The sequence below is a fragment of the Drosophila obscura genome, unplaced genomic scaffold (assembly GCF_018151105.1).
Source record: "Drosophila obscura isolate BZ-5 IFL unplaced genomic scaffold, ASM1815110v1 contig_87, whole genome shotgun sequence".
Classification (NCBI taxonomy): domain Eukaryota; kingdom Metazoa; phylum Arthropoda; class Insecta; order Diptera; family Drosophilidae; genus Drosophila; species Drosophila obscura.
In genome coordinates this window covers 1,769,520-1,841,608 of record NW_024542880.1, presented here as the reverse complement: position 1 = coordinate 1,841,608, position 72,089 = coordinate 1,769,520, and the positions used below count along the sequence as shown (strand labels likewise).

Below are 72,089 nucleotides of genomic sequence, written 5' to 3'. Positions count from 1 at the left end.
CTGCCGTCGCTTCGTAACACCACTTGCAGAGTGTTTGGCCAAAATTAGCACAAAAAACACCCGACAAAGCAAGTGGCGCCAATAAATGGAACAAGGAAAGGAAATCAGGCGCTTACCTGCAGTGCAAAAAATTGGTAGCGGAGCCAACTTGTGGATTGCCCGCCGAAAAATGCTTCCATCGCTCCTCCTAAGGTCGACGACCATGCCGTCGTCCCCAGCGTGCCTGGCGTTAATTCTCCCGAGGAGCCACTCCTGTGGAGGCATGTTGTCCTCGGCTACGAGTTCAGGACGGCCTCGATCCCGACGAGGACTGTGACGAGCTCTTCGGCGGTCAAGAGCGCGCTGCCTACCGCCCGTAGAAGTAGGCTCTTCGCAGACTTGCACCTGCCTCCCTCCAGACCGTATGAACGCAAAATCGCATCCGCTTTTTGATGCGAATCAGCGAACTGCGTCCGCCCCGTCCTCGAGCTCCTTCTGCAGAACTCTGAGGTGGCGGCTCGCTTCGACGAAATTCGTCCCGTTGTCGCAATGGACGATCTGGGGATATCCTCGGCAGCCAACAAACCTTTGGAAAGTTAATGGCTTTGAGTCAGTGGTCAAGTCGGATACAAGTTCTAAGTAAACCGCGTTGGACGCAATACAAACAAATAGCGCGATTTAGAACTTGTATGGGGCCTTCCTCAAATTTTCAATGTCGTCCACAAAAATCAACGCCGCAAATTAAAAATGGGCGGAGAGCACGGAGCCGGTCTGCGGTTAAATTTCCCATAAGTTGCGTCAGAAGTCGAGGCTTGCATTTAAAGCAGCGGATACACGATCGAACTGTCGTAAATGCAGACCTCCTGAGCGTTTACGATCCAAACATTCTGTCGAAGGATGCTCACAACTGCTCGTGGGCCGACATGAAAATTGGTTTGGTGCAGATGACGAACATAGCTCCGCACGAATTGCGAGCGCTTCGTCAAAAGCAACGGAAACTTGGCATCGTATGATATAGGAGCTTTAGCTAGTCACCCCCCCACTCTCAACAACAAAAAAGTACACCAAGTACCAGTGTCTTCATGGATAAATGGGTTCAACCGCTGAAGACTAGGACCAACTCTAGATCCTTTCCGAACTTTCTCGATTTCTTTACGATACTCGTGATGTTGGATGATTTCAACAATTTTGCGAAAGGCTTCATAATACTCGGTCGGTGAGACCGTTTTTTCAAACGTTATGCTCGGGTTCTTACATTTTCTTATAAAGCGGAACATATAACAAAACACTCGAAGCAGCTTGAGGTGTTACGAGAATCCCCCGATGACATCTACTAAATCCGAAACATCCACAGCAGCGGTCAGCCCGACCGCGTTCTTCCTCTTCTCCAGCTCAACATCTTCTGAAGGCTCGAAATGAGGGGTTTTTAGGCCAGTTTTCTTCTTCATCCTTTAGAAATGCGGGTCCTTCAAACCAGATTGACTGGACGAGTTCCTTGACGTCACAACCTCTTGACACAATATCTGCTGGGTTTTGTTTTGTAGGGACATGCCGCCACGTAGCTTCATCTCACCACTCCTGAGTCTCAGCCACCCCATTCGAAACGAGCGTCGGCAACGAAGATGGATGCGACCGAATCCAGTGAAGAGTTACTTCAGAGTCTGACCAATAAACAGCTCGTTCAATAGGGACCTTTAATAGGGGCTTGATTCTGTGACAGAGATCCGCGAGGAGGTGAGCGGCACATAACTCAAGCCGTGGGAGCGGTTTGGTTTTGAGCGGCGCTACTTTGAACTTTGAAGTCAACAATGATATTTTAAACCTCCTGCAGTTCTGCTACGGATAAAGACGCACGCTCCATAAGCTCTCATGGAGGCGTCAGCGAAGGCATGTATCTGGACCGGTGACATCAGAATACACAAACCGAGGTATGGATATCTCTTCCAATTGAGACAGTGTATTTTTCAACATATTCCATGCTGTTTCCAAATGCATCGGAATCGACTCATCCCAATCTAGTTTGTTAAGACAGAAATCTTGCCCTTTATGACGATTGGACTTAAAAATCCAATGGAGTCGAACAACTTCGATGTCACCGACAGTGTTCTGTTTTGTCACTCGGAGGCTCATGACTTAATTGTCAATTTTAAACTGAAAGGCATCTTCCTTAGGCAACCATGATATTCCTAACGCCTTAGTTGATTCTGAATCCGAGATCGTTATGGGCTTGGCTGTGCTCTCAGATGTGGTGACCTGAGGTGAGTTCGAAAACCACTTTGCTAACTCAAACCCTGCGGTCTGAAGAACCTGAGATACTTCGGACTTAATTGCCCTTAGCTCCTCTATGCATGCAGCACCAGTCAACATGTCATCAACGTAAAAGTCGGACCCAATAACGTCAGCAGCTTTAGGGAATGACATCTTTGCAGACTGACTCAACTTTTTTGAACACCGGATAGCCACTGGTCCAGTCCCAGAAGTCACGGTGTTAATCTTGTATAATCTCAAGGACTCAGATGGGTCTCTTCTCCACACTATCATCTGAAACTGCATATCCGCTTCATTCACCATCACTTGCGAAATAATTTGCTTTGGAGATGGCATTTCTTTCAGTGACCAGAATTTTAGCAAGGTCCTATCAATGGAACTAACAACTCTTCACTTCAACTCAAACTGTTTGCAGTTTGGAGGCAGAACTTTTGGAAACATATTTTCCCGAAACAACCCAGCCCAAAAGGGTCTGCTGAAGAGTTGGATAGTCAGGACCTTGCTTGATTTGACCAACAGCTAATAACTCAAAGAATGATTTAGAATCAACAATCAGCATGTCTGTTCTTTGTGGCTTGTAGAAATAGAGGTCTGCCATTGGTAGGTTCTCTAGGATTTTCCAATCAGTTACATTAACTGACTAGTCAGGGTGATAACCTAAAATTGATTTCAGGATCCAAAAATCAAAGGAGGAGTCACTACCAATTATGCGCGATTCAGCACAGTGTGTATTTTATTCTTTACTTGAGAATTGGATTCACCAATACCAAGCAAGGTAATAAACGACTCTTTCCTACGGATCTGTAAGCGGTGGGCAAGGTCTTCCGTGAGGAAGTTTGTTTGGGATCCAGAGTCAGGGAGAGCTCTGGCCAAAATGTGCTCACCGTTTTTTGTTCTGACACTTACGATCGACGTAGCCAAAATCACCCTGTGCAACGAAGTCGCATGCAGAGCATGAGAGGTGGAAGGGTGAAGGACGCAGACCTTGTGAACTCGAACCTTTGCATAACCGAAAGAAGTGAAAATGGCGTGCAGTTGGCGAATTGCGAATCTTCCTAATTGCAATAGCTGCATGTTCGCTGAGCTCTACTGTTGGGGGGAGTGAAAGAACAAGCAAATGAATTGCGATTGTTCGACTTGGCATGACTTTGTCGTGCCTTGGCTTTGTCGACTTTTCCGCAGAAAAATGCTGGTATAGACGGTTTAAAACTTTTTCAAAGTCGGACCAAAGTGGCATCTTTTCGAAGTCAAGTTGTTCTTCCCACTTCTGTCTAGTCACTGAGTTGACCCTGTTCAAAACGAGATGAAGGAACATTGCATTCAAAATCTTCGTATCGTTTCCTATCGATAGTAATGATCCATAGATCGATGACACTGTTGCGAGATTTTGGGCAGATTAAACAGTGCGGAGATTTGGTTCGAAAATATTAGACACTCGTTGCCGTAGGCTGCCAGCTTTAGACTGGCCATTGCCTTTGCATAATTGACCTCGGTGACTTGTAACGGCTTTATTGTTCCTAATGGTTCATCACAAAATCAAATGATTAAATTTTTCTATTACCGGGACTCGTATCATCATTATGAACAAGAGTCTCAAAAAGACTAATACAATTTTTAAGCTACTAAATTTTGGTAGGGTCAATGTTGAGCTATTAAGCGTTTTTAATAGCTATTGAGGTTTAATTTGAATAAAAAGGGCCGAGAAAATATAATACAAATAATAGTATATTGGCATGTAGTAGCGACAGTACGCGTATGTATATTTATTGGTACAAGTATAGAGACCGAAGGTTACGAAGATAAATACCAGACTAATGGCAGGGCAAAATGGGCCGACTGCCCGTGCCCTATGCATAACTTCTTAACGAGAGCGTGAGAGCATTCTGGCATAGCTCGGCTTCTGAGCCGAGCACAAGCGGTAGAACGAGAGAGCTGCTTAAGCGCCGCAGGTGCAGCAGCAACACGAAAGCAGCGGCCGCTGCCGAACGTAGGCATATGCGCTATGCTGCGACGAGTTCTTTAACCGGCCATCAACTCTGAGAAGTTCGAAATGATCAATGAAAGGATTCAATGATACGAAGGAACTAGATGAGGAGACCACCCCCTTAGCACGCAGTGTCTTCATGTCTTCCCATAGTTCCGTACGCTGGACTAGCCACACCAATAACTGAGTTCCATGTTCAATGTCAGAGACAGTGAGCCCGGGTCGCCGAATCCGGTTGACAAATTTGTGAATATATCCAAAAACGCGTTGGAAGGAAGCAAAAGAGTTCACATACTTGGACTCAGATACATTGTCTACGTAGGGCGATTTTACCAGGAGAACTTTCCGACGAAGCTCCAGGGTTGGCTTAACAGGTAGCACCATGTGTGGCCAGTCATCAGAGGAGCCACAAAGAAAGGGAGGTCCATGAGCCCAAAGAGGTGACTCGCTCAATTCTATTGGAAGAGCCCCTCGCGAGAGAATGTCAGCCGGGTTCAAAGCTGTGGGAACATAGTGCCATTCCATTTGGGCAGTCAGTTCCTGTATCGTTGCCGCTCTATTTGCGAAAAATACGTTGAATCTGGATGGCTCGTCTCGAATCCAAGAGAGCGCAACAGCCGAATCACACCGACAGTAACACTTCCCTTTCAATACCTTCATTCCGAATATCTCAGATATAAGCCCAGCTAGCAACTCTACTCCACAAAGCTCCAGCTTTGGTATAGTAAGTGTTTTCAATGGAGCAACACGAGATTTTGCACAAAGGAAGTAACTACTTAATCTCTGACCCTTCGAAACAAAATAAATGCAGGCACCATAAGCCTCAATGCTGGCGTCGCAAAATCCGTGAATTTCTAAGTCAAAATTCGGAATAAGTACGAACCGAGCAAATTCATAGCGTTGAATGTGGCCAAAACTTCTACATATTTTCTGCCACGAGGTGTATAATGCTTATGGAAAGCTTTCATCCCAGGACAACTTCTCCTTGCACAACTGCTGGAAAAAGATTTGGCCTTTGTAATGACAGGTCCAGATAGTCAAAGGGGGTCGTAGAACCGCGCTACTGTTGACAAGACGGAACGTCTGCAGGGATGCGAAGACGAATGTTGGGCAGAAAAGGAGAATAAAATTGGATCAGACACCGGATCCCAGGCAAGTCCTAATGTTTTCGTAAAATTGCTGCAATCGTCGAACTTCAAATAAGTTTCCTTGTCCTCCTCCTCCGGAACCCAATCGAGAACAGCAGGGACGTTCGAACACCATATCCTCAGTCGGAACTGGCCTATACACAAAATTCCTGTAGTTTTCTCACGAATGCGGATAGCCTCCTCCTGAGAGCTGGTTCCAGATATCAGGTCATCAACGTAGAAGTCACGGCGACTTGTTTATCCATTGACAGCTGATGGATCGCCCGAACAGATAAATACGAGGCAGGCTTCGTCCCATAAGTAACGGAATTCCTCCACAGAATACACTGCAAGTTACTATCCTTGGGTGAGGCCCTTACACATCGGTACATCTTGAAAATATCTCCCGTAATCGCAACTGCATGTGACCGACATCGAGTAAGAATATGGAAAGGCTTGGGTTGGATTACAAGACCGGCCATTAAAACGTCGTTCAGGTAATAACCAGTTGAAGTTGCTGTGGAAACATCGAAAACGACCAGAAGCTTGGTAGTAGAGCTATCTTCCTTTGGGACGCAATGGTGAGGCAAAAAATATCGGCAACAGCTAATTGACTCGACAGGAACCAAAGACATATGGCCTAGATCAAGGTACTCGCTTATGAAAGCACCATACAGAGATTTTACTTCAGGACGGTGATCTAACTTCCGTTCAAGGGATAAGAATCTTCGAAGAGCTTGATGGTACGATTCTCCCAAGAGAGCCAGATTGTATTTTTCGGGCAGCCTAACACAATAATCGCCGCTTTGCAATCGGCGGAAATTCTGAACAAAGTGAGCTTCACAATCTAGCTCTTTTTTCGTAGACTTTACAATGGGTTCCATGAAATTCTCCACCTCCCAAAACCGTCAAAGAAGTACCTCAAGTCTCTCGTCTAGATTATCTTCAGCAGATACGGTATGAGTAGCCGCCGTAGATGCTGATGCAGAGGACTCAGTGATGGGATGAGACGACGCAGACGAAGTGCCAAGTGGGACAGATCCACCTTGGGCTGCAATAGCTTCTTTATGGCGATTTGCGTGAGACAGTGCTATAAGCTTGGGACAATGATTGATTTCGTGAGCGCTGTCATTGCACAGCACGCAGTTTGATATGTTTTGGTTAATGGCAACAAGTGCGGATTTAGAATGGTTAGGTTTTCTATTCATGCACACCTGACTGCTCCGCGCATAGGTTGCTATAGTGAAATCCACTGTTTCCAACGTCCTGGATCGCTGCTCCAAAAACGAGGCCATAGACTCCCATGACGGAATCAGGTTGACGAAGGCTGAGTCCTCTACACGTTCCTCCCACTTGGCTTGAGTCGCTGTATCAAGTTTACGAAGCAGCATGATGCATCCTTCGATCTGCTCAGGAGTGCCCAAAGCCTGCAGTGCCCGAATATGAGCGTTGAACTTGTCAGAAATCTCCCGCAGCATCGACACTGACCCATTCTCCACAGCCTATAGCCCCAGGATCTCAGTAATGTGCGCCTGAAACACTAAGCGGCGATTATTAAACCTCTTTTATAATAATCTAATCTTTTCCAATCCAATTACAATCGAACTGTCTCCAACGCCGAATCACGCAGGCAAGTTCGTAGATGCTGGAACTTCTCAATGTTGGATAATGCAGAATGCAGAGGCACGTATCCGTTAATCCTAGCAATTTCTTCAAGCTCGTTGTGTAATGTCTCAAATTGCCCATATAGCTTCTCGATCTCACACCGCAGCCTCATCTTCCTAAGCGGTAGCCAATCTCTTCACTTTCTCACATAGTTCCGTTGACTTAATCCTCAGAAAAGACACCCTGTTTTGCTCCCTGGTCACTACAGCGTCGTTGGCAGCATCCATAGCCGCAGCGGCTCTAAAAACGTTCATAGCGGGAAGAGGGAACGTCAAGCGCAATTTGTGTATATACGGGCGGTCGGGGTATATGCTACTATGGCAGCTATGTGGTCGATGCCACTGGATCAGAGCGGTGAGCGAAACCAGACGAACGAACGGCAATTAAGTGGAAAATATTATGATGAGATGTAGTTTGTGATTGCACTGATCGATTAATTATTGTACAATCACTTCGGGGTCACCAAATGTTGAGCTATTAAGCGTTTTTAATAGCTATTGAGGTTTAATTTGAATAAAAAGGGCAGAGAAAATATAATACAAATAATAGTTTATTGGCATGTAGTAGCGACAGTACGCGTATGTATATTTATTGGTACAAGTATAGAGACCGAAGGTTACGAAGATAAATACCAGACTAATGGCAGGGCAAAATGGGCCGACTGCCCGTGCCCTATGCATAACTTCTTAACGAGAGCGTGAGAGCATTATGGCATAACTCAGTGCGGCTTCTGAGCCGAGCACGAGCGGTAGAACGAGATAGCTGCTTTAACGCAGCAGGTGCAACAGCAACACGAAATCAGCGGGAGACATAGCTGCCAGAACAGCCGCTGCCGGGCGTAGGCATACAAACGACATACCCTCACACTGTAGGGTAGCGCGTCACTTGTAAAGTGACAACAAAGTAAATATACCCTCAAAAAACAGGGTTGCGCGTCACTTGGCGCTCCGTTTTGATCAAGCGCGGCAACGAAAATTGTTCTAATATGATTGATTAGGCTATCTCGACTACAATACCAAACGTAAAAATCGGGAGTAACCTCTAAAAAATTTAAAAAAAAACAAATAAACACATGTAAATTACTATTAAATCCAAGGTAACAAAACAAGGTGGTGTCCCGTTTGAATTTCGAAAAACAAATTTTTTGGCCCCTCCTAGTGCTCATACATACATATGAGGCTATTGCATATATATTGTTACCATTCATATCGTCATTAATCAGATATTGGCAGTAAAAAACCTGCACAGTATATACATTTTTGAGCTTTGATCCGGGGGTGATGATCCGCGTGGCTCTGCTTGGTTGATTGTTGACGGCCTTGGGTTCCATGATTGATACTTTTTCCGGACAATGAACGCAATAATCAATAGCATTGATATTGCTAGGGCAGCACAAGTAGCGATTTGATGATGCTGCGCTGTGTTGAGATAGTGTGGCAGCCTTTGTTGATTGATTGCCACTAATTGAAGATGTCTGGTTCTCCAATTGTACAGTTGCCGGCGAAGGGGGTGTCGCTGTTATGCGTATGTCCCCACATCGAGTGTAGGTTGATTTGACTTCACTGAATGTCGTGCTGAAGGTACTGAGGCTTATTTCTGTTGTAACGAACCGTTTTGTCCGCCTTATGTGCGCTTGGCGTACTCAGCGGCCGGTGGGTTCGTTGCAACGAATTTTGATGTTGCCTGGTGGACAAATAGAAAGACTTGGTTGGCTTCTTTACACACGAGTTCTTTATTGGTATCTTAGGAAGTATGCTTAAGGACGACGACTTAGCCTATTCTTTGGTTTATCACTACGGTCACTATCACTATCGGTCCTTCTCGACCACTCGCCGTTCCTCGCCCAAGCGTGGCACTGTCGGCTCTAAGAACTGGTACGACTACGATTCCTAGCGTTAGGCCCAAATCCGCCGTACTCAGTTCGCATGTTGGTACTGCTACCTTTGGCGAGCGTATAGAGAATTACGCCTTGTCTTTTGCTTGCGAGAGACGAAGCTCGTCTTATTGTTGTTGCCGGGATTGGCTCATTTTGACTTTGGTTACAGTGCTTGTGCTCTTTACCGAGCTAGTCCTCTTATACGTTGAGATTTGTTTTTTTTCTATTATTTCTATTATTCTTTATTACAGAATTGGATGAAATTCCTGGGCAGAACGAGCACTTGTACCCATGCATACCCCGAGCACTTTTTCGCAAATTAATTTACGATTTATTGATTTTCACGGCAGAGCAATACAAAAATACGTCTGAAGTCGTTGACGGTTGGCGGTTGATTAGCAGCTCCGAGCTTCTGGCCCGATTTTCAAGCGAAAGAGACAGCTGATGCCACCACCTTTGCCGTTGTCGACAGCGTAAATACTTTTGTTGCTGTAGGATCTCTTCCGTCATATATATACCCTACTAAAAGCTTGCCGCCACGCTGCTGACAACAAAGGACTGACAATAACACTAGTCAACACGTCAATTAGGCTGTGGCCCAAAATGACTTTTTCTTATAGATTTCGGGGCTTAGAAATTTTTAACGAATTATGGTTTTTTTTTATGGTTTAGTTTTTAAAAAAAAACTTTTTTTAAGAATTTTTTAAAATCTGGTATTTTTTAATGTTTTTTTTCCAGAGGTAATGCTTTTATTTTTCTGAAAAGTTCTGAAAAGCTGACAAATTAAGTTATAAGTCCGACCCAGACTCGGGAAAAACAAAGTACTACAAAAATTTGTAAATCCCACAATCTATCAGAAAAACTCATTTTGGTCCACAGCCTAAAGAAAAAGTACAATTTTGTTAAGTAGTGTAATATAAAACGAGAAGGAACGTGTTAGTCGCTTCTGGGGACGCGACTCTACCTATATCCGTACTCAGTCAGCATATACATTTTTGAGCATATTATTTTGTAGAATTTTAGAATAAAAAAAAATTTTACATTTGTTTGCTACATCTGTTTTATACATATACATATATTATGTATATTCTACATCTAACATGTAGATTATACATGTACCATTTAGATTCTACATCTCCTCCGCTAGGGGTTGCTCGCGCACTGAACGCGGCAGAGTGTGCGAGCGAGAAGGAAAATGAGTTGCGTTATCGTTGGCAGGAGTGGGCAGGGGAAGCAGCTGAAAATTATTTTCTTCATTCTGGCTATAATTATGATCCGATCTGATTCAGATTTAACAGTCTGGTAGATATGGGCATTCTCTACGATACTGCGTTTCAGTTTTATCATATCTTTAAAAATGTGCCTGCCACAGATTTTCGACCTTTGTGGGGACGGAAGGGGGCGGGGCGAAATTTTGAAATACACTTGTAGCAGTGTGATATCACATGAGTCTGGAAACCAAATTTGGTTGCCCTAGCTCTTATAGTCTCTGAGATTCAGGCGATATCGATGCCGATATCGATAGCAGACCCGCCCAGTGTAAAAAGGCTATAAGATTCCTGATCGCTGAACGTTGAATCCGGCTGCCATGTAGAAAAGGAACACATCCGTAATTTTCAATTTTCTTTGTCACACAGACCTCAGGGAACACATCCCATTGGAAACTTCCCACGCCGACGATTCTTGCAGCTTTTTTTTTTTAGTTTCTCGTAAAACTTTTACACTCTACACATAACAACTATAGTAATCCCAATTGTAAACTGTGAAGGGATGACTTTTGAGTAGTATAGTAGTGTTTATGGGATATAATAAGTTGAACAATATATGTATACTAAATTAATTGACAAGAAGGTTTTCTCGAAGGTGTGCTATCTTGTTCGTTACGACTTCTTAAGTAAGTATCGCCTCTGTTGTTATCGACGGCCATGGGTCTATCGTGCGTATAAAAGCCCCCATAGAGTTGACAGCTTCTGTTGACTAACAGCTCTTCACACATTTTTGTTTTAAGCCAACCTTAAAAATGAATCTGAAAAAATTGGTCTGGGCAAAAACAAATAGTGAATTCCTCCGAACAGTTGCGGCGGCCCGATTCGGTTATCGATAAGTCTCTGTAAAATATAACAGATGCACTTTACAGTACAGGGAGCTTTTTTTTACTTTTTGATTTTTTTTTTCTGACTTTGCTTCTTCGAGCAACGCGTTTGAGTTCGAGGGCACTAATAGTTGTTGGTTCGTTGTGATGTAGCAGGGTTAAGTTTGCAGTAAAGGTAAATCGGTTCTTGAGTCGTCACAATTTTATGAAAGTATACTAAGGTTCTAAAATCTATACAAGTGGTCAAGTTAAGGTCAAGTATTTTATTAGTTTGGTGTGATACATGATCGAAACGTCTTAAATTAAACACATATCGGACAATTGAATTGAAGGCTACTACTAATGTGCGCATGTCGCGAGCGTCACTATGACCAAATATTTCAACACCATAAAAGAGAATGGGGATGAGAATGACTTTAGAAATTAGAAGTCTTATTTCTTCTGGCAAAAATGTTTTAGACGCTGACAATTGGCGCAACAGACCATAGGTACGTCCTGTTGCCTTTGATATATGTTAACTTCATGACAGTGTACTAAATGTAATACCCAGGTTAACTGCATGGTCTTCATAGGAAATGGGCGTATTGTCATTGTGAAGTTTCTCCAGATTGCTTGTATTAATAATTTTTTTAGCAATTTCCAAACATTTTGATTTTTTAAGATTTATTTTCAGGTCATTCTCTTTTGCCCATTTCTCTATTGTGGAAAGCATTTTGTTACACGTACTGACACAAATATTTATTTCGTTAACGGGACTGCTAACATAAATTTGGACGTCATCAGCATATAGATGTAATTCACATTCGGACAAGACAGTAGGTAGATCATTAACATATATTGTAAACAATAAAGGTCCTAACACAGATCCCTGAGGGACTCCCCGCGTAAGTTTCATGAAACTGTAAACATTCTTACCTGAGACTACTGCCTGCAATCGATTTGTAAGATAAGACTTAACAAAGTTGATTGCAGTGTCTGAAAAATTGATTAAGTTCGTCAATTTTGTGCAGAGTATGTTATGGTTTACGGAGTCAAATGCCTTACTATGGTCAAGAAGTGTTAAGAAAGTAACCCAGTTCTTGTCAAGTTGCTGTCGTATATCTTCCACAATATCCGTTATGGCACTTATACAACTTCGTTTTTTCCGAAACCCCGACTGCTTTTGGCTAATCAGCGAGTTTTGAGTCAAAAAGTTTTCAATCTGTGAAGACATAAGATTTTCAAGAACTTTTGAGAGAAATGGAAGTATTGAAATGGGTCTGTAGTCATTGTTATGTTTTGGGATTGGTAAAATGTTTGCCTTTTTCCATACAGTCGGAAACGAGGACGTAGTAATGGCGTTGTAAAAGATATACGTGACGTGGGACAAAATCTTGGGAAGTAACATTTTTAAGAATTTTGGAATTTATCACAGAGTGGCGTTGCATTCAGGTACGTGTTGCGTGTCGCTTTAGGTACACCAGTCATCGAAAACCTTCTGTTAAGTTTTTAGCATCAAAAGCCGAGTCGATATAGCCATGTCCGTCTGTCCGTCCATCCGTCTTGATGAGCGCCTGGATCTCAGAGACTACATATAAGAGCTAGGGCAACCAAATTTGGTTTCCAGACTCATGTGATATCACACTGCTACAAGTGTATTTCAAAATTTCGCCCCGCCCCCTTCCGACCCCACTAAGGTCGAAAATCTGTGGCAGGCACATTTTTAAAGATATGATAAAACTGAAACGCAGTATCGTAGAGAATGCCCATATCTACCAGACTGCCGAATCTGAATCAGATCGGATCATAATTATAGCCAGAATGAAGAAATTAATTTTCAGTTGCTTCCCCTGCCCCCTCCAGCAAACAACAACGCAACTCATGTTCCTTCTCGCTCGCACACTCTGCCGCGTTCAGTGCGCGAGCAACCCCTAGCGGAGGAGATGTAGAATTTAAAAGGTACATGTATAATCTACATGTTAGATGTAGAATATACATAATATATATAGATGTATATAACAGATGTAGAAAAAAATGTAATATGCAAAATTTTTTTTTTTAATTCAAAAGTTTCAAAAAAATTATAAGCTTAAATATGTATATACTGACTGCGTACGGGTATAAGTAGAGTCGCGTCCCCAGAAGCGACTCACACGTTCCTTCTCGTTTTTGTTTTGTGTTTCCACTTCTTCTTTGTGCGTGTTTTTCGGCGACTGCTCACTTATGCTTTGTTGCAGTGCTTAGATGTGTGTGCAGTGTCCTCCCATAAGTGTAGATGTGCATTTAAAGATAAATGGGTCCACGAGAATCTCGTATATAATGCTACAATTGGCTTAAAATATTATTTTTAAGGAATATATGTGTATTTCTATCTGTCCCGGCATTTTCTATTGTAAACGACATTTTTTGTTGTTGTTGCTAGTAGTGATAGTTACAACGGTAGGTGAATATTCCGAATATCAAACAAAGGAAACTGAAACGCCACCAGTACTCAACTCAGATCAGAAAAAATTTCGTTTACTCAATACTCAGATCAGGTAAATTTTTCGCCGACAAAAAGTGTTAGTATTTCAATCGTTTCCCAGTGTGACCATTGTAGGAAGAATGCATGCTCCATGATACACTGTTTTCTGTTTGTTTACATATGTATGTATATATGTAAACGCGTTATGCACACTTCAATATTTGATTAACCCGATCGTGAGGGTTAGCAACAGGCGGACCCGGGGGACCGGGAAGCGAGACATAGGGTTTTGTATAGGTATAACGAGAGCAGGCACGGCCAACCGACGAGTGTACGTTGATGAAGCGAAGGCCGCCAACAGCCCCCCCACCCGCGCTGGGGGGGCGGGGGGGGGGGGGGGCCCGGCCGGCCCGGCCGGCGGGGCCACGGCCCGGCCCCGGCGCACCCCCCGGGGCCCGCGGGGCCGGGCGGCGGGAGCGGCCGGGGGCGGGGGCATGGCCTTGAGTTTATTATGGCAGTGATATGGCACACAAGCGTTCTCAGGTCATCAAAGCACAGCAATTAGCTGGAAGCGGAACGGTAGAAATGATGTTTGGCTGTTTTAACCGCAGTCTCCCAGAGTCCGCCAAAGTGGGGAGAGCGAGGGGGAATAAACCGCCAGTCAATATGATCCGCAACGCAAAACTCCTGAACTTCCTTCATATGTCTTTCTGCCAGGAACAGCTTCTTCAACTCTGCCAACTCGTTCTTTGCTCCCACAAAGTTGGTTGCGTTATCGGACCAAATTTCCCTGGGCCGACCGCGAGTTAAAATGAATCGCTTTAGAGCGCTTATGAACGCTGGCGTCGATAGATCCTGCACAAGCTCCAAGTGAACGGCCTTGGTGGCAAAGCATATGAAGAGGCATATGTAGCATTTGATGGGTGGTCTGGTCCGCACCTCACTCTTATAAAAGAACGGACCACAAAAATCCACACCGGTGACTGCAAAAACGTACGACGCATTCACACGATCCTTCTGCAAGTCGGCCATAATATGCTGCAGCAGGCGCGGCTTGGCCTTAAAACATCTGGTGCAGCGATTTACGACGCTGGCCACTGTCTTGCGCCCTCCAATCGGCCAATACTCATGCCGAATAAGTGCGAGCAATGACCGAGGCCCAGCGTGCAAATTCTGCTCATGGACATGCACAATTACAGCAGATGTGACGGGATGACGTCTTGGAAGAATGACTGGGTGCCGTGCGTTGAAATCAAGTGATGAATTTTCCAACCGCCCACCGACGCGTAACAAGCCATGGTCATCTAGGAACGGCGCGAGTGACGAGATAGAGCTAGACGACTGCGCCTGCTGTTCGTCAAGCAGAGTCTTGGTCAGGCCACAAATGCACTCGCTGAATCGAACGAAGAAGTATCCGCGTACCACCAACGATGTCAGCTACTGTTAGTCCGGACGACCTTTTGCGCTGCAGAAACTTGAATACGTATCCAAATGTGCGCTGGATCTTTCCGAAGGAATTGGAGAACTTTCGGCCGTCAGATAAGTCTACGAATGGACAAACTGCAATCAGGACTCTCTTGCGCAACTCCAGTGTTGGCGCGGATTGAATAGACGCTGCTGGCCACAGAGGTTGCTCATGTTGAAGAAAAGGGTGGCCCGTGGGCCCAAAGATGCGATTCCAGAAGCTCTGACGGCGAAGCGCCTCTGGACAATATGTCAGCAGGGTTCTGGGCGGTGGGCACGTAGCGCCACTCCATCTGAGCAGTCCGCTCCTGAATGGCTGAGACCCGATTTGCAACGAATACGTTAAAGCTTGATGAGTCATGGCGCACCCAAGACAAGGCAGTTGTGGAGTCCGACCAGCAATAGAAGCTTCCAGTGAACAATTTAAGTTGCTGTATCTCACTGATCAATTGAGAAAGCAAGTCAGCGCCACATAACTCCAACTTGGGCACCGTCAATACCTTAAGAGGGGCGTCACGAGACTTCGCACACAGAAGTTGCACGTGCGCGCGATTATTTGTCCTAGACACAACGTAAATACATGCTACATAGGCGTCTAGGCTGGCGTCACAAAACCCGTGAACTTCCACTGTTGAATTGGGGAGAACTGACAGACGAGGAAATCTAAAAATCTGAGGGGTGGACAAACTCTCGCACGCTGATGAAAGAAACTCTGGCAAACTCTCATCCCATTGGAGCTGCTCCTTCCATACCAACTGAAGGAAAATCTTTGCCTTTGCGATGACAGGCCCAATCAGTCCTAAAGGATCATAAAAACGAGCAATCGTTGACAACATTGAACGCTTCGTCGGCTTTGATGGCAGCTGCTTGGGTACTACCAAAAAGAGAAAATTATCAGATGAAGGCTCCCAAACCAATCCAAGAGCCTTTGTGAAGTCGGTGCCATCGTCGAACCTTAGCAGCGTTTCCTAATCCTTATCAGGAATTCCCTCAAGTACGCCAGGGACGTTGGAGCACCATTTCCGAATTGGGAACCTTCCCCGAGCCAATAACTGGGATGTCTGCCTCATCTTTTCGCGCACTTCCTCTACAGATCCTCCTCCAGTCATCAAATCGTCGACATAGAAATTGGAGGTCAACACTTCCGAGCCAATGGGAAATGCAGTCCTCTCTTCTTCTGCCAATTGGAGCATGGAACGAATTGCAAGATAGGAAGCCGGTTTGGTTCCATATGTTACGGTGTCGAGCTTGAACGCCTTCACATCCTCGTGAGGGGAATCCCTCCATAAGATGCACTGCAGGTAATTGTCCGGCTCAGATACTCGGACACACCTGTACATCTTGCAAATGTCACCAGTCAGCGCAATGAGGAACGTACGAAAACGAAGCAGCGTATGTAGCAGCTTTGGCTGGATAGTAGGACCCGCCATTAGGACCTCGTTTAACGAAACACCTGTTGATGTTGTGGCAGATCCATCGAACACGACCCGCAATTTGGTGGTCGTGCTGTCCTCCTTAAACACGCAATGATGCGGTAGAAAATAGCGACAACGACTGAGCAGTTCTGATTCCACCAACGACATATGATTAAGCTCTTGGTACTCCCTAATGAAAGATGCGTACTGAGCCTTCAGCTGCGGACGACGCTCAAGTTTCCGCTCCAAGTTGAGGAACCGCCGATATGCTTGCGTGTATGAGTCGCCCAAGATCTCCAAACTTTTCTTGATGGGCAGCTTCACGGCAACTCTCCAGATGACAGACGCGAAAAATTTGCTTTGAAGTGATCTTCACAATCGACGTCCTCCTGCTTTACCATCACCGAATCTTCAGTGGAACTTTCTACCTCCCAGAAACGCCTCAGTAACAGTTCCACTTGATCAAGAGATTCCTGCCTGGCGTCAGATGAGGCCTGAGCCCCAAGTAAAGCTGTCCTACGCGTTTGCTGACCACCTCCTGAAACCACCCATCCAAGGCGAGTCTTCTGAAGCGATGGCAAGCCAACATCCAATTTGATTTGGCCAATGCACAGCAGCTCGAAGAATAGGCTAGCCCCAATGAGCAGGTCAATACGCTGTGGCCTGAAGAACTGCGGATCTGCCAATGGTAAATTCGGCGGAATTTTCCAACCAGAAACGTCAACTGAAAAGCTGGGCTGCTGCTCGGTGATTGTGGGAGCTACCAACGCGACGAAACTGGTACTGTAGTCAGAGGCTTGGGACTGCAAGTTGAGTCCCACAGTATAGCCCTCCGATACAAAACTGGAATCCCCAAGACCCGATACTGCGGCCGACGACATGGTCCTTTTCAGTCTAAGTTGTTGGGCGAGGCTGGAGGTTATAAGGTGCATTTGTGATCCGGACTCCAAGAGTGCCCGACACGGTACGAGCGATCCAGCACGATCTCTCAGCAGAACAACTGCAGTGGCTAAGAGCACAACATCCCTGCAAGAGTTCTGTGCAACCAGAGAGGCAGCTGAGGACTGTGGCTGCGCTTCAGGGTGCGGGAATGTAGAGACAACGGGTTCCGTGGGCGAGGGTCTGGCGTTTAAATGCAATAACGTGTGATGTTTGCTACCACAGTGACGACAAGTTGATGACCTGCAAGTGCGCAATTGATGGCCAGCCCTCAGGCAATTCAGGCAAAGACCAAGCTTTTTCACCTCAATTAGGCGAAGGGACGGCGAAAGATTCCCAAACAGCGCGCATGTATATATGCCATGGCCAGCAGTATTGCAAAATAGACACTCAAGAGAAACAGACTCAGTGGCTACAAATGAACTTCTAGCGTTGCTCTGTACTTTTTTAATCTTTCCCACCTGAATGCCAGGCGTATACATTGCCATAGCGTGCTCCCGATTCTCCAACTTCTGACATCTTTGCTCCAGAAAAGCGGTGAATTGTTGGCTTGTGGGTATGCTGTCCAGCGATGACGTTTCCTCCCACTTGGATTGCGTAGCGCTGTCCACCTTCTGCAGCAGGCTCTGTATCAAGATACAGTCTGCAATCTGCTTCGTTGTTCCCATACTCTGCAAAGCCCGAAGATTAGCATTCACAGTGTCCGACAAAGACCGAAGTTGCGACACAGACGAAGCCTCTACGCGCGGAACACCCAGAATGTCCGTGACATGCGCCTGAAAAATTAAACGTTTGTTATTAAAACGCTTATCAAGGAGGTCTAGCGCGATGGGATAGCTGGCGTGCGTGAACTCTAGAGACGAAATAGTGTCTAGTGCTGGTCCTTTCAGGCAGGAACGTAGGTGCTGCAGCTTCTCCACATTTGACAAATCGGTATCCTTGTCTATTATGGAGGAAAACATGCTCCAAAACGAGGAATACTGAGCGTAGCCACCACTGAACTCAGGAAGCCTTAACTCCGGCAGGCGTGGCAGACTTTGCACTACGACCGTAGTTGGGGCCTCTTCTACATGGTCCGTCCGCATTGTTGAGCATGGAAGCATTGTGGGCTGCCGCTTGTTTAACTCCCGTTTCATGCGAATCTCCAGCATGACCACGCACTCGTCAAACTCCTCCCTCAAGGGACTACCGATCTCATCGAGATCAATCCTCTCCAGGGCATTATGGTGCTCGTTGAATGAAACTACAAGCTCCGCTAGCAATTTCAGCCTCACGTTCAGCTCCTCCTCACTGAGCTCGCCAATTCTCTCCTTGCCAACGGCCGTTTCGATTCTCCGTGCTGCCCCTACCATGGATTGCACCTTGCGCTTGTAGAATGCAGCTTCCGAATCGACGAACAATGGTGAGGGGGGCAAGAGTGGGGGGGTGCTATTAGAAGCCATTGGGTAGGATTACGACGCACTGGGTTACAGTTTCTGAAGCACGGAGAGGTTAATAACCGGTGAATAACCTCGAACAGTTTGATAGGAACTGTACACTCGATCGCAGCGCTCAAACACACGGGCTCACAGTTCTACAGGCCAGCAGCGAAAGTTCACAGTTTTAAAAGAACTGAGTAGGTGCAGCTGACAACAACAATGGCATGCACACTTAGAGCACCGAAAACCGAAACGAAACAACCGCAAGACAAACCGCAAAGCAGATGACGCGAGAACCGTTTATGTTGCTTGTGCACAAACGCCGAATCGAAAAACCGTGGTACAAAGCGAATTAAACAACCGACAAGTGTTATTTGCAAGGCATATATATGTGTATATATATAAATATATATCGATTATATCACGTCGGGGTCACCAAAATGTTGAGCTATTGAGATTTTTCAATAGCGTAGAGTTAAATCGACAATTTGTACTTTGATTAATTCACAACACAGTTTGTTTGATTATGTTAGTTTCTTTATTTGCCATGCAAGGCGAGTGGGAATAGTATGGGCAAGAGTTAGCAACAGGCGGACCCGTGGTGGACCGTGTTGAAGCGAGAACAATAATGGGTTTTTGTATAAAAGGTAATAACGATGTAGCAGGTCACTGTGCCAACCGACGATATGTTGTACGTTTGATGATGCTAGATTTCGAAGTGTCTCTGCTGCGCAGACGAGCCTCCCTCACAGCCTTCGTCGGCTGACGATTTTCGGGAAGGGGAAAATGACTCAAGAGCGCAGAGTCAGGTAGGTAATGTTGTGCATAAGAGCTTAGCTCTGCTCTCTTTGCGCTGCCATGGGCCGGCGCTTAGCCGAACAATGTTCTTTATCTACTATAATGAAGGCGAGAGGTGACTCTTGGTGATCTTTATTTGGCGACAGGGCCGTATTTATAGCTAAGGTTTACATTGGTTCTTATGGCTAGGTAAGCTTTACATGAGAGAAAGGAGAATGCATGCTAAACTTAATGTAATTCTAATAGCCTGTTTACACTACGACTGAGCTATTGCGCTCACTCGCAGTTGCAGCATTATTCCGAGTGCGTTTAGTTGGTGGTGCAGTAGAAGAAGACATTGTACGGTTGAGTTATTGAGTTATTGCGTTTTGGGCAAAACTCAGTTTGTATACCCGTACTCAAAAAAGAGTTAAGGGTTATTTTAGATTAGTGATCAAAGTGGATGTGTGTAACGCAGAGAAGGAAACGTTTCCGACCCCATAAAGTATATATATTCTTGATCAGCATCAATAGCCGAGTCGATAGAGCCATGTCCGTCTGTCCGTCTTGATGAGCGCCTAGATCTGAGAGACTATAAGAGCTAGAGAAACCAAATTTGGTTTCCAGCTTCATGTGATATCACACTGCTACAAGTGTATTTCAAAATTTCGCCCCGCCCCCTTCCGCTCGCACAAAGAACGAAAATCTGTGGCAGGCACATTTTTAAAGATACGATAAAACTAAAGATTGTACATGTACCATTTATATTCTACATCTCCTCCGCTAGGGGTTGCTCGCGCACTGAACGCGGCAGAGTGTGCGAGCGAGAAGGAAAATGAGTTGCGTTATCGTTGGCAGGATGGGGCAGGGGAAGCAACTGAAAATTAATTTCTTCATTCTGGCTATAATTATGATCCGATCTGATTCAGATTCGGCAGTCTGGTAGATATGGGCATTCTCTACGATACTGCGTTTCAGTTTTATCATATCTTTATAAATGTGCCTGCCACAGATTTTCGACCTTTGTGGGGACGGAAGGGGGCGGGGCGAAATTTTGAAATACACTTGTAGCAGTGTGATATCACATGAGTCTGGAAACCAAATTTGGTTGCCCTAGCTCTTATAGTCTCTGAGATCTAGGCGCTCAACAAGACGGACAGACAGACAGACAGACGGACAGACAGACATGGCTATATCGACTCGGCTATTGATGCTGATCAAGAATATATATACTTTATGATGTCGGAAACGTTTCCTTCTCTGCGTTACACATCTAATATACCCCTTAACTCTTTTTTGAGTACGGGTATAAAAATAGTCTTAAGCAACGCAAACAAGGAGAGAGCCCTGCCAGCATACCAGATGTACGTGCGCCTACACGAACTCCAAAGCCTGGCACAGTTCACACTGTTGGCCACAGAGTTCGAGAGTATCCAAGAGCGGACCATTCCGACCACTTTCGCACCCCCGCGGAGCACACCAAGACACGCAAGGCCAGCTACAGAGCAGAGCAGAGGAACAACGACTCGCACAGGACGCCATTTCGGAGACCCCATTGGGAGTCGGCAGACACACCAGGAAGACCGCCAGCCCATCCAAACAGTACGGCGAATCCCGATGTAGCATATTGCATTATGACGACCCCCATCACCAGCCCACGCGCGGCCTGTCGCCTGTGTGGTGAAGCCGGGCATGCGACACACGAATGCACAAAATCCTTTGATCCTATTCTGCTGGGAATGTGGTAAACACGGCACACGGACCGTCGATTGCTGCAACAGACACAGGATCAGCCGGGAACGACGCCTCCTCCAACCCGCGACTAAAGAACTCTCTACACGTGAGCAAAGGCCGGATAGTGGCGATGGTGAACATAGGTGGACACGCAACGGAAGCCACAATCGACACCGGGGCATCCAGAAGCTTCATCAGCGCAAACCCCGCCCGACAACTAGACAACAACACCAACCTGCAAGTTGCATGCGTCCGCATGCGAACCCACGTCCACGACCTACCACAACGCACACGGCATCCAATAACGCAAGCAATCGGGAAAACGAGTCCCACGGTCACTACGGAGCAACCGCGTCCTAGGCCAACAACAAGGAACACGCATCCCAAACAAACCACGAGGATCTTACACACGAGACAAACGCACTTGAACCCGGCGCTCGACACAGGAAGCCCAGGTCCAAGACAAGCAACAGAGCAAGCACGCAGAGGATCCGCAACGGAAAAATTGAACATACGGTAGCCCTCAGAGCCGACCACCAGCATCGAACAAGGACAACGACAGACAAAATCCAACAGCCCAGCAGCGAGGGAAACAGCTACGCTAACCCCACGCTTGTCGGGGCCAACAATCGAACTAATATCAACACAGCCTCCCCGCCAGGACCCGGAAACCAGGACGATTTTGATGAACAATACCTTAATCGACGCCTAATTAATGCGTCTATCTAAAGCTAAAAATGCATGCCAAGAACTTTTTTTTTCGCCTTATACCGAGTTTTTAAGTCGAAATTAAAAAAAAAAATACTGCAAACAAATTATGAAATTTGAATTTGAAAGCTTAATATCTTCCAGGCGTTAAGCTGCAGTTACAAAATGTCTGGGTCGGATTTATAGCTGCATTTGTTAGCTTTTTATAACTGCATAGTCCTATACAACCAGATACAAGATACTTAAATTATGTGAAAAATAAAAGCACTACCTCTGAAAAAAAAACATTAAAAAAATACCAGATTTTAAAAAATTCTTAAAAAAAAACTTAACCTTAAAAAAAACCATAATTCGTTAAAAATTTTAAACCCCAAAATCTATAAGAAAAGGTAATTTTGGGCCACAGCCTAATTGTCGTGTAGACTAGTATAATAAATGAGGAATACAAAACCCTACTCAGGGAATACAAGAAGGAAATACGCAAGGCACAAAGAAACTCGTGGAGGAAGCTTTTGCTCCAATATCGAGAATGTACCAGAAACGGCCAGACTCCGGAAGTTGCTATCAATGCAACCCACCCAGAGTCAGCTGAAATGTTGGACAGTGAACTGAGAGCAGTGAAGAAGCCCTAACAGCACTAATGGAAGCTCACTTCCCAGGATGCACCGAGGTTGCTGACGCTACAGAGCATCAGGACCTAGCAACTGAGGAACAGCACCCTATAACAGATCTCATATCATCTAAGAGAATCCACTGGGCTATAGACTCCTTTGCGGGTAAAAAAGCACCTGGACTAGACGGTATATTTCCAGCCATGCTTCAGGCGACCAAAGACGTGATCACCCCATGGCTCTCTGCAATATACTCAGCTTGCCTGAGCACATGCTATATCCGTATCCAATGTAGGACCTCGAGGATTGTCTTCCTTCCAAAGGCAGGAAAGTGCAGCCATATGAGCCCCAATGACTATAGACCGATAAGCCTCACCTCTTTTCTACTCAAAACACTAGATCTACACTAGGTCTACACATCAAAACGATGGCACTGCATTCGCTAGTAGCCACCATCGAAAATACCATCCAAAATAAATAGTATGCTCTAGGAGTGTTCGTAGACATATCCGGAGCATTCAAAAACGTTAATACGAGCGCGATACCCTTATCTCCTAGAATCGATCAACACACATCCCGCTATCAACCTCTGGATAAAGAACCTTCTAAGTTGTAGACGGGTGTATTCAGAGTGGGGCACCGCTTCCATGGTGAAAGGGGCAGGGTCGGATATAGTCGCCCCTCCTATGGAATCTGGTGGTCGACGACCTAATAAAGAGATTCGAGAGGAGAGCCCCAAAAATAACAGCTTATTCGGACGACATAAGCATAAATATTACGGGAGTGTGCCCATCTAGCCTCAGCTCTATAAAAAAATCAACACTCAGGGAGATATGTGAGTGGGCGGGAAAAGTAGGACTCAGTATCAACGCGGACAAGACGGACCTCATCCTCTTCACGAAGAGGTACAAGGTGCCGGCATGGTTCCCCCGAAAATCGACAGAACCAGGATGACCCCAAAACACAAGTCAAATACCTCGGCATAGTACTGGACAGCAAGCTGGCATGGAGACCCAATGTATTGCGCTATATGCATCAGCAGTACATGGGACTTATCACGTGCACTAATGCACTGGATCTACATTTCGGTAGTGCGACCGACTCTGCTATATGGAGTCTTAGTGTGGTGGCAGGCTACAGAAAAGAAAACCTACAACAATCTAATAGATAGAACTCAGCGGCAGGCACTGCTCTGCAACACTGGGGCGCTGAAGTCAACCCCAACAAAAGCACTCGAAACAATAAAAACAATAATCGACCACCTGGACAATCACGCTCAACTGATTGCAGATAAGGCAGCACAACGCCTAGTCGCATCAGGCAATAAGTCGCTGCAAGGATTCGGGCACAGTTCAATAGGCCGAGACATAATCAATATATCTGAAACAACAATACTCACTGGAAAGGAAGTTGGGATCAGACTGAACACCTAAGCATATACACTGATGGCTCCAAGATGGAGGGAGAAGTAGGTGCGGGCATATACTACACAGACCCTGAAATAAGGCTGCCCTATAAGCTACCGAACCAACACAGCATATTTCAGGCGGAAGTCTTCGCCATACGGAAAGCGGCGGAGGTTGCTCGATGTACCGATCGCCCACATGATGTGTTCAACCTGTTCGTGGACAGCCAGGCGGCGATAAGATCCATGCAGTCGTCAGCGGTCAGTTCCAAAAATGTCATGACAAGCAGGGAGGCATTAGATTTCCTAAGCACGACAAAGTCAGTGCGGATGAATTGGGTTCCCAGCCACCAGGGCATCGAAGGTAACGAGACAGCAGACGTGCTGGCTAAGGAAGGCGTCGGGCTTGTGAACGACAGGACTCAGAACGTGCCTGTCTCCCTCAGAAAGCTTCAAAGCAATCTAGAGAGGCGGGGACACATACAGCCCAGTAGCAGGTGGAGGAGAACCACCACCTGCAGAATCGCGAAAACCATGTGCAAGGAGAGCAATGGTAAACTCAGCCACTACCTATTGCACCTACCACGGAAGGACTGGAGGATGCTAATGGGTATACTCACAGGTAACTGCCTGGCTGCAGTACATGCAGTCAAACTAAGCATCACCAACAGTGGCAACTGCAGGAAATGTGATGAATCTGGGGCTATCGAAACCCTGAAACATCTAATCTTCAAATGCCCGGCTCTCTCAAGGGCAAGAAACAAACATCTTGGCAGCCCGGTACTGGCATCGCTGGAAGATGCATCCCGGAGGATGCCAGGGGAACTCCTTGGCTTTGCGAAAATCTCCTTGATCCTCACGGACTTCGAAACCGCGTAAAACTCTCAGAAGGTCCATACCCACTTATCCGGACAACTAAGGGCCATATTAGCCCATGCGTGGCCCCGTGAGGGCCGTCCGGGACAACCTAACCTGTTTAATTTTGGCATAGTTTGGTCCCACGAGTAGGCTGGAAACCACCCGCTTTTTCCGGGAAGCCTCATTTAAACAGATGGTCGGCAGGTATCCAGAGTTCGCATACTCTCGACTGATCACCCCCACCTGTTTCACCTAGGATTGGGGTAATTTCACTGAAAGTTTTCTTCTCTCCGCCGGACTACAATTAGCCAGCATCCGTGCCAGAGACTTCACCGTATCAGGACCAGTTTACCAGCCGCCCTCACGAGAAGAGTATATTCGCACTTCCACCGGTGTGTACAGTTACGGCGGCTGATGTTTTGCTCGTGATCCGCCGTATTCGAAGTCCAGGTGCATGGCCCCGTCGGATCAGGGCAAGCCCCAGCCTGAGGCACCCTTACACCCAGTCCGAGTGTATTGTTGTGGTGAAACAGACCGTCAGCCGTTAGTCCCAATGTATTACCCGAATGGCTGACGGCCATATATAATATAAATAAATACAATTTTTTCAGCGCAAGTCGCGTTTTTTTTTGGTGATGAATAATATTAATGTATTGTAACAAAATTGTGCTACGAGGCGGGCCTAGGGGACTTTCTTTTCACGTTGGGGAGGCGGAACAATAATGAAGGCAGCAACCTAAACTATTCCGTTTCGTCTTATTCCGTAATAATAATATACAATACTTCTCCAATTCTCGCACTTTTTTTCATGCACATAACCTTGTTGCTCACTCTTTTCTTATTACATGTGGTTTCTTCTACTTTTTCCCTTGTCAGTCTGGCCGTTTGAGATGACCGCTAACTATCGAAAGCTAGGGTCAAGGGCTTTAAGGGCGCTAAACTAAAAAATTTGATATTTCGTTACATTGCCCCCCTCTAAGAGTTGAGCCGCCTGGCCGACTTATTCAGGAACATGTGCTTTGCAGCCCACTAGTCGGTGTACGTGTATAGTCGTTTTCCGGGAGGGCGTATCTCGTAGACTAGGTCGGAATGTCTACGGATCACGGTGGCGGGGCTTATCCAGTATGATTGAAGTTTCGGACATCGTCCCACTTTCCGAACAGGTGCATTCAGCCATACGAGATCACCCGGCTCGAACTGGACGGTAGGGGAGCGTAGGTCGTATCGGTATTTTTGCTGGTCTGCTGCGGCCTTCAGGTGTTCCCTGGCAGCATGAGGCGTTTCCTGCAAATGAGATTGTAGTTTATCCACAAAGACCGGGTAGCTTTAAGCATCGGGTGTTGGACATCCGTACAGTAGCTCACACGGCAATCGCATCTCCCGACCGAAGATTAATTTCGCGGGAGAGAATCCGGTGGCCTCGTGAGTTGCTGCTCGGTAGGCCCACAGTGCCCACGGCAGTCGGTCGTCCCAATTCCGTTGATTGTCATCTACGAATTTAGCCAGATAGCTGAGCAGCGGGCGGCTAAAATGCTCAACCATTCCGTCGGATTGTTGGTGAAGGGGGGTAGTGCGGGTTTTCTCGACGTCCATTAATCATGGGCAGGCTCGAAAAGCTTACGATTCAAAATTCCTTCGTAGATATGAATGAAGTACGAAGGGGACTCCATTCCGGCAAAACACCTCTTCCGTAAGGGCGCGCGCCACCGTCTCTGCTGTCTGGCCACTTGGTAAATTAACACATGACGACAGCTATGTATCGGTTGCCCCGGGTGGTGGTAGGTTTTTTTTTTATCAATTTATTAGGTAAGGAACAATAGGTGGAAGAGAATATAAATAAGCCCCGAGCTCCTTCGAGTATTCTGCGAAGATCAGATTCTCAGCGTTCAGCGTGTCACCGCCAATACCGCTTTGCTGTTCTGTAAGCCTTGAGCAGATGAACAGAATGTGCTCAGCAATTTCTTTGACGCCACACGTCGGGCAGTTAGTGTCGCAGTCGTGCCCGAAACGTTGGAGCTAGCTCCTAAAACAGCCGTGCCCACTTAGTAGCTGGGTTAGCCAAAAATTCACTTCTCCATGCTTCCGGTTTACCCACGTAACGATGTAACGATGTCCGGTATAAGGACATCGCCCATCTGCCCTTCGCTGAGATGGCCCATCGTTCCTGCCATCTGTCTAAGCTCCTTTCCCTCGCTGCCGACTTTATTTGTCTCCTTAGTGCCGGTGATCGATTCTGTGGTGCTTCGTCGAGTTCTGAAGAGATTTCCTTTGCTTCCTCGGCGAGGTCCGCCACTGGGAGCATTCCTGCTATGACCAAGGCCGCGAAATGGTTCGGAAACCGCAGCAGACTCGCAGAGCTCCTAGTTGGTGAGTTGCGTCTAGCCCTCTCCTGTATGACTTTGTCCTCGCCGCCTCTGCCCAGATTGGTGCTGCATACATCATGACCGATTTAAGGACAGACTGAAGAAGAAGTAGGCCTCCTAGCTTGGGTCCCCTCGTGTTCAGCACTATGCGCGAAAGTGCTCTTCCTTTTTGCTGCCTTTTTGCAGACTGCCTGGAGGTGCTCGCGAAATGAGAGGCGAGTGTCCAGCATTACTCCAACATATCGGAATGCTCGGATATTATGTCGACTGAGCCGACAAGGACGGTCGCCACCTCGGTCGCCTACCTCGACTTTTTTGCGGCTGGATATAAGAACCGCCTCCGTCTTTTGTCCAGCCAGATTGAGGCTCACAGAGTGCAGCCACTCCTGGTCCCAGGACCGAGCCTCTAGGAACCGTACCGCTATTGGTGTTGTATAGCAGCATCCGGCCTCTGAAGTAGTTCTCAATGATGACTACCAAGTAATCCGGGATTCCTATGCGGGTTAGGGCCCTAAGGATGACGTCCCACCTCGCCGAGTGGAAGGCGTCCTTTACGTCAAGAGTGACCACAAGACAGTACTGCTTCCGTCCTCCAAGCCACCTGGTTCCCTCAAAAGCTTTTGCCGCTATGTCTTTAACTATGCGGATCGCGTCCGCCGTCGATCTTGCCTTCCTAAAGCCAAACTGCATCGGACACAGGCACCTGCCTCTATGACAGCTTTCTGAAGCTTCTTGCAAATGCATCGGTCTAGCGCTTTACCCACGTTGTCTATCAGGCAGATGGGCTTATAGGATGAGGGTTCTTCAGGAGGCTGTAATGTCCTATCTCAGGCTGAGGTATGCATCAGTCTGTCCAGGGTCCTGAATTACAAGTTATTTATAATTCACGAGGACTTTATCGGGAAAGCCAGGAACTTTGCCAGAAACTGAAATAGAAATCACAATACTTTTTGGTTCCTTTAATTTTAATGGGTTTCTTTATTCTTCCGTATTATTATTCTACCCGGTTATGTTATGTTTAATTGTTCTACGACGCGTATGGTGGTTTGACTTCCGTGTTTGTTATTTGCCTGACTGCAACGGCTGGTGGACTCTCCATGGATCCCATCGTTCGTCACAAGCAGATGACGCAGCCAACGCTACTCCCAGGTGAAGCGATCAACACCCAGCAAAAATGCAAACTCAGCACTTACGCAATAAGTACCTAAAATAATATTAAATAAATAAATATTCCAAACAATATATATATTCCCGAAGTGCCAACGAAATTCCTTTCCCACGGTACCGGTGCACACCGATCACCTTACCTGGGACATTGGACACTTGTTGGGAGGCGATTGCTTAGGTAACCCTCGATTACCGGGCAAACCCCCCACATGCGCAAGCCAGTCAGCAGTCTCCGACTTTCCTTACCGGGAATATTGGACACTGACTGCAGGGCTAATGATTAGGTAACCTTCTGTTACCAATCAGCCCGTCTGCACGCGCAGACTATAATTCGGCAAAATATATTTATGTAAGAACCCTTCCCACATTCTGGAGTAGAAATAGGATATCTGTAAGACATTCATGGAAAAATGGAAGGCCGCCCGATCTATAAAAGGCACTGCCTTGCATGAAGAAAAAGGCAGTCCACCAGCCATCGTAGGAGGCAGTCCACCAGCCATCGTAGGAGGCAGTCAATCAGCCATCGCAGGCAGAGAGTCCACCAGCCGTAGCAGGCAGGCAAATAACAAACACGCAAGTCAAACCACCATACGCGTCGTAGAACAATTAAACATAACATAACCGGGTAGAATAATAATACGGAAGAATAAAGAAACCCATTAAAATTAAAAGAACCAAAAAGTGTTGTGATTTCCATTTCAATTGCTGGCAAAGTCCCCGTTTATCCCAATAAAGTCCTTGTGAATTATAAATAACTTGTAATTCAGGACCCTGGACAGGCTGATGCATTCCTCAGTCTGAGATAGGACGACCTGTTTCATTTTTCAATAAAACCTGATCTCCTGTTTTTAATTTGAAATCTAAACAGTTTTTATCATAATTAATTTTTTGTTTCTGTTTATTAGATTCTACCATTAATCTTGCTCTTTTAAAAGCTTGTTCTAGTCTAAATTTTGATTCTTTAGCGTAACCATCTATATTATAAAAAGGATCTATTCTATCTATGCTATTAAAATGTGTTGGTAAGTTCGAAGTCTTACCGACTTATTCATATGGACAATAATCATGTGCCATAGAGGGGGTTGTGTTGAAGCAATATACGAAGTATTGTAGCCATACATCCCAATCTGTTTTGTCAGTTGAGATGTATGAGCGTATGAACTCATTAAAAGTTCTGTGGCTTCGCTCCACGGTTCCTACAGTCTGGTGATGAGGTGCAGTGGATGTTATGTTTTGAATATTTAAGTTTTTACATATACCTTCAATTATTGAATTTTTGTATTCCGTTCCCATGTCCGTAATGAACGTCTTCATTGGACCGTACTTTAGAATAAAATCTTCAAATATAGCCTTAGCTATTGTTTTTGCACTTTTGTTCTTGATTGGTATGGCTACAAGGTATTTTGTCAAGTCACAGATTAAAGTGACTGCATATTCGTTTCCTTGTTCTGATTTAGGAAGTGGACCGATCGTATCCACAATTACCCTATCAAACGCCTTTTGTGGTGTTTCAGTTATAGTCAATGGGGTCTTGGTATGTTTAGTCGTTTTGGCATTTGGGACACTTTCTCACATAATTTGTAATTTGACGTGTCATGTTTTTCCAATAACATTGCCTTCTTATTTTCGCTAATGTTTTAGCTATACCTGTGTGACCTCCTTGGATTGGATCATCATGGAATGTAGACAGTATCTCTTCTTTTTCTTTATTTTCTTTTATTGTGGTCACCGGCTTGAGTAGCGCTACTTTTGAATTATTTAATATTTTATTGCCCTTGTTCTTAAAAGAATCTATTGAAATGTTCTCAAAGATTTCTTCGCTCAGTGCCATTTTAAGTTGGCTGATGTTATTTATACCGGCTTCTTTTTCAAGCCTTTGGAAAAATTGACCTAAGTCGAAGGTTTCATTAGTATAAAGGTCGCTAACTTTAATTCTTACAAATATCTTTTTCCCATGTTTAAAGAAACATTTAGTCGAAGATAAATGTAAGGTCACTACTTTTTTAACATCATCATGACGTTGTATATATTGGGCTTTGAAGAGATCGATTGCTTTTGCAATTCTGTGTTTGAACCTGCGCAGGTTTTTTGTCTACTTTGATTTCTTGTAGTGACTTTTAATACTGTATTGGTTGTTTGTATATTCTTTAAGTCTGTAATGGTTATTCTTGATAACGCATCTGCTATATGGTTGTCCTTTCCCTTAAGATACTCCACAGTAAAATCATATTCCTCCAAATCTAGTCTCATACGTGTTAATTTTGTGCTGGGGTTTATCATAGAAAATAAATAGGTAAGTGGCCTATGGTCAGTTTTGACAGTGAAATGTTTGCCATAAATGTATGGTCGAAAATGATTTATTGCCCAATGTATTGCCGCTAATTCTTGTTCTGTTGTGTTTTTATTCCTTTCTCCCTTTGTGAATGATCTTGATGCATACGCTACTGGTAGCTGAGTTCCATTATAATTTTGTGTTAGAACAGCACCACATGCTTGTTTACTTGCATCCGTTGTTATACAAAATTCTTTGCTAAAATCTGGATATTGCAGTAAGGTTGGTTTCATCAATTGTACTTTTAAATATTCGAATGCTTTCTGACATTTATCTGTCCATTCGAACATAAAATTCTTTATACATAATCTTGTTATGTGACATGAATAATCGGAAAAATTTTTAATGACGCGTCTATAATAATTGCGAAATGCAACGAATCTTCTAGCGCTATCTGCGTCCGTTGGGACTGGGTATTTCTCTATAACGTCATATTTCTTGTCGTCTGGTAAAATACCTTTATCAGTACACTTATGACCTAGAAAGGTTACTTCGTGTCTGAAGAATGAACACTTTTTAGGGTGCAATTTAAGGTTTTGTTTCCTACACATATCAAAAACGCTGGTGAGGTTTTTAATCATGTGTTTCTCGGAACAAACGATGACAATTAGGTCATCCATATACAAGAATGCCTGCCGATACCGGAAAATGCAATGGTCATCATTCTTTGAAAAGAATTGGGCGCTATTTTTAAACCATATGGTAATCGCGTGAAACGATAGGAGCCATTGCTCGTTGAAAACGACGTTATATTTCTTGAACTTTCTTCAAGTTCTATTTGATGAAAACCTGACATCAGATCTAGGCATGAAAAGTATTTAGCTCTACCTAATTGATCAAGAATATCATCTATTCTGGGAAGTGGAAATTTGTCTGATAAAACTTTTTTGTTTATTTGGCGGTAGTCAATCACTAGGCGCTATCTTTTACTATCTGAATTCGGTAATGATTTTTTCGGGACAATTAATAATGGACTGTTGTACTGAGGGAGACTGAGGGTTCTACTATTTTGTCTTTTATTAGCTTTTCTACTTGCTTTATTACTTCCTCTTTTTGACTGTGGGGAATTCTGTAGTTTTTTATATACATATATCGGTTCATCATCTTTCATTCTTATCTTTTGTTTATACAAATTATTAGTTGATATCGATTCGGTTTCTGTTCGGAATATATCACAGTGTTTGGTGCATAATTCTGTAAGAATGGTTTTGAATTGAATGGGGAAGTTTTTATCTAACTTGTCTAAAATTTCGGTCTGATTATTATTAGGATTGGTATTTACTATGTCGTAATCATCTAATGGTTCGAATTTTATTGTATTTAATTCAATGATTGCATTTGTATTTGTTGTATTTAGTATTCGGACGAAGGTGTTTTGAGAGTCTGAAATAGAGTTTCCAATGTATACTCCATTTTGAATCTCTTGATTTGGTATGAATATATATTCAGTTGCTGTATTTATAGCAATCTTTTGGACAACTTCGGATCGTGCTGGTAAAATTGTTAGGTTGCTTTCTAGTGTATGATATATTGGAATATTGATGGGATAATTGAAATTATTTGGTCTCAGGATGAGCCAATCATTTTCTGGTTTTAAGTCTATTTGACAATTGGATTTTTTCATGAAATCTATACCAATTATTCCATCGCAAGGAATGGGAAAGTTTGAATCTACTATATGAAAATTATGTGGAATAGCATATTTTCCTGAGAGAAGTTCTATGAATGCTAATCCTTTGGAATTGGTTGAACCTTCACCAATACCTGATATTTGTGTGATATTTTTGTAATCTATGTTACGAAATGTGTCTGTATTTTATTTTATTAAAGATATGTCCGCACCTGTATCTACCAATAATGTATATATGTTGTGTGTTTTTTCATTTTGTAATGAAACATAAAGGTTGAAATTAAGATTGATAGTGTGAACCGTTACTGTTTTTGTTTTCTTAGGGGGGCTTACTGGTTTTCCGGCGTGGTTTGCACCTGTCGGACATTATTATTTTGCCTGTTAGAGTTGGCATTATTACCACTATAAAATCCACCATTTTGACGGTTGTTTCCTCTACAGTTTGTATTGTGATATGCACGTTTAAAAGATCTATCAAATTCTGCTCTAATTCTTACAATTGCTTTTGTTATCGGTATCCAACCATTGTCCATAGATAATCGGATATTTTAAAATAATTTTATTTAAAATTTTTTTTTTTTTTTTAAATATATTTGTATTTATAAAGTGGTTGTTGCGTACTTTTTCTTTAATATCTTATTGTGCATTGCATACAATTTTAGCAAAAGCATTGTGGATAGCAAAATAATTATTATTAGTAATAGTGTCCACAGTGAACCTATGTCTTCTGTGTGATCTACTATTTCAAGTTTATTGACGACATTTGCCGTCGGATTTTCGATCTTTGATTCTGTTTTACCCATGATTTGTAACGAACCATGGTTCTAGCCATGGCTCTTCACAAACGGCGGAGGGTCAGCGCATCCACGCTGGCGGGAGACAATAATCAAACTGATATACGCAGAGACACCGAACCATGGCTCTGGCCACGTTTCTCCTCACAAATAGCGGTGCGTCAGCTAACCGGAAAATACAATAGTCTTAAGCAACGCACGCAATTATTAAAATTAAAACCTCTCGATCAACAACTCTACCAATTCTGCATTATTTCGCAATCAGCGAAGATAGTACAAAATGCTCGGTCACTCACCTTCTGGCGATCTTTCGCAACCATTCGGCCTCAGGTCATCAACTTACCACTCAACTTCCGCGATGCAGAGTTAGCAAAAACTCATTTTGAAACCAAATACCCAATTCCCAACTGCACCTTCCGGGATGCAGCATCAGCAGCATCAGCTGACCCACTAAAAATTGTCCACGAAGCACCAAGCTTCGACCTAGTTACCACACCCCACAATTGTTTTTATCCAATAACCTTAAGTCAGCAAGAATTAATTATTTCCGGGTCTCAGGTGCGATCGCCAGCTGCATAAAAGGGCCAAGATCGGCCGAAAGAGTAGGCAGTCCATCAGCCCGAACACAAGACACAGGCAGTCCATCAGCCTGAACACGAGACACTGACTAAGCAATCCACCAGCTCACCATACAACTACAAGCCAGAGTAACAACGTAAAAGAAGTAAGTGAATGAAAAAGAATACTGAATAAAACCAAGAAACCAACAAACAAAAACTCTCGCATCATCATTTCTCGCTTGCCTACTGCTTTTTTTTAAGCTAGCCCGACACCTGAAGTCACCTACAACCTACAAATTTTCTTGTAGCGGACCCTGGACAGACTGATGCATAGCTCAGCCTGAAATAGGACCTCACAGATTGAATTATAGGGTTTTTCTTTTATCTCAAAAATTATTTTTAAAGTTATACCAATTATCATTACATTTGTGTCCTACCTAATAGGCGAATGGCTTTACAGGCCAATCTATTTTACCGGTCGACTCAATTGTCGTCGGGTATTACAAAAATTCAATTTATTTATATTGTTTTAATAGTGTTTAATATTATTTTGATGGGCGTTCTCTGTAACGCTATTGGTCCGTGGCCCCAGCTTGTCGCGCTGGCGGTGCCGGTGCAGTGTCTTCGCACAGGCTAGTTGGATTGGGTGCTGGAGCTGGAGCTGGTCATCTCGCAGGCTGATGGGGTGCCGGCGCTGGTCATCACTTTCCGTTTTGGCAACACCCATATGCAAGTGTTGTTGCACGTCGGGCTGTAAAGTGGCCCTTGGCAGTCTCCAGGGCACTTCTTTTGTTGTTTGGTATGGCTCTGGGGGCAGGACGGTGATGAATAAGTTGTCTATTTTGTTTTTGTGTTGTGGCACAGGGTGAGCTTTTACTTTTTAATAGCGACTCGAGGTGTTCGAGTACGATCTGTAACTTCACTGCGACTTCCCACTTCGGGGGATTGTCGTTTTTATACAGAAGTTTAACGATATCAGACTTTCTCTTTCTGATCCGTTCTTTTAAACCACTTCTTCTGGGTTTAAGTTTAATTTGGGTGCTCATCCCTGTACTCACTCAGATATTTCTTTGCTGTTTCTGTCCTTATTATTCCAGTTGGGCCAGTTGTTCATCACTGTCCTTGTTGTTCCAGTTGGGCCAGTTGTTCATCACTGTCCTTATTGTTCCCGTTGGGCCAGTTCTTCATCATTGTATTTATGCAGCAGTAACACCATAGCACGGAACACAATAATGCAATCACACAATTTAACTGTTCCTTTGGTATGGCCACAGCCTTTAATATGATTTGATTAAGATGTTAAAATTATTAAGTTGTTTTAATCGAGCAGTGTCGAATTTGTCACGGTCGCCATGTTATGTTAGATTTGCATTGTTATATTATAGGCTGTTTACATTGGGGCTGCGTCATGCTTCTTTGCGTCTTGCTGGAGACGCAGTTTTTTTTACATAGGTTAAGCATAGGGCCCTAGTGGTGGCAAAAAGTTGCGTCAGTTTCTGATTCATGTGCGTCTATTCGATATATTCGATTGCTTTTGCTCATTTTTCGGATTTTCTGCCTATCAGCGCAACTATCACCACTAATAACAAAAAAAAATTGTAGATCAAAAATCAAATTTTGGCGCTATAAATTTATGATTGTGCAAAAAGGTGAAAATATACATAAAGTCATTAAATAAAATACTTGAAACTGATTGTATTATTATCATATGAAATTTTTCTGACCCCCTGATGCCACTAAGACACTGCTGGAGACGAACTTCGGTGGTTTTCATAATTTGAAGAAGAACTCCCACAAACTCTACAATGAAATGTCTGAAAATAATATTTAAATATGAGAATCAATTCTTTTTCGTCCATTTTCCTGACGTCTTGCTTAATTCTGTTGATTTTCAAAAATTTGTGTATCTTTCCTTGTCATCAAACACCCAAATCCAAATTCAAGACGCACGTCTTCCAATGTAAACGCCTTTTCTGCTTCATTGCGTCTATGCCGATATCGATAGCAGACGCGCCCAGTGTAAAAAGGCTATTAGAAGTACACAGAGCAAGCACGACTGCTTCATTTGGTTGATTAATTGAGAATGTTTATTGAATATTTTTTATGTTCTCCCACGCATTATATTAAAAGAGTACCACCGCATAAGTATTAGTGCGCGTGGTCTCTGCCTGAGTCTAATGAAAATGCATGATCAGCGTTAAGGGGCTTTTGAAAGGTGGACCCGTCGCCTCAGTGTTAGGGCGTTTGGGTTCTGCCTGAGTTCGGGTAAATGCCTGCTCAGCAGTTTTGGTAGCTGACCGATCTGCGTTCAAGTAGTAAATCGTTGCTGTGCAAAAGAAATGCGTAACATAAACATAAGTTGCTTATGTCACTGCTCATATGTACGCGCTTATATATGTATTTATATATATAACAGAGTGTTACATATGTACATGCATGGGTTCACTACAAAACTGACCCGTTACCAAAGAAATTTTGAAGAGAATTTTCAGAGTTTCACAAAAAGCAATTTCGCAGTTGCGAAGCAGAAAGGCGGAAATGCCATCACTGTAGGGTTTACTCGAGTTGTCGAGCTAAAGGTTCATAGCTGAAGGAAGAGTACTCGTTGACCTTTTTGAGCTTATGAAATGCCAGAACGATCTGGGATTAACCTTATGTCCCATTTCAACGTCAGCAATATACTGATTTTATAAACATTTTTTATTTAAAAAATCAAACTCCCGCTTATGCTGTACATACCTGGCCCAGTCAACAGAGTTACGGGTCTTCTTAAATCGTTTAAAAAAATTGATACGCAGATTCTTATACCTCACAAGACCTTTCGTATACCACGGTAGCCTATATGAGTCACGCACTATTCTGGAAGCATTACTATCAACATTATTATGAACGGTACGAATAAAAACATTGTAAGAAGAGTCAGCACTAGGATGCGAGAGAAAAGAAGCCCAGTTTACGTTTAATATGTCATCCCGTATAGCATTCAAACTTACATCAGTAAAAATATATTCAAAATTGGGTTCAGACCAGGGCGAGTAACTACAGAATTTATCTGAGAATACCAACGGCACGTGATGCATGTCACATTCTGCAATAGGCAGCTCGCAACATGCAACATGGCAATCAATATCCGCACTAAAAAAAACTAGAATCTCTAGAATCTTATTTAATCTATTAAAAAAACTATTTATTTTGGTCAAGCCCATACAAACAGTCATCCAGAAAAAGAATTTCGTGCTGCAAATGCACGTTGCTCGGCATCATAGCCGCCGACTGCTGATCGATGGACCATACCAACGAGCCCAGATTAAAATCGCCAACAACGCAGAGATGCTGACGGCTTAGTAGATTACCATATATGTATATTGGCAATATTCGTCGTGTGCACCTTGTAGACTTCATAGCTGCTATTCGGTGGAATATACGATGCGCTGGTACATAGCGTCTCCGACCGACCGGGCACTGACACACCAATCTGATCCAAGAAAGAGTCACCATTAAGGAGACAAATCGGATCACAGCGTAGGGTTCGTATAACGGCCACAATGACACCACCCATCCCATCCTCGTCGATTAGACTGGGCGGGAACGTGGCGGGGAGACCCACTCTTTTTGAAAGTGTTGACAGTGGCGCTGAAGAGAGTGATCCACTTAAGAGCAAGCGCCGGGCTGCTGACTCTCCCCAAGTGTCGAGTGCAGCGCCGACGCAAGTGATGGTGACGTTAGGCACTCACGCAGTCATGAGAGAGTGCTAGCATCGCCACTCGACCCAGCAGCAGCCGAGCGAAAGCCGCACAAAGCGCAGCGCGAAAAATACATATGTTTTAGTCGTTGCGTCGACGGAGAATGCCAAATATGATCCCACGGGTGGTTGCTTACAGCAAAGAGGCGGACAAGTGCAGGTAGAATATTCTGTAGAAAAGCGACGATCATGAACCCAGAGGCACCGCTCACTGGAGGTTTTTTGAAGTGGACGGAACTGGACCTTCCTGAGTGGGCGTGGACGCCCGCAACGGTATGATAGCGCGGAGAGCAACTGCTGTCAAGTCAGCATCCGGCCTCTGTCTATGTAAAAAGTTTACAAACTTCAACGAAGATATATCAGCATCTCGCTTGACTAGCTTTGCACAAGAAATTTTCGCTACCGGCACCTTAAGTTTTTCGGCAACAAATTTTAGCACCGCCTCTGGCTCCGTCGCGGTAGAAAATTTACCGATATGCATGTACTTGCTACTTTGCATAACGTTTAGCTGCTCGCAGCTCGGAGCAACATCAACAAAACGCTTAGTGTTTTTGTTTCTATTCTTCCTCTTCTTCTTTCTGACTGTGACAAAGCCATCCAAGTCCAAAGGGATGGCAGTAGCTGATTCCGGTTCAATGACCGACGTAGAGGTGGCGGCCACTCAGCCGCTGGCATGGGCTTATTAGCCTCCTTCCTAAAAGGCTTCACCCGCTTAGAATTGACGGAAGGGCCCTGTAAGTCCGACTTAAGATCCCGATAAAGGCTTTCAAACTTCAGAACCTTATCATTAATTTCGTCGATTTTCGAATGCGAGTCATTAGAAACCCTATAGTAATCACACTGCCATAACAGGTTAGGCAGATTTATAAACAGTTTTACAGCATCTGGGTGCAGATCACTAACGCTAAATCTCTGGAAAATGTTCTACTAGATGTGTACATTTATTTTATTCAAAGCTTTCATAAAATATTTTTTCGTTTTGTTTTGAAAAGCTGATGTTGTGTCGGTCGCGCGGGGTATTTCTTCCATTCTCTTTTAGGTTAGCCTTTGCCTCTGCTTTCGGCTTCGGACCCGCGTCGAGTCGAGCGAGAGAATACACCAAGAAAATATGAAGTCTGACGACGGGAATAGGTCCAGGGCCGGATTAGCAGTTGCCTAGGGCCCTCCTAGAGATAACAGAAACATTTTGTTGAAAAAACAAAACTCCAAATAATGAATAAAAAATATAATAGCTACTGAGAAAAATACAAAATAAAGGTGGGCCCCAGATTGATGGTTGCCCAGGGCCGGTTGAGGGTTGATCCGGCCCTGAATAGGTCGCTACATCACATCAGCCCTCAAAACAAAACGAAAAACCAATTCAAGCGGCCAAAAATTGTAGAGCCCACACACAAGCATAGTATGTGTGAATACATGGCACACACACATTTACGTAACCTGGAAACGAAACTCAAAACAAACTCAAAACGTTTTCGGAAAATAAGAATTGATACAAAATTTTGTCGTGTCTGTTTACACACATACATTTGCAACATACACATACATTTGGCTCAGCTCCCGACCCGAACGGCTCAGCTCCCGACCCGAACGGCCCAGCTCCCGACCCGAATGGCCTGGCTCCCGACCCGAGTGTCTCAGCCTCACAGAGCCGAAGCGCTGGGAGCTGTTGTATGAACTGGCACATCTATATACTGTAGTGACGGAAGGCAGTACTCAGATCAAAAAACAAAAAGGGCGGTATATACTGGAAAACTATCCGAAGTATATGCTTGTTTTTTTGGTATGTTTCGACCCACCTCGAAAAAGATTTCAATTTGATATAATTTGCCAGCAAACACGAAGCAAACATTGCAATAAGAGAACAAAAAACTAAATGAAATATTTTAATAATGAAGAAAAATAGAATCTAGCTAATGCATATTATATGAATGACAATTATATGGATATTATAATTTAATTTTTTTTTTAATTTTCATAAATAGAAAACAAATATTGTTTTCAAAACATTTTTCTTCACGGTGTCCGGCACGGGAGGCGTCGCTATCTGCTGCTGCTGATAGTCAGACACATTACCTTGCCAATAAAATATTGGTGAGCCCAGGATATGGCTGGGGAAGAGCGGCCCCAGCCGAAGAAGTGCATTTTATTAACTTTAAACAAAACCAAGAAGCTGTCTGAGCAGAGTTACCGTTCGGAATGCAGTGCACACCTCTGGTCACACACTGGCTGCTCGAAGAATATATGACATTCATTTGCTGGCAAACAGTTTTTCGATCTGAGTACTAGGCTTTAGGCAAAGCCTTCGAGATGTTTATGGTTGTTTTAATTGTGAGCCAGCCTATAATATGGCTCATGCTATTGAAGAAGAAATGGAGTACGGTTAATAATATAATATGTAATTTGTAAGAGAGACTATTGAAAACATATGAAATGGAAAGACTGTTTTAATTTAAACTAATGTATGTATGTATATTAACTAAATTTATAAGTTTATAATGTTATTGAAATAAAGGAAACACTAGATCAAATCAAAAATATGTTTTGTAATTGTCTGAATTATATTTTTTATATATATAAACAGACAAAAAACTTGAAATTAATGTTTTAAGTTTATGGTATTTAAATGGTATTTCTCGAAACTGAAATGGTATTTAATAGTATTTATTTTTTATCGTTATCGTCACGGTCACGTTGCCACTAGGCTCTAAACCTATTTTAAAAAAACTGAGTTTTGTCCAAAACGCAATAACTCCATAACTCAACCGTAGACACATAAGCTTACGCTGCATCAAAATTCGTAGTTCCTGTGGCAACATTTTCCTTGTCTGCGCAACCCATATTTATAGCTATCCCCAGATTCTGAATGAGTAACATCGAGAAATAAGTTTGTGCTGGTACAAAGAGTATCTAATATTTTAATTCACTTTCTTGAATTCGGAATTCGATATGACGTTAATTTCTGACGTATTAGGTTTGCACGTGTCATCCAAATTTATATTGGTCGGTAAGTATTTCCATATACGGATGCATATACGTATAGTAAATATTTTTGTAATGTTTTTATGTGGAGGCCATGGAAATCAGGCAGTGTTGCATACCCCGACAGCATCCGTTCAATTGCCATTAGACGCTCGTCAATCAAAAGTACATGGATTTGCATTGAGTTCTTGCCATGACTCAAAACACCTGTTATTGCTATATGGCGAAAATGCGTTCTCGTTATTAATTTATAACGTAAATGAGAAAATTGAGCCGTTTCAATTAATTTACGAGGGCGAAACACAAGACTGGATCAATGCTGCGGTAGTTTTTGACAATGATGAAAAAAATACTTGGAAGTTTGTTTTGCACATGTCTCACAGTGCACTCCTATACCTTGAGTTCAGCATTTCATCAAAGGTAGTCTGCTCTGTGTTGGAATTAGCAATTTGTACCGATTGCTCAATGCTTTACCATACGGTCCTGTATGGAAACAACTATATTGATTTGGCAATAATAAGTGGGAATGCGTTCGGTGAATTTTTGATTTGGCAAACACATTGTGCTATAGATATCGATGCAATTAATTTAAAAAAAATTTATCCATTGCTGTTAAGAATTCAAGCACATAATGGGGTTATCTACTCCATCAATCTTAACCTGGCGTCGAAGATTTTAGTTACTACATCTGATGATCGTTCTGTGAAGTTTTGGAAAATTGAAAAGGTCGGGCCATGGAAGACGGCCTATGTACAACCTATGTTTAGCTGCTTTGGTCATACTTCACGAGTTATGTGTTCTATCGTCGTCGAAAATGGTAAGATTTCCTAACAAAAAAGGACGGTAACACGATTCAAACCATTTATGATGCAGGTGGCCAAGTATATGTAATTAGTGGCGGTGAGGATTCTTATGTGTGCATTTGGAACTGTTCCGGTGATTTGTTATTAAAACGTCAGCAACAATTTGGGGCACCTATATGGCGGCTAGGTTTTCACAAGGCCACTTCTACACTCTATAGTACCAGTTCTATAGGAAATATAGTTTCTTATAGCATTAAGAACGTTTTTACCCGACAGAAAAATGAATTAACTATAATGGATGACATAGGTGCCACAAGTGAGTTTATCGGAAAGGTAAAATTCGTTAATAATAAGACTATTGTTGGTCTAAGTAGCAAAAATCGCTTATTTTATATGAACCCAGCAAAAATATCGCCGCATGTGGATAAGTGGCATCTAGTGTCGAACTTTCCCTACTACAAACGTACAGTGCTCGCAGTGTTTGACGGAGTTATTGCTACTTGTGGTTATCAGAGAATAACATTACACAGTTACAATAAGCAAAAACAAAACTTCGAGATTTTGTTTGATGGTCTAAGATTGAAAGGCACAATTCGAGCATTTCATTTTTTAGCCAAAGAACATTACCTTGTATCCGATGACTTAGGAAATTGCCAGCTTCTAAAGGGACGTGAGCTGGATTTGGATTCACCTATTTTGTTAAATGATTTTGATAGGTCCTGGACAACTTCTGCCTTGCTTGTGTTAGAAAAATATCTCTTTTTAAGTAATCGTAAGGGTCATGTCATGGTTTACTACCGCGGTGCTGGGCAGAATTTTGAGTTGAAAAACATCGTTAAATGTTTGCATGGAAACATGGGCTCAACTTTTTTTAAGTTATTGAATATAAATAGTCAGGAAGTCTACGTAATGAGTGGAGGCCACGAGCCGTATTTAAAATATCTACGTTTGAAATTAGCTGATTATACTTTAACAGTCTTGAAACGGGAGAGCGTCCCACTAGGTTGGGTTGAAGCGTCCCCAAGTGAAGATGTACTTCTTGGCTTCAATGATAATCATATTGTAGCCTGGTCGCGTCAATACGATGTGCTTGTGCAGATGGCTTGTGGGGGTGGTCATCGTTACTGGGACTACAATCTACACAATGATATACTTTATATATGTTTTATAAAACAAAAAAAGGTGTTGTTTTGCCGTACCTCACTTTACAATGAAGTCAGCCAGATAAATTTAAAGCGTATTAACTGGCACACCCGCAATTGCAACACAATAAAACTTTTTTCGGCCCACAATGTACTGACACCTTTAATTCTATCAGCAGGAGATGATAATATTATAAAGATTTCTAAACTAGTCGACGATAATTTAATTCATTGTGCCGAAGTTCACTCGCACATTTCAAGTGTACGTTGCTTAGAGACTTGTCTCTATAAATTTGAAAATAATGTGTTTACGTGGCTTATTTTCTCAGTCGGCGGACGATCTCAACTTTGCATTAATCAAATTGACGTTACAGTTGCTAGTGCGTATCATGTGAGTGAGCTGTGTACCCACAAAATTCTCAATACTTCTGTGTCAAAAACCTGTTCTCTTGAAGCAAGACTGATGGCAATTGACATCGCACAACATACCCTTTCGGGTATTTTTACGTTATATATAGCCAGTGCTGAGGGAAAAATTCGTCTTTATCGTTGGGTTTTTGAAAGACCCTCAGAATTACACTTAATTAATTTTCTAGACATGAAAATATGTCCACTTAAAATGCAGTGGATCAATAGCAAAAGAATATTGCTTATCACAACAACAAACGGGGATATTTACGGTTTTGACCAGACGCTTTCCACAAAACGTTTTCAGCTCCAACTACACAACGGTGGCATTAATACCCTAGATATAAAAATTTATGGACAGCTTTTGCACGTTTTATCTGGCGGAGACGACGAAAATATACAGCATACAATTCTAAATTTGGATAACTCAACAGTTCAGCAGAACACGGAATTTTTGGGTCTGCACAATGCGCAGGTTAATGCAGTATCATTAGAGCAGGAAAATGATAGTGACATGTCTCAACTATTTGCTTATTCATGCAGTGTAGATAAACAAATATATAGGATCAATTTGAGAACACGTCAATACATTCGTGTTGGATGCACATGCATAGCTGATATAAAAGGGATGTTGCTAGATAATCAGCGCATGTATTTTTATGGATGTGGAATTCAAACTGTACGTCATAAATAATAGTAAATTTACGCATTACGAATAATTATTTCCATAAATAAGTTGCCATATTGAGTTTTTGTTTTTTGTCGAAGGCTGTAGATATTAGTTTGAAAAATGACTTAAATTATAATTGAAATTGCATGTATAAATGTGTCATGAATTTGCATAAATAAACATCTTGAACATCTTGAAACATCTGTTGCTACGCACAATGGTCGGTTCTGCCAGTCTGGCAGGAAATAATGAATGACTTAAAAAATAAATTTAATATTAATATTAGGTAATATTTTTTAGAAAATAAATCAGCGGAATAATTTAAAAAATGTTATTTTTCAAATATAGAACTTTAAAAACTCAACTTACAAATAAAAAATATTTTATTAGTTACAAATATTTCAGAATGTTTTGGTAAATTATTTATGTTTATGAAAAAATAGGTGGAGGTCAAAATTAATAAATGTGTTTTGTTTTTCAAAATATTTTATATTTTTGCGGTACTCCCCATATATCGGCAATCTTAGAGTCAAAATTAATCAATATTGTATATAATTTCTTACAATCTTTTTTGCTGAGTTTGTTTTTACCAATTAATTGTGAAAAAACATGTCTTCGAACACAGAAAGATTGAAGACGGATGGAGACAGATGTCACAAGTTCTCGATAAACTTTTTTAATAGCTATTGAATTGAATAAAAAGGCCGAGCAGGTTCGAATATATATTAGGCTGGGCCAAAATTTGACCAACAAATTTTTTTTTCCATTTTTTCAAGTGGACACCCCCCAATTTTGTTCTTTGTTATTCAATAAAATTATACAATTTTTTCAAATTTTTAGTTTAATGTTTGGAGGTTGCTACCACGAAAAGAAAATACAAATTTTTGGGTAAATATACATTCAAAAAATTTATTTCGTCGATTTTTATACCCGTACTCAAAAAAGAGTTAAGGGATATGTTAGATTTTTGGTAAAAGTGGATGTGTGTAACGCAGAGAAGGAAACGTTTCCGACCCAATAAAGTATATATATTCTTGATCAGCATCAATAGCCGAGTCGATATAGCCATGTCCGTCTGTCCGTCTTGATGAGCGCCTAGATCTCAGAGACTAAGAGCTAGAGAAACAAAATTTAATTTTCATACTCATGTGATATCACACTGCTACAAGTGTATTTCAAAATTTCGCCCCGCCCCCATCCGCCCACACAAAAGACGAAAATCTGTGGCAGACACAATTTTAAAGATACGATAAAACTAAAAACGCAGTATCGTAGAGAATGCCCATATCTACCAGATTGCCTAATCTGAATCCGATCGGATCATAATTATAGCCAGAATGAAGAAATTAATTTTCAGTTGCTTCCGCCGCCCCCTCCTGCCAGTAGCGACCACGCTACTCATTCTCTTTCTCGCTCGCACACTCTACCTCGTTCAGTGCGCGAGCAACCCCTAGCGGAGGAGATGTAGAATCTAAATGGTACATAGTATATGTAGATGTAGCAAAAAAACGTAAAACTAAAATATTTTTTTTTAATTTTAAAATTATAAAAAATTATAAGCTCAAAAATGTATATACTGACTGAGTACGGGTATAAGTAGAGTCGCGTCACCAGAAGCGACTCACACGTTCCTTCTCGTTTCAAATAATATTGAAACTTAGAAACTATTTCATATTGATAAAAAATTAAAGATTGGTGGAAATCAAGAAGTTCAGCTGAGGTTGATATATTTAGTTAACTAGTTCGTAAAAACTTGTGCAGGTTTTTTACTGCCAATAACTGATTAATGACGATATGAATGTTATCAATAAATATGCAATAGATTTTTGCGCTTAACAGCACAGGGAGTAAAAAAATCGACTTTTGTGAAATGAAAAGTATGCCTTTTTGCTGAAAAATAAAATGCAAAGTGAATGTGAAAACCGGAGCCAGACTATATGTATAGAAGTAATGTATGAAGTATGTACGAGCCTTAAGATCAGCTCACGACTAACTGCAGGGCCGACGGGCCGTAATGCCCGTGCCCTACGCAGAGCATCTTGAAGAGATCCAGAGAAGAGAGCGAAAGAGAGCGTTAGAGAAGCTTGGGGCTGCTACTAAGCTGTTCCCATGGTTCGTAACACTAAACATAAAAATATAGAGGACCAGGACCCAGGATATATTTTTTTTGATATTAATTTTTTTATTTTTATTAATATTAAATTTTGTTTTTTAAATACCGCACAAAAATCAGAATTTTTGCATTTGAAAGCTTAATACTTCTCAAACTGTAATCGAAAATCACAAAGTGTTTGGGTCTAATTTATAGCTGCACTTAGCTTTTCAGAATGGCAAAGTTCATTGCAACCAAATGTAAGAAACTTAAGAAATGTAAGAAACAAAGAATCGCTACCTCTGAAAAAAGCTTTAAAAAAAATACCAGTTTTCTAAAATTTTTAAAAAAAAAGTTCTGCCATAGAAAGAAACCATAATTTAAAAAAATCGATGTTTGGTGTTTCAGGCACACATGACTGAGATCTTGTGGCTCTAGGCTGTGGAACAAGGGACAGTGGCTATTCTTCGGGAGATTTTGACAAATTCAACGCACCTATGCGGGCGATGCAAGGCCGGTACTCTGAGCAGATCGCATGATGCTTCATCGTGCTGGTGCTTCTCAGGAAACTAGATCCAACGAGTCATGCAAAGTAGAAGGAACGATTAGGGGTCCCGGCAATCGTCAATTTCATACCCATTTCTACATAGGTGGGCAGTAGTAGGAAACCAAATCCACACTTGTTACCACTAGTCAAACCTTATCTGACTGCGTGCTGTGCAATGAAACTGCTCACCAAGTCCATTATTGCCCGAGGTTCAATGCCCTGTCGCATTCAAATCGCCTGATCGTTCCTCTCACTTTGCATGACTCGCTGGATCTAGTTTCCTGAGAAGCACCAGCACGATGAAGCATCATGCGATCTGCTCAAGAATACCCAAACCTTGCATCGCCCGCATAGGTGCGGTGAATTTGTAAAAATTTGCCGAAGAACACTGTCCCTTGTCCCACAGCCTGGAGCCCCAAGATTTCAGTGATGTGTGCCTGAAAAACCAAACATGGATAAGACTACTCGAAAAGACTGAACTTTATTATCCGCTTCGAACCAAGCCGACTTTTTCTCATGGATTGGGAGCATATATTTTTTTTTTAAGAATTATGTTTTTTTTTCTATGGCAGAAATTTTTTTTTTAAGAAATTTGGAAAACTGGTATTTATTGAAAGCTCTTACATGTCTTAAGTTTCTTACATTTGGTTGTAATGAAGTTTGCCATTCTGAAAGCTAAGAAATGCAGCTATAAATTAGACCCAAACACTTTGTGATTTTCGATTACCGTTTGGGAAATAGTAGGCTTTCAAATGCAAAAATTATGATTTTTGTGCTGTATTTAAAAAAAAATTTGAGTATTAAAAAGTCATTAAAAGTCGAAAAAAATATATCCTGGGTCCTTTATATTTTGTGTGTGTAGTGTAACGAACAATAAGTAAACTATTTTACCAGATAAGCAAAACACCTTTTCAATAAGTAAGACACTATGCTGCCGGATAAGCAAAAAAAAACACTTAGCACCCACCGGCTGGGAGTTTAAATAGCACCGACCCAACAGAAGAAAAGGGCAGTACATCAGCCCAAATACAGGAGACTACACTGGGCAGTCGGTCCGCAAACAAATACTAAGAACAGTCGATTCACCAGCAGTCAAAAAGACACTCGAGTCAGTTACCAAGTAAGGTCGACCTTTAAAAGACATCAGCAAAGAACACCAGTCATCTGCAGCACCACAGCCGAGTTTCCCCTCTTTCGGTCAGACTGGCAAAATTTCTTGTAGTGAACCCTGGACAGACTGCTGCAATTCGAAAATTGATTGACTAACCCTCCGAAAATCACAGTTCCGAAGCTGCGAACCGGAAAATTAAGCAGTTTTATTTGCTCCAGCCAATGTGGAATCAAAAAAATTGTTCGCCAGTCCTGAAAATTTGGCGCAAAATTAACGGTTTTAACTAACGGACGTATGGAGTTCAGAGCTGTGTATTACCGGTGGGCATCGTACTACTTCAAGCGATGCTCTGGATACAATGTTGCATATTCTTCAGGGAGATCTTATAGGAAAGAAGGTAGCAACTTTCTTAGTTATCAGAATGAGAGAAACAAAACTCTGGAAACTATCCTCGTCTGGACACTCGGAAATCCTGACAAGTCACCCGCAACTACCAGAGAGAACAGATTACTGTATACCAAGTGATCATCTCTCAGCAGTAAGATCGATCCGAGAATCGCCTGCTATCGCTTACGTTTCACCAAGATACATTTTCTTGTGGACGGAAGTTTGGCAGAGACTGAGCTCAATTTTCCTACAAAAGCCCCTTTACCAGTGGCGCCCGAGCAGGGACCTGAGGGCAGTAGTTGATGCGATAATTCCGGGGCCTAAATAACTGTAAGTATGTCGCAAGCGACTATTCTTTCATTTCACTCGGCGCACGTCGTAGTTGACTGAAGACAGAGATAGGCCAAAGAGAGCTCAGAGGCTAGGTATTGGTGTTGTAATTTTGGTTCCCTCGCGTTGTCGCGGTGATTGCACTGAGCGTAAGTGTGACAGATCGGGAATCCGCAAGACCAGAATCAAAGGTCAGGAAAGGTTTGGTTCGCAACAGAATAATAAAGTGCAGTTCGTCAGTCGGCTATTTAAGTCGGATTTGGCGTTGCTTGGGGTGAAAGTTCAGCACACGGCGCCTTATCCGTCCGAACGGACGAACCGCACGGTCAAAACGATGATAGCCCAGTTTATCGACGGCCATCAGAATACGTGGGACGAGCTGTTACCGGAGATCTAGCTGGCTGTGAATACTAGCGTGGTGGACTCAACGGAGTTTTCGCCGGCGTTCTTGGGACAAGTCCGAGAGCCAAGGCTGCCGGCGTAATTATACGAGGAGGCCACACCCGGGTCCGCGACAAGATCGCACACACCCCAGGAGAAGGCCACTCGACTCCGGGAGGTGTTCGACATCGTAAGGGGAATCCTACAAAAGGTAGCCACTGTGCAGGCTAGGCACTACAATCTGAGACGCAGGAAGTGGCGGCCGGTCATCGGAGGGAGCGTGGGGGTGGAAGTGGTCGGGAAGCGACCTGAGCTAAGGGTTCGAGCACGCGTCAAAAAGTGCGGCTCGGGAGTGAAGTGGAGATCGCAAAACGAGCAAGTCGTGTTCGCGGAAGAAAATAAAACGGATTATTGTTGCGACACGTGCCCCCGACCCGAATATTCGTTCGACGTTATTGTATTTCCCGAGACCTGGTTAAAGCCGGACATCCTTAGCTCCGCAGTTTCAACAGGTCCGTATAGAATCTTAAGAAATAACCGTTCGTCTCGACGTGGAGGAGGGGTCCTCATTGAAGTGAAACATTTCATAGCCCAGGTTTGACAAGACCTGGAATTCCTGTGCGTAAAACTTCCAGATTCTTCCAGGCTTTTTTATTTTCATTACTTACTCGTTTATTACACCTTCCTCGGGAATCACCTTTCCGCTTTAAACACTGTTTCATCCTCGCTATCAGTTAAAGACCATATGATAGTTCTTGGGGATTTCAATTTGCTTGGTCTTCGGTAAACGAAGAAGAAAACGATCTAATAACCTTGTGCCATGTCACGACAAGTCTTTATCGACGGCTTTTTAGATCTATCCCTGTCTCAAGTCAACTATTTCAAAAATTCCTTGGGTCGATTGCTAGATCTGTGCTTTGTCCCGGATCGGACCATAGCGTTGCTAACCCGAGCTCTTCCGCTCCCTTTACCTGAAGACTTCTACCACCCTACATTAGAAGTGTCGGTCGATATTGGGCCTACTGTATTGGATCGAACGGGTAGGCTATCTGAACGTGTCCGCTGCTTTCGTAAAGCCGAGAATACGAAGCTTAATAAACTAATTATTTTATTGGTCCGCTCTGGTCCGTTATCAAGACTTTATAACAAATTTCAAGAAGTTCTCCTTTTTATACCCGTACTCAAAAAAGAGTTAAGGGGTATATTAGATTTGTGGTAAAAGTGGATGTGTGTAACGCAGAGAAGGAAACGTTTCCGACCCCATAAAGTATATATATTCTTGATCAGCATCAATAGCCGAGTCGATAGAGCCATGTCTGTCTGTGCGTCTTGTTTGACGCCTGGATCTCAGAGACTATAAAAGCTAGTGTAACGAACCGTTTTGTCCGCCTTGTGTGCGATTGGCGTACTCAGCGGCCGGTGGGTTCGTTGCAACGAATTTGGGTGTTGCCCGGGGGACAAAGCAGAAAGACTTGGTTGGCTTCTTTATACACGAGTTCTTTATTGGTATCTTAGGAAGTACGCTTAAGGACGACAACTTAGCCTATTCTTTGGTTTAGCACTATGATCACTATCACTATCGTTTCTTCTCGTCCACTCGCCGTTCCTCGGAGTCCCCAAGCGTGGCACTGTCGGCTCTTAGAACTGGTACGACCACGATTCTTAGCGTTTGGCCCAAATCCGCAGTACTCAGTTCGCACACGACACGTTCGCTCTCACTGGATCCTTCCGTTGAGCGAGCGGTACACCAGGTCCTTTCTCTTGACGCTTTTAGACAACTTTCCGACTTTCCTCGGTATTCGCCAATACACGCACTTGCACTCTCCGCACTTGACTGTCTCGAGCCGCTGTCGCGCGCCTCCTTTTATTTCCTTGTTAGCGTACGGCCGCATCGTTGCTGCCTAGCAACAACGGGACTTTCCTCCAGTCGTCGGCGGTATTTTTCCATCGGCTAGTCTGATGCTCTCCACCTGCTTCGTCACGGGACCAAGCCGGTGGCGTGATCGCATGGCCATAAATGATCATGCGCTGGACCACTGCCGGCCCGATCCCACTATCCCGCCTCTCTTCTGCTTTCCACCTGCTTCGCAACGGGACCCCGCTGGTGTCGTGATCGCATGGCCATAAAAGGTCATGCGCTGGACCACTGCCGGCCCGATCCCATTATCCCGCCTCTCTTCCGCTTCCTCTGATCGCGGCTCTCTCTCCGTTGCCCCTCCCTTGAGTGAGACCCTCCCAGGCAATTCGCCGTTATCCGGTTATCCGGCACAATGCTCATCGACTCATCGTTGCCGTACCTGTAATCGGAATCATCATTCAACCTTGCATCACTCTCAGCCGCAACAAACACCACAATCGTCAGAAGGACAAACCTCAACTCCAGCACAAGAAACACAATCATCGCTACCCTCCTGGCCACCTACTGCTAGTCAGTCTCATCAAGCAGCGTCTCATTCACACATGGAAGTAGCAGCAGAGGATCAGATACTGTTAGCGACAGCGATGGTATTGGTCAAGGATGTCTCAGGTGAATACAAACTTGGTAGAGCATTGCTTGATTCGTGTTCGCAGGTTAATTTTGTAACCGAGAACTTCGCTCAAAAACTTCGCCTTCGTCGTGAAAAGCACCACATCGGAATCCGCAGTATCGGAGAGTCCCTTACTAACCTTAAGGCTCGTACGACGACTTCTATTAAGTCGCGCACATCTGGCTATCAGCTAACTCTCCAGTTCGGAATAACCTCTCACATTGCCTACCAGCCAGATAGTGAGATCGACATATCAAATTGGAACCTACCTGCCAATACTCCACTGGCAGTGAATCGTTCTTTAGGTCTAGGCGCATTGATTTGTTATTGGGAACCGAAGCCTTCTATGGAGTCTTGCGTTGGCCAGATTCGCATTGGTCCCAACTTCCCACGTTGCAGAGACCTGTTCGGTTGGGTTGTTGCTGGGAGGTACCAACGCCAGCAGAATATACAGCCATCGTTGTGCTTGGTGACTTAGAACAGTCGATCGACAAAACTTACAGCAGTTATGGAAGGTTGACTTAATCGGCGATTCAAGAGCTAAAAGTCCCCAACTCATCGTCGCTGTGAGGAACACTATAGGGATACAACGCAGAAGGATGCCAGTGGGCGAATTGTCGTGCGCTTGCCATTCCAAGAAGACCCAAACTGTCTTGGAAATTCAGTCGATACAGCTCGTAATCGATTTTATGCCATTGAGAACGCCCTGCTCGTTTACCGGAGATTCGCTCAAGCGTCTATCTAAGAATATGAAAGTCTTGGTCACATGTCAATAGTACCGAAGCCAAACTTAAGGAACCACATTATTACATTCCTCACCATTTCGTTCTCAAGCCAAGCTTACTCAGAGTCGTATTTGACGCTTCTTGCCTACAACAGAAGTCCAGCAGAAGTCACTTAACGATATTGTGATTTAATTAAAAAAGAAAACAAGCAAAAACAACAAACAACCTGACTTTTAAATGTGACCAGCGATCAGAACCACACGGCCACACTACAACATTTAAATCTTCGCGCCGACAATGTGACCAGCGATCAGAACCACACGGCCACACTACAAAATTCAAATATACGCGCCAACAGTGTGCCCAGCCCTCCGAACCAAACGGCCACACTAGCAGCTGATCATAACAACGCGTTAGTACCGGAGACCGGAGCCAACAGCTGACTTTTGGCAATAAAAGCAGCCGCAACAGAGCCATCAGGACCATTCCATTCTTGGACTGCCAAGGGTTGATTCGCTCCCCAAGGCTTTTGGTAAGCATTGATTGCTGTGGTTCTTAGAGCGTACGATTCCTCTATAACCCCACTATCCCTGCTATATACCGTCCATTTCTTTGGAATGCATTGATCACCGTGTTAGAGCATACGATTCCTCTACCCGGTAATCTTTGCTGGTCTTCTTCAGATACATTCTCGGAGTGCATTGTCCTCCGGCTTCCCCCTTCCTACTCAGACCGCATTTTTCTCTGTCTCCCCAACCTTCTCCTCGGAGCGCATTATCCTCCGCAACGACCACTTCTCCTCGGAGCGCATTGTCCTCCGCAACGAACACTTCTGCTCGGAGCGCATTATCCTCCGCAACGACCCCTTCTCCTCGGAGCGCATTGTCCTCCGCAACGAACACTTCTCCTCGGAGCGCATAATCCTCCGCAACGACCACTTCCCCTCAGGAGCGCATTGTCCTCCGCAACGACCACTTCCCCTCGGAGCGCATTATCCTCCGCAACGACCACTTCTCTCGGAGCGCATTATCCTCCGCAACGCCCACTTCTCTCGGAGCGCATTTTCCTCCGCAACGACCACTGCTATCGGAGCGCATTGTCCTCCGCAACACACTTCTCTCTCGGAGCGCATTTTCCTCCGCAACGCATCTCTCTCTCGGAGCGCATTATCCTCCGCAACACACTTCTCTCTCGGAGCGCATTATACTCCGCGACCGATCCCCACCAGGTACGACCTGCACGCTGCGAGTAGCCACGTGCGGCTTTGACGACCCTGAAGGAGGACATCTAGGACGATCCAGTGAACCATTCGAGCCATATATAAACTCTGTACGATTAAGCTAAATAAACATAGAAACCTACTTTTGCCACCCTACCCGTGTCGCATTCTTTTTGAACCTAGAGCCTTTCTTTCAGCTACCACATCCAGAAATCAAACAAATTTCTGTGAACCCCGGCGCGGCGAGCATACCCCGGCCAAAGCGCCGTCACAGTGGCGCCCGAGCAGGTTGTGGTAGCTTAGAATTGAAATCTCATTTATGGTCAAGATGGCAAAAGTGTGGATCAACCAAGCGACAAAAGCAGAACTGATCAGCTACTGCGAGGAATTTGGATTGGAGAAGCCTGAAGGAGTGGAAACATTAAGGAGACAACTAATTCAGTTCACGGAAAGAAAGGATCTATGTAAGGAGATACTGGAGAGGCTGGAACAGCTCGGAACAACCCAGACAAGAGGCAGGAGCCCAAAACCATCACCGAAAGGAATAACACAAGCCAAGCCAGCTATGGAAGAACCGCAAGGGGAACCGAAAACGGCAAAAAAGAGAGCTTTATTTCCAAAGCAGATACGGAAAGGGTCACCAGAAGCAGTGGCCATAATAGATAAAACAAAGAAGTGGGACCTCACATTCACTGGAAATGGAGAACTACTCGAATTCCTCAGTAGGATGGAGGAACTAGCAGAAACATACGGGATCGAGATAGACCACATTGTATTTGCAATGCCGGTAATACTGGAGAAGAGTGCATTGGACTGGTGGCACACGAAACCCGGCCCCATAACAACATGGGAGGAGGTGAAAAGCCAGCTGAAGGAGAACTTCATGTCACCACAATACCATGAAGAGCTTATAAAGTTAGTATCGGAGCGAAAACAATCAGAAACGGAGACAATACGAGAGTTTATTCAAGACCTGAGAAAATTGATGAGATTCGGGACGTACACCGAGAACGAGAAACTGGACATGGCATACAAGAATTGTAGGTTACCAATCAAACTCCATGTGAAGAGAAGGGAATTCCAGACGCTATCAGAATTCATTATAACAGCGGAAGAATTCGAGAAACTAGAGAAAGAGGCAGGCCTATCAAAAACCATGCCCAATAATCAACAAAATAACCAGACACCATGGCAGCGGCCACAATGGAGACAAACAAAATGTCACCGATGTGGACAAATAGGACACGAATCGAGGGGATGCACCAGGGAGCCAGTATTATACTGCTGGACATGCAATAAAGAAGGAGTACGAACGATAGACTGCTGCAGGAAACCACAGGAAAACACACAGGGCCCGGGACAATCCCGCGAAGCACCCGGAGCCCAAAACACGCAGAGCGGACCACCACAGATTTAAGATACGAGGACAACCAGCTCGTGGGAATGGCCAAGATCGGCGGAAAGAGGATGGAGGTAGTAATAGATACGGGAGCCACAAGAAGCATCTTGAACGAAAAAACGGCTAAAATACTACAGAACAACGGGAAGGAAGAAAAAGAAAATAGACTGATTAGACTCGCAGATGGAAGTACACAAAAAACCACGCGTACATTCCTTACCGAAGTAGAGCTAGGAGGCCAGGAAACGACATTATCATTTTTAATAATGGAGGGGCTACCAGACACGCCACTACTCGGAATGGACTTCTTAAGGGACGCAGGAACCATCATTACATGCGGAAACAGTACCGTAGTGATCAGTGGAAGGGAGAAAAAACAAAGACACGAAGAGAGGGCAAGAAACTCACAACCGGAACCAACGGACAAGGAAATCGAAAAATGGATATCAACAGAGGTCCAGAAATTCGACAACCTCGGCGGAGTAAGTAACATAACAACGCATCGAATATTCCTCAAGGACGATAGACCAGTCAAACAGCGGTACTACCCAAGGAACCCAGCACAAATGGAGATCATCAACAGGGAAATAAACGAGCTAAAACGTCAGGACCTAATAGAACCGTCACGAAGTCCATACAGCTCACCAATAGTCTTAGTCAAGAAAAAAGCAGGGGATTGGAGACTATGCGTCGACTACAGACTACTAAACGAAAAAACCGAGAAGGACGCATACCCGGTACCACGGATGGACTTCATATTAAACCAACTAAGAGAGGCGAAATTCATCAGCACACTGGACCTGAAGTCAGGCTACTGGCAGATTCCGATGGAGAGGCAAAGCCGACAGTACACAGCCTTCACAGCCCCTGGGCGAGGCTTGTACCAATGGAAGGTAATGCCGTTCGGACTCACCACAGCGCCCGCAACATTTCAAAGGGCATTAGATTCGGTTATAGGACCAGACATGGAACCGTTCGCTTTCGCATACCTAGACGATATAATCGTCATTGGGCGAACGAAAACAGAACACATGCAGAAGCTTCAGGAAGTGCTGAACCGATTAAGGAGAGCAAACTTGCGCATCAACGCAGCGAAATGTCACTTCTTCCAACAGAAGTTGAAATACCTGGGCCACATGGTGAGCGAGGAAAGAATACACACAGATCCGGACAAAGTGTCAGCCATCAAAGAACTGGTTGCACCAACAACACTAAAACAACTACACAGTTTTCTGGGGCTAGCATCGTGGTATCGAAGGTTCGTACCTACCTTCACCGAGAGAGCGAAGCCACTACAGGAACTACTGAAGAAAGGACAGAAATTTACGTGGGGAGAAGCCCAAGACAGCGCTTTCAACGACCTGAAACACTGTTTAACAGAGGCACACATTCTGGCCTGCCCAGATTTCAGAAAAACCTTCATCCTACAAACAGACGCAAGCGATTGCGGACTAGGAGCGGTTTTAACACAGGAGGATGCAGACGGAGAACACGTAATCTCATACGCAAGCCGCAAGCTAAAAAGCGAAGAAACTAAATATTCCGCTACAGAGAAAGAATGTCTTGCCATCTACTGGGGAATTCACAAAATGAGGATGTACCTCGAGGGATACCAGTTTGTAGTGATAACGGACCACTTAGCCCTGAAATGGTTAAATTCCATCGAAAGCCCATCCGGCCGAGTAGCAAGATGGGCGTTGGGACTACAACCATTCACATTCGAAATACGCTATCGGAAGGGGAAGCTCAATGCAGTGGCGGACGGATTATCCCGCTTACCACGCGAAGAGGTGAGAATCACAGAGCTGGTGGAATGCGCTTGGTACGAAGCAAAGTGGAAACAGATACAAACAAACCCGAAAATAGCAGAAGACTACACTATAAAACACGGACGATTATACCGACACATACCAAGCCAAACGGATGAAGACATCCAACCATGGAAGCTATGCGTGCCAAAACAAGAAAGGCATAGGGTATTAACGGAAAACCATACGAACCCAACGGCAGGCCACCTAGGGATACGACGCACAAAAATAAGGATCCAACAGCGATATTTTTGGCCAGGGATAAGCAGAGATGTAACAAAATTCATCAGAGAATGTGAAAGCTGCCAAAAATTCAAAATCTCGCAACAAGCAGCGGCGGGAAAAATGCTAACAAAAGTCGCCGAGGCCCCGTGGGAAACGATATGCGTCGATTTCGTAGGACCCCTACCAAGAACATCGCACGGGAACACAGTACTCATCGTATTCATCGATAAATTTTCGAAATGGATAGAGGTGACACCAGCGAGGAAAGCAACCGCCGATACATTCATAAAAGCGTTCCGAGAAAAAATACTAGCACGAGGAGGAACACCAAAACAGCTGATATCAGACAACGGCGTGCAATTCACAAGCAGGAAAACCAAACAGGTAACGCAGTTATGGGGAATTAAGCAGCAATTTACGGCACCATACACGCCCCAAGAAAACCCGACCGAAAGAGCGAATCGAACATTGAAAACCATGATAGCACAGTACGCGGGGGGAAAACATAATAAGTGGGACGAGCACTTACCAGAATTAACACTCGCGATCAACAGCAGTCGATCGGAATCAACAGGATTTACGCCAGCATATTTATTGTTCGGACGAGAGCTACGGCTGCCAGGAAATCTGTTTGACGAAGTAACATTAGGATCAGGGCTCACAGAACTAACGACACAAGAAAGTGCAGAAGCGCGACAAAGCGCGGAAGCAGTAGCCAGACAAAACATGGAGGAAGCAGCAGCAAAACAGACGAGACACTACAACTTAAGAAGACGAGACTGGAAACCAAAGATAGGGGACATAGTATGGGTCAGAACTCACCCACTCTCAAAAAAAAATCGACAAAATAACAGCAAAACTCGAGCCAAAATACAACGGTCCTTGTAAGGTCCTCGAACTCTTGTCCCCAGTAATAGTAACAGTCAAAGACACCTCTACTAACAAAAAAATTCGAGCGCACATATCACATCTAAAACCCGCAAGCAAAGAAGAGCAAGAAACAGTCACAATAACGACACCTCTCTTTCTTTGCAGAACCATGGACAAATTTAATAATAGCGCACGGAAATTCAAGCGACAAATGGAGGAAAGTAAGGCGAAGGAACGCAAGGTGGAGGTCATACCAGCGCCGCCACAGCTAGGAGGAAGGACAGGGACCGAAGGGACCAGAAAGAAGAGGATAAGCTGGGCCAACAACACCAGACCCGAGCCGGCTCAACCAAGGGCCACTGAGCGGATCAGCTGGGCACGACAAGTCGAGCTGGAAGAAATAGACAACGATATATTGGACATCGGAGGACCAGCCAAGAGTCAAAACGCAGAAGTACGGAGGCCAGATCCGACACCAAACACGGCATCTCAGGGTCGACCACCACGAAAAGCAGAGGCACAGACATCCGGTCAGGAGACAACACGGACCTACAAAACATGCATAAAGGCCGCCATACCCAGCAACTGGGAGGTCCCCCAAGGGTGCGAACTCAGCAAAAATCAAGTGGCGACCGTCCAGCGGGCGATCGATGACCGGAAAAGCCACCACCAAAGACGATTCAAGCTGTGGAGTGAGGAAATACCAGACCGGGCATGCTGGGTGAAAATCGGCAGATCGGGAGACGTGCGACTAGGCATCTGGTTCAACGCAGCGGGGACATCCGGACGACCCACCCTAGAAGTGGAGGGGGGAGTGTGACGCCCAGCTCGACCCAGCGCCAAGCGTCACAAAAACAACAACATTCCGCGGAGTATTATTATATTATTATTTCATTATTCATTATTATTCATTATAACCGTTACTTAGACTTAAGAGAAACAACATGAAGATTAATTTAATTAAAAAAGAAAACAAGCAAAAACAACAAACAACTTGACTTTTAAATGTGACCAGCGATCAGAACCACACGGCCACACTACAACATTTAAATCTTCGCGCCGACAATGTGACCAGCGATCAGAACCACACGGCCACACTACAAAATTCAAATCTACGCGCCAACAGTGTGCCCAGCCCTCCGAACCAAACGGCCACACTAGCAGCTGATCATAACAACGCGTTAGTACCGGAGACCGGAGCCAACAGCTGACTTTTGGCAATAAAAGCAGCCGCAACAGAGCCATCAGGACCATTCCATTCTTGGACTGCCAAGGGTTGATTCGCTCCCCAAGGCTTTTGGTAAGCATTGATTGCTGTGGTTCTTAGAGCGTACGATTCCTCTATAACCCCACTATCCCTGCTATATACCGTCCATTTCTTTGGAATGCATTGATCACCGTTGTGAGGTCCTATTCCAGGCTGAGGTGAGCATTCAGTCCGTCCAGGGTCCACTACAAGAAAATTTGTAGTTTGCAGGAGAACTTCAGGTTTCGAGCTGGCCTTGAAAAGCAGTAGGCAAGGGAAGAAATTATGATGCAGTGGTTTTTGCTTTTGTGGTTTTTGTTTTATTCTTTACTCTTTCATTCACTTAATTGTTGACATTTGAGACTTGTTTTTCGGTGATTGACTGTGAGGTGCGCTGGTGGACTGCGTGTATCTTGTATTCGGGCTGATGGACTGCCTGGTGCAGTGTCTTGTGTTCGGGCTGATGGACTGCCTACTCTTTCGGCCGATCTTGGCCCTTTTATGCAGCTGGCGATCGCACCTGAGACCCGGAAATAATTAATTCTTGCTGACTTAAGGTTATTGGATAATAATAATTGTAGGGTGAGGTAAAGTGGGTCGAAGCTGGGTGCTTCGTTGACAATTGCTTAGTGGGTCAGTGTGTTTTGATGAGAGTGTTTTTAGCTGAGGCTGCATCGCAGTAGGTGCGGGCTGCAGTTGAGAAAGGTGATATCTGATTTTGGGTCGGTAGGTCGATAATTTTATGCTAGCTTGACTTATTGTGAAATAACGCCAATGATATCTCTTATTGCGAAATTGTGTCGGCTTGGCTTATTGCGACATTGTAGGCTGCTGATTTCACAATTGTCTCAAGAGGTGGGGTGTGGTTGATCGAGTAACTTTTTATTTCCGGGGTGCTGACACACCGCTATTTGTGAAGAACCGTGGCTAGAGCCATGGTTCGCTAGCTCGGTGTATATCAGTTAGATTACTGTCTCCCGCCAGCGTGGATGCGCCGACCCTTCGCCGTTTGTAACGAGCCATGGCTAGAACCATGGTTCGTTACACCCCCCCCCCCCACTTTAGTCACTTTAGCGTGGCGTCGGTAACGTTATATTTTCTACTGCTGCTGTGATCGTGGCCTTTCTGCTGTTCTGGGTGCTTTGTAGTTGGTGTCTGCTTGGTGGGTCGATTATCCCATATGACGATGGTTTTCTCGGCGGTTATCTTCGGTCGTTCTTTGTCCAGGCATTGAATCGGCGGTGCTATGTCGGGTGGCCAAGGATCCGTCGGTAGTTCTGGGTCGTCTTCGGTGGGTTCGATGGCTCCGGGGTCAAACGTTTGATTCGGGTCTTTCGGTAGGATGGGTCTGTCGAATGTAAATGCTTGGATCTGCGGGGCCAAGTCCGGCGGCCACGGCTCCGGGACTGGTTCGGGCTCATGTCCGGTTGGATCGGCGGCTTCGGAGTCAAATGGCTGGCTGGGGTCTTCGGGTAAGAGGGTTGTGTCGAAGGCGCTGGGCGTTTCGATCCTCCGTTGGTAGTCGCTTATGTGGGCGACGATGGGTATGATGTTTTGGTACGCCGGGTGTAGTACTCGTGTTATACTACAGCCAGACTGGTACGTGAACAGGTGCGTCGCGATGACCCCTCTGGTATCGCAGCAACGACTCGTGTGGGCGACGAAGATCTCGGACAAGGCTCTAGGCATGGCTCGCTGCATGGCGCTAGGAATCATGTCAGTACGCGGAAGGTACTCCATTGTGTTGGCGAGGATCGGTGTGGCGTCGGCCGTGGGTCGGACCGGACGGCTGTCTGGGCATCGTGGGGGCATCATGCTGGTTTCCGGGCCCTCGTTGAGGGGCTCTGTGGAGATCAGTTCGATTATGGGCCCCGTCCAGCGTGGGGTTAGCGTGGCTGTTTCCCGTGTGGCTGGGCTGTCGAATGGTGGTGGCCGTTGTCCTTTTTCGCTGCTGGCGGTCGGTTTTGAGGGTGTCCGTGAGTTCCCTGCTTCCGATGCGGTGTCTCTGCGTGCTTGCTCTGTTGCTTGTCTTGGACCTGGGCTTCTTGTGTCGAGCGCCGGGTTCAAGTGTGTTTGTCTCGTGTGTGAGATCCTCGTGGTTTGTTTGGGGTGTGTGTCCCCTGTGGTTGGCCTAGGACGCGGTTGCTCCGTAGTGACCGTGGGACTCGTTTTCCCGATTGTTGGTTGTGGTTGGCTTGTGTTGGCCTCGGATTTGTGTTCTCCGTTGTGGGCCGGCGTTTCGTATTCGTTGCGATTGGTTTGGGTGTTAAGTGCTGCGTTGCGTTATTGGGTGCCGTGTGCGTTGTGGTAGGTCGTGGACGTAGGTTCGTTGCGATTTGTTGGGGTTTCTGGTATTGGGGTTCGACGTCTTGTACGTGGATGGTAGTAAGCACGGGTTCAGTGGGCATGGGGTGACAGTCTGTAGCTGTAGTAGCGTGGAGCCGCATTGGATCGTTGTTTCGGTGGCACCTAGGAAGTCCATGCCGATAATGACTTGTCCCAACATGTTTGGCAGGACCAGGAGCGGGATTTGAACCTCTCGTTGATCCAGCTTGATGTGCGCCAGTAGAACTTGTGAGATCTCTCTGACCGAGCCATCGGCCAGGCGTATGCGAACGCATGCATCTTGCAGGTTGGTGTTGTTGTCTAGTTGTCGGGCGAGGTTTGCGCTGATGAAGCTTCTGGATGCCCCGGTGTCGATTGTGGCTTCCGTTGCGTGTCCTCCTATGGTCACCATCGCCACTATCCAGCCGTTGCTTACGTGTAGAGAGTTATTTAGTCGCGGGTTGGAGGAGGCGTCGTTCCCGGCTGATCCCGTGTCAGTTGGGGGACGCATGTCGTTTCCCGACGTGTTTTGACGGCAGCAATTTACGGTCCGTGTGCTGCGTTTGCCACATTCCCAGCAGAATAGGATGGAGGGATTATGGCAGTCGTATGCCGCATGCCCCGCTTCACCATACCGCCGACAGGCTGCGCGTGGGTTGATGATGGGGGTAGTGATCATGTGATGGGCTGCTTCGGGATTCGCCGTACTGTATGGATGAGCTGGTGTGTCTGTCGATTCCCAATGGGGACTCAGAAATGGCGTCTGGTGCGAGTCGCAATTCCTCGGCTCTGAAGCCGGCCTTGCGTATCTTGGAGTGTTACGCGGGGGTGCGAAACTGGTCGGGATGGTCCGCTCTTGGATGCTCTCGAACTCGGTGGCCAACATTGTGAGCTGTGCTAAGCTTTGTAGTTCGTGTCGCCGCACGTACATCTGGTATGCTGGCAGGGCGTTATCGTAGATCCTGTTCAGTTCCTTGGCTGCGTCGTACCTGGCGTGGTGCATGAGTAGACGTATCTCGATGAGGTAATCCTTGAACAATTCTCCTACCGCTTGCTTGCGGGCTCGGATCTGGTCTTCCAATTGTTCAAAATACCGTGGCGGCAAGAAGAAAGTCAAGAATTCTTGGCGGAAATATGCCCAGGAGCTGCCTTGTAGTTGGCTGGTGCGGTACCAGCGACTGGCCCGATCGGTGAGAAGTTCGGTCATGGCTCGAGGTAGCTGATTTGTGTCCACCCCATATGAGAGGGCACGTTCCTCTAGTAGTTCCAGAAACGCGAGTGGGTCGTCCTGTCCGTCGAACCTGATCCCCCATTTCCGAATCTGTTCCGCGATGTGGGCGGTGGAAGAGTCCATGGCAGGCACGATCCTCTGGGTGGGCGAGCGGCTGGTCTCCGTAACGGGAGGTCTGGGCAGATCGGCTGGCGTTACGATGCGTGGTGGGCAGGTGTGCTGTATTTGCTGCTGTGGGGACTTGTAACCCGGCTTTCGGGTTGGTTTTCCGCTGGTCAGACGGCCCAGGAGTGGCGGGCAGGGGCGACTTGGAGCGTCCTGCTGGTCTGGCGTATTGCCGTTCGAGGTCGGCCAATCGAACCCAGGCGTCCTGCGAGAGTGTTCCGGCGACTAGTGTGGCGAATCTCTTTCGTCGTTCCTCGACTGTTCCGTCGATTCCGAATCCGAATTCCTCGGCCAGGGTTTCCAGCTCGTCCCGCCGGAGTTTGTAGATCCAGCCGGTTGTGACTCCTGGATTGGTATGGAGTCCCTCCGGGTGAAATTCGTCGGGTTGACCGGCTCCGTGGGCTTCCATGGTGTGTTTCTGTGGTTAGTAGCACTGACTTACGTGTTGTTGGTGGTATTTCTGCTTGCGACCGGATTTTGCGTTTTGGGCTGGACGGTTATTGATCCTTGCTAGCCTAGTCTCTTTCAGTGGCCGTGGGTCTTTACTCCACAAAGCTCCGTATTAAGGTGTTTGTCTCCTTAAAGTCACCAAAAAGTCCCTGCTCGGGCGCCACTTGTGAGGTCCTATTCCAGGCTGAGGTGAGCATTCAGTCCGTCCAGGGTCCACTACAAGAAAATTTGTAGTTTGCAGGAGAACTTCAGGTTTCGAGCTGGCCTTGAAAAGCAGTAGGCAAGGGAAGAAATTATGATGCAGTGGTTTTTGCTTTTGTGGTTTTTGTTTTATTCTTTACTCTTTCATTCACTTAATTGTTGACATTTGAGACTTGTTTTTCGGTGATTGACTGTGAGGTGCGCTGGTGGACTGCGTGTATCTTGTATTCGGGCTGATGGACTGCCTGGTGCAGTGTCTTGTGTTCGGGCTGATGGACTGCCTACTCTTTCGGCCGATCTTGGCCCTTTTATGCAGCTGGCGATCGCACCTGAGACCCGGAAATAATTAATTCTTGCTGACTTAAGGTTATTGGATAATAATAATTGTAGGGTGAGGTAAGTGGGTCGAAGCTGGGTGCTTCGTTGACAATTGCTTAGTGGGTCAGTGTGTTTTGATGAGAGTGTTTTTAGCTGAGGCTGCATCGCAGTAGGTGCGGGCTGCAGTTGGGAAAGGTGATATCTGATTTTGGGTCGGTAGGTCGATAATTTTATGCTAGCTTGACTTATTGTGAAATAACGCCAATGATATCTCTTATTGCGAAATTGTGTCGGCTTGGCTTATTGCGACATTGTAGGCTGCTGATTTCACAATTGTCTCAAGAGGTGGGGTGTGGTTGATCGAGAGTTCTTAATTAATTGTGTGCTTAAGACTATTTTATTTCCGGGGTGCTGACACACCGCTATTTGTGAAGAACCGTGGCTAGAGCCATGGTTCGCTAGCTCGGTGTATATCAGTTAGATTACTGTCTCCCGCCAGCGTGGATGCGCCGACCCTTCGCCGTTTGTGACGAGCCATGGCTAGAACCATGGTTCGTTACACCGTGTTAAAGCGTACGATTCCTCTACCCGGTAATCTTTGCTGGTCTTCTTCAGATACATTCTCGGATTGCATTGTCCTCCGGCTTCCCCCTTCCTACTCAGAGCGCATTTTTCTCTGTCTCCCCAACCTTCTCCTCGGAGCGCATTATCCTCCGCAACGACCACTTCTCCTCGGAGCGCATTGTCCTCCGCAACGAACACTTCTCCTCGGAGCGCATTATCCTCCGCAACGACCCCTTCTCCTCGGAGCGCATTGTCCTCCGCAACGAACACTTCTCGGAGCGCATTATCCTCCGCAACGACCACTTCCCCTCAGGAGCGCATTGTCTTCCGCAACGACCACTTCCCCTCGGAGCGCATTATCCTCCGCAACGACCACTTCTCTCGGAGCGCATTATCCTCCGCAACGCCCACTTCTCTCGGAGCGCATTGTCCTCCGCAACACACTTCTCTCTCGGAGCGCATTTTCCTCCGCAACGCATCTCTCTCTCGGAGCGCATTATCCTCCGCAACACACTTCTCTCTCGGAGCGCATTATACTCCGCGACCGATCCCCACCAGGTACGACCTGCACGCTACGAGTAGCCACGTGCGGCCCTGACGACCCTGAAGGAGGACATCTAGGACGATCCAGTGAACCATTCGAGCCATATATAAACTCTGTACGATTAAGCTAAATAAACATAGAAACCTACTTTTGCCACCCTACCCGTGTCGCATTCTTCTTGAACCTAGAGCCTTTCTTTCAGCTACCACATCCAGAGATCAAACAAATTTCTGTGAACCCCGGCGCGGCGAGCATACCCCGGCCAAAGCGCCGTCACAATATTCTGTTAGTCGGTCCGACCATTCAGGATGATTTGTACCTGCAATTGCTACGATTCCGCATGCATAGGTTCGGCATCACTGCTGACGTCACTAAGATGTATAGACAGGTGCTTGTGGGGGAGAAGGATAGAAAATTCCAGTATATTTTGTGGCGAACGTCCCCAAATGCCGAGCTTCAAACCTATCAACTCAATACCGTAACCAATGGGACCGCGTCCGCCCCATACCTCGCAACTCGTAGTTTGTATCACTTGGCGGATGATTGTAAGGATATGTGGCCCTTAGGAGCTACGGCTGTTAAAAAGGCGTTTTATGTTGATGATCTTCTGGGAGGGGCTGATGAAATAGAAACTCTTCTCAAACTCAAAACAGAAATCACAGCTACCCTCGCTTATGGTCAGTTTCCCTTATGCAAATGGCATTCCAATCATCCAGGCGTGATGGAAGATGACTCTATTAAGAAACTAAACACATCAGAGAATGAGAGTAGTAGCACACTCGGCGTAACGTGGCATTTCTTTACCTTCACTCCCAAGGAAATCTTTGCCACCACCACAAAACGAACAATCTTATCCACTGCATCATCGATATTCGATCCAATCGGTCTGCTGTCGCCGCTAGTCATCGTCGCTAAGATTATTGTTCAGGAGTTGTGGCTGTTAAAACTGGATTGGGACGAGTCTATTTCACAGACTCTAAGCAATGCATGGAGCAACTGTTTGGAGTCATTGAATTCACTCTCGTCACTATCGGTACCACGGTTTTGTTTGCGGCCCGACGCCAGGACTATTCAACTGCATGGATTTTGCGACGCCTCGATTCGGGCATACGGCTGCTGTATTTATGTGCGCACTGAGAATTCGCTAGGACAGGTCGCAGTGAAATTGTTCACGTCTAAGTCGAGAGTAGCACCAGTGAAGAAACAGTCTCTTCCGAAGCTTGAACTGTGCGGCGCACATTTGCTGTCTCAGCTGTTCTACAAAATCAAGGATATATTCTCTGATCACAACATCACGTCATATTTTTGGAGCGACTCACAGCTCGTATTGCATTGGCTGCAACAACACTCAATCACTTTATCGACCTTTGTTGGGAATAGGGTTTCTGACATTCAGGAGATGACGTCTGGTGGGAAGTGGCACTACGTCCCAACATATCAAAATTCAGCTGATCTTCTGTCGCTAGGCTGCAATGTTAGCGATCTTATCAAATCGACATGGTTTTCTGGTCCCTTATTTCTGCTGGAAGATTCGTTGAAATGGCCCACCAGCAGTAAACAGCTTGTCATTGACATGGACGTGGTCAACTCGGAGAAGCGGAAAAGCATGTTCACCGCGGTACAGGAGAGAAATTATATCCTCGAGATAGTCGATAATGTCTGCTCGTACAGTCATAGTCTTCGTCTCATTGCCTGGATGGTAAGGTTCATAAAGAGATGTCGGAAGCAATCGAAGCCTACCACATCCTTACCGACACCAAATGAGCTTCGTTTTGCCTTATTTGGAACATTCAACAAACTCATTTCACAGAAGATATTCGTTTACTTCAGAAGCAAAAACCATTGAAGAGTAGTTTGAAGTTTCTTACTCCCTTTTTAGAACTCGTAAATGGATTCGAGCTCGTCAAGGTTGGTGGACGATTGGAATATTCAGACCTACCAGACGGTCAAAAACATCCGTTGCTGCTGCTGGCTAACCAGTCTAAACTTGTTTGGAATTATATTCGTCACTTGCATATTCGCAACTATCACGCTGGCCCTAAGGCCTTAGTCGCTCTCATTCGTTTGGAATACTGGATCGCTAACGCCAGAAACTTGGAACGTCGAATTGTCCGCTCCTGTGTACACTATGTTCGCTACAGACCAAAGCTGTTACACCAACTTATAGGCTCATTACCACCATCTCGACTCTCTCCTGCCCGACCGATTGAACGCTGTGGAGTGGATTTTTGTGGACCCATTAATACCTATCTACGGATTCGAGGAAAGGGGCCTACAAAATCGTACTTGACCGTGTTCGTTTGCCTTCTCACCAAAGCCGTTCACATTGAAGTAGTTTCGGAATTATCAACGAAGGCGTTCTTGAATGCATTGAAGCGGATGGGAGGTCGTCGAAAATTTCCGGCAGACATATTTTCTGCGATAATGCCACTAATTTGTCGGGCATCAAATCAACTGCTTGAACTCAAAAGGTTTATGTTCAAAAAGGAGACCCAAGATGAAATTTATAGATTTTGCGCCACAGATTTTATTAATTTCCACTTTATTCCTCCCAGGGCACCTCACTTCGGAGGCCTTTGGGAAGCGGCCGTCAAGAGTGCGAATTGAATCGAACATTGGCAAACACAAGGTTTACGTTTGAAGAACTGAGCACCGTCGTAGTGGAGATAGAAGCCATCCTTAACTCGCGCCCGATATCACCACTCTCGTAAGACCCGAACGACTTCAACGCTCTTACGGCTGGTCACCTCTTGGTTGGCGAATCATTGCGTTCGTTGCCTAAAAGATCCCTCGAAAACGTCAAGTTGTCGAATTTGGACCGCTACGACATGATCACCGCCGTCAAGCAACGGTTTTGGCAGCAATCGTCGATGGATTACGTCAACGAATTGCGATCTCGCACGAAATGGACAGCACCCTCAACGAATCTCACTGAGGGCACAATGGTCATCATTCATGAGGACAACCTGCCCCCACTACGCTGGAAACTAGGCCGAGTGCAGTCTACAGTGCTCGGAAGGGATGGTCGTGTACGCGTGGTGCACCTCCGCACCGCGAATGGAACGTGCTGCAGGCCAGTACACAAGTTGGCAACTCTTCCGGTAGTTTGAAAGCAATCCTTTCAACGGGGCCGGGATGTTCGATCAAACTCTTAATGCCATAATATAATACAATAATCACTTAAATGACCGTCGCCTTGTAGTACCTTACGCTCATTTTGTACTCTCTTTGTTACGCTCTTGCACTAAATTTGTAATTGAATTCACCAGACTAGAAGCCCGCTAATGCTCAGCGCTCATGCACTTAGAAACCAAATAAATAGTCATTGGCTAGTACTCAACTGAACCCTCGACTTTTCGGATTATTATTGGATTCCAGAAAATTTCTTCGCATCGAGTTTAATTAGCTCACTTGGAGATTGACACACCCCATCCTTGAACAACTATATTGAGGAAAACGCTCCTCGATCAAACAGCCATCAAAAAGCAAATTGAATCAATAAAAAGTCCGCGCACTTACATAATCCGGGCGCGAAAACAAACGCGAAAGTATACGCAGTGCCGATCCTAAAAGTGCCGTTTAACAGTGACTCATTGCCAAAAATCAACAGAAATCAACATGGAACATCACGACGCTGAACAACCAGAGGAGGCATACCCTGCGGGACACTTTTCCAATCCAGGGGTCAGCACCGGCTGGATCCACAAACTCCGTCGGGACGAACTAGAAGTCCTCGCCGAAGAATTCGGATTCGGCAGCGAAGGAACGGTCGATGAACGCCGAAAGAAATTTGCGGCACTAGTCGCCGGGCCACTCGTGCAAAAAGCCTGGGTTCGCCTAGGAGAGTTCGAGAGGCACTATGCCAAACCAGCCTCACGCTCTCGCTCCAAGTCACCACTGCCCACTACTCCTGGAGCATCCGACACTCGCCAAATGGATCCTAAGACCGGATTACGAGTCTCCGCAGCCACCGAATACCGCACTCCTGCAGCCCCGTTTCCAAGGCCCCTAGCTACCGAGACCCACCCAGCACCCGTACCGAGGGTCTTGCCAACGATCGACCGACCCATGGAAGGGCACCACTACAACCACGCTGCAGCAATGGCGGAACGCATCCGAAAGTGGCGAATCCAGTTTGACGGCCAAGATGACCCTCTATCATTCATCGAACCGCTCGAAGAACGCGCGCTCTCGTATGGGGTAGACACAAACCATCTGCCGCGGGCCATGGCCGAACTTCTCACAGACCGTGCCAGTCGTTGGTTCCGCACCAGCCGCCTACAAAGTTCCTCATGGGAAAATTTCCGCCAGGAATTCTTAACGTTCTTCTTGCCCCCACGGTATTTTGAACAATTGGAAGACCAGATCCGAGCCCGCAAGCAAGTGGCTGGGGAACTGTTCAAAGATTTCCTCATCGAGATACGTCTACTTATGCACCACGCTGGGTACGACGCAACCAAGGAGCTAACCAGGATCTACGACAACGCCCTCCCAGCCTACCAGATGTACGTGCGCCGCCACGAACTGCAGGACTTGTCACAGCTAACACTGCTGGCCACAGAGTTTGAGAGTATTCAAGAGCGGACCATCCCGAGCACTCTCGCACCACCACGACACACGCCCAGATACGCACGGATTACTACAGATCAGAGGAGCGACGATTCCAATCGGACACCATTCCGGAAGCCTCATTGGAACTCGCCAGACTCACCAAGAAGACAGCCATCCAACCCAGTGAGTACGGCAAAGCCCGAGGTAGCACATCGCATGATTACGACCCCCATCGCCAACCCACGCGCAGCCTGTCGCCGGTGTGGTGAAGCAGGGCATGCGGCATATGAATGCCAAAATCCCTCGATCCTGTTCTGTTGGGAATGTGGCAAGCGCGGCACCCGGACCATCGATTGCTGTCGCCAGAACACGTCGGGAAACGACTCGCGTCCTCGACTGACACGGGATCAGCCGGAAACGACGCCTCCTCCAGCCCGCGACTAAATAACTCTCTACACGTAAGCAACGGCCGGATAGTGGCGATGGTAAGCATAGGAGGATACGCAACGGAAGCCACAATCGACACCGGGGCATCCAGAAGCTTTATCAGCGCAAACCTCGCCCGACAACTAGACAACAACAAGGTCAACACCAGCAAACAGCAACCAAGCAATCGGGAAAACGAGTCCCACGGTCACTACGGAGCAACCGCGCCCTAGGCCCACAACAGGGAACACGCATCCCAAACAAACCACGAGGATCTCACACACGAGACAAACACACTTGAACCCGGCGCTCGACACAGGAAGCCCAGATCGAAGACAAGCAACAGAGCAAGCACGCACAGAATCCGCAACGGAAGAATTTAACACACGGACACCCTCAAAGCCGACCACCAGCATCGAACAAGGACAACGGCAGCCACCATCCGACAGCCCAGCAACACGGGAAACAGCCACGCTAACCCCACGCTGGTCGGGGCCCATAATTGAACTGATATCCACAGAGCCCCTCAACGCGGGCCCGGAAACCAGGACGATAACCCCACGATACACCGACAGCCGCCCTGTCGTACCCACGGCCGACGCCACACCGATCCTCGCCAACACAATGGAGTACCTTCCGCGTACTGACATGATTCTTAGCGCCATGCAACGAGCCATGCCTAGAGCCATGTCCGAGATCTTCGTCGCCCACACAAGTCGTTGCTGCGATAGCAGAGGCGTCATCGCGACTCACCTGTTCACGTACCACTCTGGCTGTAGTATAACACGAGTACTACACCCGGCATACCAAAATATCGTACCCATGGTCGACACCACACCCATCGTCGCCCACATAAGCGACTACCAACGGAGGATCGAAACGCACTGCTCCTTCGACACAACCCTCTTACCCGAAGATCCCAGCCAGCCATTTGACTCCGAAGCCGCCGATCGCACCGAACATGAGCCCGAACCAGTCCCGGAGCTGTGGCCGCCGGACTTGGCCCCGCAGACCCAAGCATCCGTCGCCCAAACAAGCCAATTGTCCAACAAAAGAGACATCGTCGAGACCAGCCAGTTCATCCACCGGTCTGGAGACTACCACCCAAGTGTTCCGCCAGAGCTACAAAACTACTCTACCCACGTCCAACGCCTCAACGATCATCGCCCACATAAGCGATTACCACCGGAGCATCGATCCGTCAAGCACATTTGACACACCCATCCTTCCGAAAAACCCGAATCAAACCTTTGACCCCGGAGCCACCGAACCCACCGAAGTCGACCCAGAACTACCGACGGATCCTTGTCCACCCGACAGCACCGCAGATTCGAGAATGCCTGGACAAATAACTACCAAAGAAAACTGCCGAGAAAACCATCGTCATATGGGATAATCGACCCACCAAGCACCAACTACACCAACTACAAAGCACCCAGAAAAGCAGAAAAGCCACGATCACAGCAGCAGTAGAAAATATAACGTTACCGACGCCACGCTAAAGTGACGAGATTAACAGTGACGAATCCGGAGACTCGGCACAAGCCAAAGGACAGGATAGCCCGGAAAAAGGCGAACCTCAGCACCCGCCAAGCGACGCCAAAAACTCTCTCCATCTACCCACCCGGAAGAAAGGGGGGGGGGGTAAAACCATGGATCATATGGTTCGTCACAGGCAGTCAATCAGTCATCGCAGGCAAGGCAGTCCATCGGCCATCGAGAGAGAGTAGCAGCCAGGCAAATAACAAACACGCGAGTAAAACCACCATACGCGGCGTAGAACAATTAAAAATAACATAATATATAACATAACCGGGCAGAATATTAATACGGAAAAATAAAGAAACTTATTAAAATTAAAAGAACCAAAAAGTGTTGTGATTTCTATTTCAGTTTCTGGCAAAGTTCCTGGTTTTCCCGATAAAGTCTTCGTGAATTATAAATAACTTGTAATTCAGGACCCTGGACAGACTGATGCATACCTCAGCCTGAGATAGGACCTTACACCACTTACCACGCCCCACAATTATTGTCACCCAATAATCAAAAGTTAGCAATAAGCAATTATTCCCGGGTCTGAGGTGCGATCGCCAACTGCATAAAAGGGCCAAGATCAGCCGAAAGATTAGGCAGACCATCAGCCCGAACACAAGACATAGGCAGTCCATCAGCCCGAACGCAGGACACTGCACTAGGCAGTCCCTCAGTCACACACCCAAGACACTGCACTACGCAGTCCACCAGCGCACCATACAACTACAAGCCAGAGTATTAACGTAAAGGACTAAATGAATGGAAAAAATACTGAATAAAACCAATGTTTAGAGTGAGGACGGCGCTGGCGGGGCAACAGCTCTGTGGGCATTCCAGCCACACCACTGTTAGCAATCCAGCTACGCAAGCTGTTGCCCTCGCTCTCGCTCTCACGCTTAGGAGCTTTTTTCCTCCGGTGACGCGCTCTCGAGCGCATATTCACCACGCTTGCGCTCCCGCCCACGCTCACGCTCCCGCTCTCGCCTCCGACAGCCCTCGGCAGCTTGAGTACCACCGATCTTATTAATGCGCTTCTTCTCCGACAAGCAAACGGCCGGCTTTTGCACGCGAAACATACATATAATAACATATCCATAATGCCCTACACCTACATACGCATTAAGTATACGTTAAGCACTTGACATATTCATAACCACACCCACACCCATACACGTTTTGTATATGCCCAGCACTCACCCTACACCCATGTATTCGCATCTATACGAAATAAGATAAACATATAAGAAGATACCCCAACATCTGAATAAACAACGCATGATTCGTCCATACCGAAATCAACAGGAAGTCCCATGCAACCCAAAACTCGGGAATGCAATAGAACGTCGCTGACCAAAACGTTATCAGCTCGTTCCCACACTCCACACTATGACTAATTCAGAATCAGTCCCACACTCCAATAGAAGGGAGAACTCTTGTAAACAAGTGAGTTCTCAAGATGAAAGCTGACACCAATCACCAGCTGCGGCTACCTGTTTCATCTAAGCCGACGCATCTCCCAAGCCTCCCACACATAAGCCAACGCATCGCTTATCAGCCGCT

General features: G+C 45.4%; 4 protein-coding genes across 5 annotated transcripts; 2 read left to right on the top strand and 2 right to left on the bottom strand.

Moving 5' to 3' along the window:
* Positions 1–13,995: 13,995 nt before the first annotated feature.
* On the bottom strand, positions 13,996–14,466 carry LOC121405250. The gene has a single exon (XM_041595870.1). The coding sequence runs from the start codon at positions 14,464–14,466 to the stop codon at positions 13,996–13,998; it is 471 nt and encodes a 156-aa protein (XP_041451804.1).
* Positions 14,467–15,866: 1,400 nt separating this feature from the next.
* On the bottom strand, positions 15,867–18,337 carry LOC121405249. The gene is made up of 3 exons (XM_041595869.1): positions 17,733–18,337; positions 16,712–17,435; positions 15,867–16,631 (listed from the first exon to the last, which is right to left on the bottom strand). The coding sequence occupies exons 1-3, from the start codon at positions 18,335–18,337 to the stop codon at positions 15,867–15,869; spliced, it is 2,094 nt and encodes a 697-aa protein (XP_041451803.1).
* A 21,691-nt stretch (positions 18,338–40,028) lies between these two features.
* LOC111080961 (WD repeat-containing protein 6) lies at positions 40,029–43,658 on the top strand. 2 transcript variants are annotated; one of them, XM_022376849.1, is made up of 4 exons: positions 40,029–40,355; positions 40,422–41,147; positions 41,204–41,449; positions 42,991–43,080. In XM_022376849.1, the coding sequence occupies exons 1-4, from the start codon at positions 40,298–40,300 to the stop codon at positions 43,014–43,016; spliced, it is 1,056 nt and encodes a 351-aa protein (XP_022232541.1). In that variant the 5' UTR covers positions 40,029–40,297; the 3' UTR covers positions 43,017–43,080. The 2 variants fall into 2 exon arrangements, with proteins under 2 accessions (XP_022232541.1, XP_022232540.1); XM_022376848.2 differs by having other exon boundaries at positions 41,204–43,658.
* Positions 43,659–55,690: 12,032 nt separating this feature from the next.
* LOC121405263 lies at positions 55,691–57,839 on the top strand. The gene is made up of 2 exons (XM_041595885.1): positions 55,691–56,489; positions 57,141–57,839. Exon 2 carries the CDS (start codon positions 57,145–57,147, stop codon positions 57,793–57,795), a length of 651 nt encoding a protein of 216 aa, XP_041451819.1. The 5' UTR covers positions 55,691–56,489; positions 57,141–57,144; the 3' UTR covers positions 57,796–57,839.
* Positions 57,840–72,089: the final 14,250 nt, after the last annotated feature.

Coding starts and splice junctions, on each gene's coding strand:
- LOC121405250 (XM_041595870.1), bottom strand. CDS start 14,466: ATGGCCGACTTGCAGAAGGATCGTGTGAATGCGTCGTACGTTTTTGCA.
- LOC121405249 (XM_041595869.1), bottom strand. CDS start 18,337: ATGCGGACGGACCATGTAGAAGAGGCCCCAACTACGGTCGTAGTGCAA. Junction 17,436..17,732: donor CGGGAGCACGCTATGGCAAT/GTATACGCCTGG, acceptor TTTAAACGCCAG/ACCCTCGCCCACGGAACCCG. Junction 16,632..16,711: donor CCACTGAAGATTCGGTGATG/GTAAAGCAGGAG, acceptor GTTGCCGTGAAG/CTGCCCATCAAGAAAAGTTT.
- LOC111080961 (XM_022376848.2), top strand. CDS start 40,298: ATGACGTTAATTTCTGACGTATTAGGTTTGCACGTGTCATCCAAATTT. Junction 40,356..40,421: donor ATCCAAATTTATATTGGTCG/GTAAGTATTTCC, acceptor TTTTATGTGGAG/GCCATGGAAATCAGGCAGTG. Junction 41,148..41,203: donor TTCTATCGTCGTCGAAAATG/GTAAGATTTCCT, acceptor TTTATGATGCAG/GTGGCCAAGTATATGTAATT.
- LOC121405263 (XM_041595885.1), top strand. CDS start 57,145: ATGGACAAATTTAATAATAGCGCACGGAAATTCAAGCGACAAATGGAG.